Source organism: Mustela lutreola, chromosome 1 (genome assembly GCF_030435805.1).
Source record: "Mustela lutreola isolate mMusLut2 chromosome 1, mMusLut2.pri, whole genome shotgun sequence".
Lineage (NCBI taxonomy): Eukaryota > Metazoa > Chordata > Mammalia > Carnivora > Mustelidae > Mustela > Mustela lutreola.
In genome coordinates, this window is record NC_081290.1 from 48,481,074 (window position 1) to 48,553,162 (window position 72,089).

General features: G+C 42.2%; 1 protein-coding gene across 1 annotated transcript; it reads left to right on the forward strand.

Annotated features, from left to right (window-relative positions):
- The first annotated feature begins 487 nt into the window (after positions 1 to 487).
- SEPSECS (Sep (O-phosphoserine) tRNA:Sec (selenocysteine) tRNA synthase) lies at positions 488 to 36,170 on the forward strand. Its single transcript, XM_059164484.1, has 11 exons — positions 488 to 708; positions 1,511 to 1,665; positions 4,272 to 4,390; positions 4,719 to 4,877; positions 8,393 to 8,546; positions 10,551 to 10,653; positions 17,495 to 17,624; positions 17,739 to 17,830; positions 28,591 to 28,684; positions 30,524 to 30,614; positions 32,017 to 36,170. Exons 1-11 carry the CDS (start codon positions 595 to 597, stop codon positions 32,318 to 32,320), a joined length of 1,515 nt encoding a protein of 504 aa, XP_059020467.1. The 5' UTR covers positions 488 to 594; the 3' UTR covers positions 32,321 to 36,170.
- The last annotated feature ends 35,919 nt before the right edge of the window (positions 36,171 to 72,089 follow it).

Here is a 72,089-nt window from a genome sequence, read left to right on the forward strand (position 1 = left end):
CCTCTCTGCCTACTTGTGATCTCTCTCTGTCAAATAAATAAATAAAATCTTAAAAAAAAAAAAGTAAAATCAGGTGGTGGGTGATTAGTGTTGGTAAAAATTCTCTATTGCAGAGGCACTGCTATTTCATAGCGGGATGTCAGGCAATGGCAAACACGGAGACCTACGAAAGTAAGGAGGAAAGGTTCTGGAATATGAGAAACACGGTGTAAGTAAGACTAAAGCACAGACTGCACAGATCTGACCCTTCAACAGAACTGGAACATAGAGCAAGCTACGGAAGCTTTTCTCCAGAGAAGCCCAGACAGTTCCGTTCCCCCTTACTCTCCTCAGCCTCTCTGCACAACGGCAGGTCTTTCTTCAAGTCCGTCTCAGGAATACTCCGAAACCCGCTTTACACACGGACAGCCCTGCGCATGCTCAAATCCACGGTTTCTGGTGCACAAACTGGGGCAGTTTGCGCATGTGCGAAAGCGAGACAAGCTTTTTGTCCCAAGGCCTTGCCGTACCGTCCGGGCGGCGAGCTGCATCCTGGTTCAGTTAGTGTGCACGGCGTGTGTCGAGTGTTTGCTGATCACGGTCGCCACCAACAAAATGAACCGCGAGAGCTTCGCGGCGGGCGAGCAGCTGGTGTCGCCGGCTTATGTGCGGCAGGGCTGTGAGGCCCGCCGCTCGCACGAGCACCTCATAAGGCTGCTTCTGGAGAAGGTACCGAGCTTTCGGGTCCCTCCCCAGCTGCCGCGCCCCCCAGAGCCTCTGGCTCCGCCCAGCGCCCCTTTAGTCCCGCGTACTGCTCACCCGCGCCTGTTTGTTGGTTGAGACCTGTGCCCGGAGTGTCTCGCAGCTTGCCGTGCGCTGTGCTGACTTGCTGCTCTCCGCAAATGTTCAGCCTCACCATAAACCAGCAACACCCAGAGCGTGTAGTTAAGGGAGCTTGCGGGAGTCCGGATTTGGAGTCCTGTTTTTTCCTAACTTGGGGACGTGAAGTGAGGGGAAGTCCCAGTAGCTTTTTACTCTCTTGTTTGCGGAGAGGGCAAAGTTCGCACCTTCTCTCTTTCACTATCCCAAGGACTCGGGGAATGCTTTGTGTTTGTAAACCAGGACACCGTACCCCAGAACTGCTGCAGAACCTTACGGGTCTCGTTCCTGCCAGTAACCCGAATTTTAATTTCACTCAGGTTTGACAAGACCTACTCTTAGCAGTCTGGTTTGAAGAATCCTCATTGAAGATACAGTTTATTGGTTTTCAGTTACCTTAACTTACTGTAACTTTAAGCCCGAGTAAATGTTATCGTATTCATTTATTATCCCTTCTGGGAATCTGTAGATAATTGAATGCAATGTAACAAATGTTTTGCCTCTTCGAGGCTGCTTCTTTGTGCTGAATTTATGTCTGAAGTTTAGAAAGCAAGAAGCATGGCCAAATATACACTGCAAAGTTTTAAAAATTCATTGAATACAGTTCTAGGGGATGATTTTCTGAAATACAAGCTTTTCTATTTTTTTCCAGGGCAAGTGTCCAGAGGATGGTTGGGATGAAAGTACACTTGAACTTTTTTTACATGAACTTGCAATCATGGATAGCAACAATTTCCTGGGCAATTGTGGTGTGGGAGAAAGGGAAGGGAGAGTGGCATCTGCCTTAGTTGCTCGGCGTCATTACAGGTATATTTTTAAAGTAGAAAACCTTTCTTTCTTTCTTTTTTCTTTTTTCTTTTTTTTTGTTAAAAACAATGGTGTTAATACTAATGTTAAATTATAAAACATCTGTTGGTGACCTCCTTCTTCCCTATTCAAATGGACATACAAACCAGATGCAACAGGGAGATGGAAGCAGTTTGTGTGAGTAGTTGCTTTTCGAGACAGTTGGGAGAAGGTTCTAGTTATCCTGTCACGTTCTGGGTGTTTAAGAGTACTGCCCATGCATTTAACATAATAAATCTGTTTGGTTTTAAGAGTTTAAACTATGTTAAGGTTGTTGATGGTTTGCCATATTTCTTTTCTGGTATTGCACGGTTCTTTAGAGAATGATATGTAGGTGGAACTTTAAAATGTTTATCTGTATCTAAACCGAATCCTAGTTTATAAATAGCTTGCTTTGTTGCAGTAGATGTAGGAATGGTATGCTAAAACTTTAGATTATTAAGTCACTTTCCTTTTGCAATATTTTAGAAAGCTTTTTGTCAATTCTGCTAACCATTTAATTGGTAGTGTTTCCAAATATGATCATTTCTCTGTTCTTCCACTTTTCTGTGAAATATAGGTAAACTTTTAAAAACTCCTGTCTTGAAATTTTCAGTGATGAAATTTTTCTGAGCATAGTAGAATTTTATTTCAATCAAAACCATTGCAGTCAGAACTAATGATAATGATCTGTAACTTGGCTGAAAAATTCGTGGTTAAAATGGGCTGATAACATGATTTATAATACTTGTTAAAAATGCTTTGTTGTTTTTTTGTTTGTTTGTTTGCTTTTATTTCTTTTCAGCCTAACAGTATTCATTGTTTTCTTACCACACCCAGTGCTCCATGCAATCCGTGCCCTCTCTAATTCCCACCACCTGGTTCCCCCAACCTCCCCCCCCCCTTCAAATCTCTCAGATTGTTTTTCAGAGTCCATAGTCTCTCATGGTTCACCTCCCCTTCCAATTTCCCTCAACTCCCTTCTCCTCTCCATCTCCCCTTGTCCTCCATGCTATTTGTTATGCTCCACAAATAAGTGAAACCATATGATAATTGGCTCTCTCTGCTTGACTTATTTCACTCAGCATAATCTCTTCCAGTCCCGTCCATGTTGCTACAAAAGTTGGGTATTCATCCTTCCTGATGGAGGCATAATACTTCATAGTGTATTTGGAGCACATCTTCCTTATCCATTCGTCCATTGAAGGGCATCTTGGTTCTTTCCACAGTTTGGCGACCGTGGCCATTGCTGCTATAAACAGCTTTGTACGTTATGTTTCAGTAGTGATGAAGTATGACACCAGTGTTCTGTGATAATCCCAGTGTGATGGATTTCTGATATTACTATAGGTTGTACAAACAGATTTTTGATTTTGAAAAATACTCAGATGTATCTTTCATGTGTATAATTTCATCTAATTTAAAATGAGTGGATTTGCACACTGATTTTTCAAGGAGTGTATACAGTTGACCCTTGAGTAATATGGGTCTGAACTGTGCAGTTCATGTGGATTTTTTTCAATGAATGCAGGACAGTATTGTAAATGTATTTGCTCTTCCTTATGATCTTCTCAATAACATTTTCTTTAACTTGTTTTATTGTAAGAAAACACTATACAATACATATAACGTACAAAATATGTGCTAATTGACTGTTTATGTTACTGGTAAGGCTTCCAGTCAGTAGTGGGCTATTAATAATTAAGTTTTGGGGGAATCAAAGTTATACATAGATTTTTGACTGTCAGGCACCCCTAATCCCCCCTCCCAAGGTCACCTGTAGTATTTTTTAAATTAAGTCTATATTTGAAATAACAGCTCATCCCCATTGGAACTTAGTCCACTGCTCTGGTTAAGTAAATGAAAGAAAGAAGAGAATCTAATGTCACATACATTCTGGTTTTCTATTGCTGCTAACAAACCACCTGAAAACTTAGTGGCTTAAAACAGTAATTTATTATTGTCTTTCACAGTTCTGTAGTAAGTTAACTAGGCTTCAGCAGTATGATTATTGCTTCCAGTCTCTCATCCAGTTGTAGTCAGAAGTTGGCCTATTAGGTCAACTGGGGCAATTGATCTAGGTTGACTGGATGACTAGATGGCTGGGAGCTCAGAAGGCCTTCACACCTGGCATGGGCCTCTCCCAGCATGGCATCTGGGTTATAGGAGGGAGCTCCTGCAAGAGCAGGCCCTTCTAGAGGCCAGGTGAAGCTTTAGGTCTTCTTTGACCTAGATCAGAAATTCCAGAGCATCACTTCCGCTAGATGCTTCCTGGCCAACCAAGTCACTAAGGCCAATTCTGATTCAAGTGGAGAGGAATTTGATTCCATTTCTTGGTGTTGACAGTAGTGTGTGTGCGTAGGGAGAAAGGAATTGATGGTGGCCATCTTTGGAGACTAGCTACTGCAATTGATTTCAGTTTAACTAGGATATTTTCACATTTTTAATAGTTTATGAAATATATCTGCAATAGTCAAGTGTTGCCTCTAGTGTTTTTTTTTTTTTATTATTGTATCTGTATACTTATACAGTGAATTACTTAGAACACTGAATATTTTTGTCCAGTTGTTGGCCCATTTTTTGCTTAGGTTCATTCATGGAATTGGACGATCGGGTGATATTTCTGCTGTGCAACCAAAAGCTGCAGGTTCTAGCCTTTTGAACAAAATTACCAATTCTTTGGTCCTGGACATCTTAAAGTTGGCTGGTATGTACTATATTAATCATAATATTTTGGCTGACCAGCCACACCCACCTTTGCTTAATATCTTTTGTTAATGCCTCTTTCCAAACAGGTCCTGAAGGGCTCTTGAAAAGACATAAAGACATACATATTTTTAAAAATCCTTTAGGAAAAAATAGAAAATCAGAGCCATAAACCTGGAGGATGAATTTGGCAGTGAGCTTCCTGAGGTCAAGTACAGAGGAAGCACTGTCTATAACTCTTATTTGATTGAAGAATTATATCATTTCTTCAAGAAGGATGCTGGTTTTTTAGTGAAATCACTAATTTCTCCTTTACTTCTTATTTGTAGGTGTCCCTACAGTGACCAACTGCTTTGTAGTTCCCATGGCAACTGGTATGAGTCTAACCTTGTGTTTCTTAACATTACGACATAAAAGACCAAAGGCGAAGTATATTATATGGCCGAGAATAGACCAGAAGTCCTGCTTTAAATCCATGATCACTGCAGGTAAAAGAAGAAAAGTAACATATATAATGTAGAAAATTCACCCTTTTAGAGGCGATTGAATGAAAAAGAAACTAAATGTGTTCTTATTCTTCCTTTTTATTGTAATAAAATATACATAATAAGATTTACTGTTTTAATCATTTTAATTTGATTTTTTTAAAAATATTTTTATTTATTTATTTATTTGACAGACAGATCACAAGTAGGCAGAGAGGCAGACAGAGAGAGGAGGAAGCAGGCTCCCTGCTCCAGGCTCCTTTGACCTGAGCCAAAGGCAGAGGCTTTAGCCCGCTGATCTACCCAGGCGCCCCTAATTTGATTATTTATTTTTAAAAATATTTCACTCATTTGGGAGAGAGAACGAGTGCAAGCATGAGCGGGGGGGAGTAGAGGCAGAGGGAGAGGGAGAAGCAGATTCCCTGCTTAGCAGGGAGCCCAGTGGCATCTCCATCCCGGGACCTTGAGATCATGACCTGAGCCTATGGCAGATGCTTAACCAACTGAGCTACCCAGGTACCCCAATTTTAATCATTTTTAAGGCTAAGATTCTATGACATTAAATATATTCACAGTGTTGTGCAATCATTATGTAACACCATCTCGAGAACTTTTCCATCCTCTTAAATTGGATCTCTACCCATTAAACAATAACTCCTCCTTCCCTGCTACCCCCAGTTCCTAGAAATCACCGTTCTACTTTGTGTTTCCATGAATTTGACTACTCTGGGTCCTTCATATAAGTGGAATATAGTGTATTTGTCCTTTTGAGACTGGGTTTATTTCATATAGCACAATATCTTTAAAAGTTCATCCATGTTGTAGTATGTATCAGAATTTCTTTCCTTTTCTAAGAGTAATACTCCTCTGTATATATTTATATCTTACATTTTGTTCATTCATTCATTCATTAATACCTGGATTGCTTTCACCCTTTGGCTCTTGTGAATAATGCTGAGTAAACATGGGTGCAAAAATACCTGTTTGAGTCCCTGCTTTGAATTCTGTAGGGTCTATACTCCAAAGTGGAGTGGCTGTATCATATATCCCTATTCTTTGAAATGGGAATATGATTATCTGTCTCACAACATTGTTTTGAGCATTGAGCAGGATGACATATGAAATACCCAGCAGTAATCCCTGGAGCATAAAGGTACTAAGGGGCTTCAGGAATGGTGGGTGTAGATACATAAATGGGATACATATAAATTATTACCATAAACCCAAGTGTAAGGATCCAGGCATCATTACATATAGGTGAGGCAAAAACTTTACGTTGGTATTTTAGTATTTAGCTTGCTTAAGTCAAGGTAAATTTGGGAACTTAAGGTTAATTTTGAATAGCTTCAGTCTGTTGTAGGAAGTAAACTATATTAGCCTATAATTAAACTACATAAATAATCCTAAAGAAATCCATTTAAAGGGATTCATAGTAAGGACTTATAGCAGAAATTGATAAAAAGATAGACTGATTTATGTTAAGTAGTATAAAGTTGTCAAGTCTGTTTATTTATATCCTGTTAACCAAAGAACTAATTACCAAAGTTATGGGAAAGGTTGCCATATTGAAAAATGGGAAACTTTCCAAAAGATATTGGGATTTGTATTACAACGTACAGTTTATCCTTTCTTAGGATAGCCTATATTCTTAGGAAGCCAGATAGTTGTGTCCTCCAAAAAAAACCTTGCATTTTAAATGTTTGAAGGCAAAAATAGGGTTGGGTCAAGAGAATTTGAAAAATAATAGAAAATAAGCTGTCATTAGGAAGCACTACTTATTTAAGTTTTTTTTGTTTTGAAAGCTGTGAAGGTATAGATATAAAACCCGGACATCTCTGAGCCAGTATAATTGAATTGATGATTTTAATAGTGGCCATGTTTTTATATTTCTGTAGATAGAATGCAGACAACTTGATATGGATTATTAAGCACAGAAGAAAACTGCTTGCTTATAACTGTGCTTTAATTTGCTGTATGACCTTGGGGAAGCCACTAAATTTTCCTGAACTTTGGCTCCCTTATCTTTGAAATGAGTGAGTTAAGGTAAATGGTTTCTAAGTCTCTTAGAGCCCCTAAGTGTGAAAGTCCAGCCTGCTGTAGATTTGCTATTTAGGAATACTGAAGATGTGACTACATAATAACTTGATGTATAAAATCTCCCAAGTTTCTTTTCTTTTTTTTTTTTTTTTAAGATTTTATTTATTTATTTGACAGAGAGAGATTACAAGTAGGCAGAGAGGCAGGCAGAGAGAGAGAGAGGAGGAAGCAGGCTACCTGCTGAGCAGAGAGCCCGTTGCGGGACTCCATCCCAGGACTCTGAGATCACGACCTGAGCTGAAGGCAGCGGCTTAATCCACTGAGCCACCCAGGCACCCCTCCCAAGTTTATTTTCTATCCAATTTGTAAGACTCTGACCACTTAGATTTTACTTATACCCTAAGTACTTAGTAGCGGCTTAATCCACTGAGCCACCCAGGCGCCCCTCCCAAGTTTATTTTCTATCCAATTTGTAAGACTCTGACCACTTAGATTTTACTTATACCCTAAGTACTTAGTAGCTTTACAAAATATTTGGTTATCTAAGTGCTCTGTGCAGTGTTTGGTGTATATATTGCACATAAAACTCTTGAAGTTTATGGATACCTAAATGTTCACCATACAAGATTACACAGTTATTATTTGGGGCGATCTTTGATCATATGCTAGTTAAGTGTACTAATTCAAATGAAAATTGAGAAATAGTTTTTATATTTAAATTGTAGAAGGCCCTTGTGAAACTGTGGGATGGGTCAGTGGTCGGTAAACTACTAAAGTTCATTACTTTTTCTTTAGGAGTAAGATATTAAGTTGGTGATTGTGATTTGTTTTAGTACCTGAATTATATGGTTATTCTTGTCCATCTCTGAAATAAAGTGAACTTAAAAATGAAATGTTGCCAGGGGTGCCTGGGTGGCTTAATCAGTTAGGTGTCCGCCTTCCGCTCAGGTCGTGGTGCCAGGGTCCTGAGATTGAGCCCCACACTGGGCTGGCTCCCTGCTCTCCCTCTCCTACTCCCCCTGCTCTGTTCCCTCTCTCTTGCTGTCTCTCTCTCTCTCTCAATTAAATAAATAAATAAAATCTTTTTTTAAAAAAAGTGAAATGTTGCCAGAGAATGAGTAGATTTACTTTTCTGGCGTCTGAAGTTGAATTGTGCCAAATGATTCTTTTTGTCATTAATGACTGTGTTATCACTTTCATAGGTATTTATTTGACATTTGTTTTCCTTCCCAGAATTAGTCTTTGTAGTCCTATCTAAGTGTTAAGTAAATTTGTGGTTCTATTTGTGGTCTACTAGTCCTTCACATTATTTTGGCCTGCTTTTGAGTCCTACCAATATCAAGCCATGTCTCTATTATTCAGGGAGGGTTCATTGACCGGATTTAGAGTTCTTATGTGGAATAGCATTGCTTCCTAGAGTTCCAGGATCTTCCCTTATTTTAGTTTACCTAACATTTTTGATTTCTGATTGGCTTGGTTAGGTTTTGAGCCGGTGGTGATAGAGAATGTTTTAGAAGGTGACGAGCTGCGCACAGACCTGAAAGCAGTGGAGTCTAAAGTCCAGGAACTTGGGCCTGATTCCATTCTGTGTGTTCATTCCACTACATCCTGTTTTGCTCCAAGGGTGCCTGATAGGTAAATCATTTGCAAATATTGTCCTTTAGGTTTTCATTGGGTCTTTTTTTAGTTTTTTATCAACAGATTCTTAAATGCCACTATTTAGTTCTGTTATCTAATGTTTCTGACAAGAGTAAACTTTAGGAAAATAGTGATGCACAGTTATTAATATGTTTGAATTTCTGATTTTATTAAATTTAAAATATATTTTGATTTCTTTACATTAAGCTTATTCCTTTATAGTCTTAATTTGAATAGGTATATGTATATATTGTCTTTATCAGTTAATTGGACTGAATATTGTGGGACCAGGTCAGTCAAAGGAAATGTAAAAAAGAGGCATATCATTTCTTCTATCTGACAGACATCTTAAATTGGCCACTAAGTTATAATACAGTTTGATCCACATGGAGAATATTTTTTGTCTCCTTGCCTTTCATTAAATACCTTTATGCACCCCCTAAATACTAGCAGATTTGATCAATTCTGTATATTTAAAATAATTCACAAGTGATATTTTTTTCCTTCTTAAAATAGTACTTTATGTTATAGTATCATACTTTCAAGGAGCTTTATTATTAAGGAATGCTTTTATTAGAACACAAACATACAAAAGTGATTTTTATGAAGAAAATACTTGTTTGTACCCAGAAAAGTTCTGTTTTTAAAAAACAACATTTGATTACTTTGAATAATAGAAAGGTTCCTCTGTCAGTTTGTGAGGTTTATGAAAATGAATGATAAAATGACTTTTTAATTCATAATACCTTAAGGAAATAGTAAACTGAAAACCTCTGACAGAAGAACAGAATAATGTCATTCCTATCTGTACTTTAAGAACATATTAATAAACATCTAAAAAAGAAATCTAAACATCTAAAAAAGAAAATGTATTTTGCAAAATAAATAATAAAACCATATAATATATATTTGAAATACATCCTTATGGGAAAGAACTTTTATTGAGTAAAAATGCTTTGCTTCCAAATTCTTTGTATTGTAGAAAGAACATTTTTTAGAAAAATTAACTTTATTAAATCGTAGGATTTAGTTTTAGCTTCATAGCATGTGAAGACATTTCTATTAGAAATGGCCGCGGGGCGCCTGGGTGGCTCAGTGGGTTAAGCCGCTGCCTTCAGCTCAGGTCATGATCTCAGAGTCCTGGGATCGAGTCCCGCATCGGGCTGTCTGCTCAGCAGAGAGCCTGCTTCCCTCTCTCTCTCTCTGCCTGCCTCTCCATCTACTTGTGATTTCTCTCTGTCAAATAAATAAATAAAATCTTTAAAAAAAAAAAAAAAAAAAAAAAAAAAAAAGAAATGGCCTCAGTCATAAGTAGTATTTGGTTTTGCAAGGGAACATCGTTTATTACACTCTAATTGAAATTTATTACCTTACTTTGCATAGAGTTAGACTCTCAAATTGTTTTAATATAAGGAGTGTCAAATGAAAAAGTAAGAGTGAATTTAAAACGAGCAGCTATTTAAAAGATCCTTTAGTTTGCAAGTTGTTGGAAAATGTTATTTTGGTACTGAAACATTTAATGTTCTGTATTTTTTAATACATTAAAGTCTACTTGAAAATGTATTTTTTACTTTACGAGATGTTAAATGTAAGATTTCTTAAGATTTCAAGACATGCTAATTATTTTGCAGCTATTACCTTTAGTATGATAAGCAACCAAAAGCATTTAAAAATGAACATACCACCTTGTGAAGGGGTCATTTTAATCTGCTTCTTGTTTTTTATATGGGAAATCTTAAAGTGATTTAAAAGCTACCATCCATACAGATTTTTATAAATACCCGTTATTTCATTTATTGGTAATATTAGTTTAAAAGCTTTTTTAGGTTTATCCTAAAGTGCCTGCTGCTGAAAATGCTAAAATACCACTGTAGAAATTTCAGTTTTCCCATTTTTTTTCTGGTGTACATTAAGAATAACTTGAATTAAAGAAGTTTTCACACTGTAATTTATAAAAGCACAGTAGGAATATGTCTTTCTGTTGAATATTTATGTTTGTAGAGTAGAAGAACTGGCTGTGATCTGTGCTAATTATGGCATCCCACATATAGTCAACAATGCATATGGAGTGCAGTCTTCAAAGTGTATGCACCTCATCCAGCAGGTAAGAGAGTTTAAAAAGATAATGTCGGGAAAAAATGATTTTAATATATTACAAGATTATCCTTTGTTTTTCTTACTACTTAATATAGTAAAATCGACTGTGGCATCTTCACCTCCATGGAGCATTAGAAATTGGCATCTAATATCCATATGGTAAAAGTGACTCTTCTTTGCTGGTAATTAGACTGATAGCTTTGGTCAGGACCAACATAGAAATACTTTAGTAGCTTATTTTTTTTTAACTTTCTGAGATTGTTTCATTACCAGTATTGTTGCTTTTCTAATATACTGGTATTGTATTTTTAAAACTATATTGATGATTTATTATGTATTTAAGGAATCACTATACTTTATTATCCTAGGTTGGAAATGGCTTCATTTGTAAACATTTGAGTGTATAACTATGAAGTTGGCAGGTTTAAAAAAAAGTTACGATTTTGTTATTTTAAGCATCAACCAGATCCTAGTCATCTGTTTTAGATTCTTTTTAAAAAAAAATTTTAATTTATTTATTTTGAGGGAAAGAGAGAGAGAAAGAACATGAGCTGGGGGAGGACAGAGAGAGAGGGAGAAGCAGATTCCCCATTGAGCAGGGAGCCCAACTCAACCCTCCCTCCCTGGACCCTGGGATCAGGACCCCCGCCGAACCAGATGCTTAACAGACTGAGCCACCCAGGTGCCCCATAGAGTCTTTTTTTTTTTTTTTTTAAGATTTATTTATTCATTTTAGTGAGAGAGAGCGTGCATGTGCGGGATAGGAGCAGAGCGAGAGGGAGAGAGAATCTCCAGCAGATTCCTTCGACACAGGGCTCCATCCCACAGCGCTGAGATCATGCTCTGAGCCAAAACCTAGAGTCAGATACTTGACTGAATTTACCACCCCGGCACCCCTGTTGTAGATTCTTATTTTGAAAATACTCCTGGGCATCCTGTCCTGCTCAGAATTAGAGGCATAGCCATGGCTTGCGAGGCTTTGTGTACTCAGGCCTCTGCACCTTCTCCAGTTTCATTTACTACTGCCCTCTCTGACCCGCTGCCTCCGGGCACATTTTTTCTGTTCATTGTGCCATGTGTGTGCGCACTGCCCTGCTTTTGCTCTTGTTCCTTCCACTCACTGGGTTCCTCTTCCAGAGAGCTGCATGGCTTTTTACCTCTCTCAGACACCCTATCTAAAATTTCAGGTTCCTTTTTTTTGCCAGCATTTTCTGACTCCCTTTTCCTATTTTATATCATACTCATTTATTCTAAAGTACACATTTTTCCACATTATAATGTCTCTAAAATTGGGTTGTCTTAGAATCAGTGGTGTCTTATAGTGTTAATTGACAATGTTTTTTCTTACCTAGTAGTATGGAAAATTTGGGTGCTTCTTAAAATTGATGGCCTCTTGTTCTTTTTCTCCATAGCACGTATCACCATTTGATATGATGTTTATTTATTTTTTATTGTTTAGTTATTGGTAATAACTAGAATTAAGATTTTGTTAGAAAAAGGACTTTGTTTTGTTCACTGTTATTTCTTCAATACTTAAGACAGAATGTAGTACATAATTGATGTTCAGTGACTGATTCCTAGAAAAATTGGATGAATAAATGAAATATTATATTTACTTAGAGTGGTTAATTACTTGTATTAAGATGTGGATAGCTATTATCCATGTATGGTATGAGTTATATAATCTATGTGCATAATGATGTTAATGACATACTCAATTTTGACACACATGTGGTTTATGTTACCTGAGGAAGACTTATTCACAGATTATCTGTGGCCTTCTCCAGTGCAGTGGTGAATTCTCCTTAGCCCAGTAGGTCCTAGCTAGTAAAAAAAATAATAATAATTTTTGGAGTATACTAGTATCATTTCTCATATAAATTGTAGTTTATATGATAGTATTAGCTGATTTGCTTAACTTCTTTACTGAAAGGTTGTATCAGGGCACAACTGGCTACAGGTAAGAAGCCCAACTCAAATTCAGCTCACCAATGAGGAAATGATAAGTTTATGTAACATAAATCCCCAGGTGGAGTGGCTGGTAGGCATGTTATGCCAGAGGAAGACTATTTATCATTACTTACATATCCTTTTCCATTATTCCTTAACTTTTTAAGGAACTTTTCCATCATAATTCTATTTTTTTAAAGATTTTATTTATTTATTTGACAGAGATCACAAGTAGGCAGAGAGGCAGGCAGAGAGAGAGAGGGGGAAGCAGGCTCCCTGCCGAGCAGAGAGCCCAATGTGGGGCTCGATCCCAGGACCCTGAAATCATGACCCTGAGCTGAAGACAGAGACTTATTAACCCACTGATCCACCTAGGCAGCCCTCCGTCATAATTCCAGACAAGATTATTTCCAATGTGAATGGTAGCCAAGAAAGGTTGTATAGTTTTCTACACTGGAAATCTTTTTTTTTTTTTAGATTTTATTTATTTATTTGAGAGAGAGAGAGAGAGCATGAGAAGAGGGAGGGTCAGAGGGAGAGGCAGACTCCTGGCTGAGCAGGGAGCCCGATGGAGGGCTTAATCCTAGGACTCTGGGATCATGACCTGAATGAAGGCAGACACCGAACCAACTGAGCCACCCAGGCACCCTCTATACTGGAATTCTTGAAAACATTTTGTTTCAGTGATTTGTTTTTATTTCTCTTTTCCCCTTTCCTCTTTAGTTTTTAGCAGCCTCAGTTCTTTTGAAAGCATGCTGTACTTTGTCATCACTTCTAATTTGTGAGGTGATTTTACTGAAACTTTAATCAGAAAATAACACTTTAAGATGGGTGAGTGATATTTAAATAGTTACTGTATTGTTGCAGATACTATATTAACTTCTAAAATTAGCATTTCTTAAAAGGAAAAAAACTGTACTTAAATGTTTTAATGTTCCCAAGTTGGCCCTCACAAAATGAGGTGGTGGCACTGTTGCTTTAAGCCAAGGAAATACTTGGGTCTTATTGAGTGAGACTTGCTGTTGATGACATTCTAAAAAAAAATTATAGTTAGCTTTAATTCATCTCCATAGTTCTTCTTAGTAATATGCCATTAGTAATGCCATTTATTGAATACCCACCATTTGTCAGGCATTCTGCTAGACTTGTAAAGTTTATTAGCTTAATCCTAACAATTTAAGGTGTACTTATTATTTATTTCCTTTCTGCAAATGAAGAAACAAACTCTGAAGGATTAAGTGACTGGCCCCAGGTCCCGTAGCTACAAAATGGCCCATTTAGTTCAGTGTGAATTCAGAGCCTCATATTTTCTCTTAAAAAACAGAGTGCTGAAATTGCAAATACATTCTTGAGAAGATAGTATTATAGTAATCAGTCAGTGGAGAAAGAGCTATAACTAAAGTGTTTCAGCTTTATTCATTTAATTTTATTTTTATTTTTGAAAGATTTTATTTATTTATTAGAGAGGGAGCATGAGAGCAGGGTGAGGGGCAGAGGGAGAAACAGTCTCCCTGCTGAGCAAGGAGCATGATGCTGGCCTCTGTCCCAGTACTCCGAGACCATGACCTGAGCCAAAGGGAGATACTTAACTGATTGAGCCACCCAGGCACCCCAGTTTTTTCTTTTTTTTATTTTAAAGATGATGCTCCAGAATGGTTTAATGAAGAGCATATAAAATATTTTGGTATGATGTGTCATCCCCAGGAAGATGGCTTTGAGGAACCAGTACTTCTGTTTATATAGTAAACTAATTTAGGAGACTGATGGAATATGGATGGTAGGACAGATTAATGGAGAGGGATGTTGTAGAGTCACAGAAATACATAAGATTGATTATTTTAGAGTTGGAATGGATTATAAAGCTCCCAAAGTGTGGGAAGCAGCAGCTTTGCTTACTAAGAATTTGCAAAAAGTAGGTGTTATACTACTTATTCACAGACCTACTTGTCAGGTCATTCAACAGATCCCCCTGATGTGCCAGGCATCAGGTTAGGCACTGGGGATATAGTAGTAAATACCACAGTGTCCTTATACTCCTGAAGCAGAAGGAGACAGTACACAATAAGAATGACAGGTCTTGATAAATGCTCTGGATTGGGGAGGGGGTGTCAGAGTAAATGGAGTGATCCAGGAAGTCCTCTCCAGGAAGTAACATTTGAACAGAGCCCTGAGTAATAGGAAGGGGTGAGCCCTGCAGCTCTCTAGAGTCCAGACAGAAGGTAACAGCAGCAAGTAAGTGAGGCAGGAGTGTGCTCGGAGGATGTGAGGAAGAGCAAGGAGGCCAATATGGCTGGACCTGGGTGAATGAGGACAGCAATGATAGTAAGAGATTTGAGGTGCCCTAAGGATTGGGGATTTTATCCGTGGTCTGGTTGCAGCCACGGGAGGGTTTTGAGCAGAAGAGTGACGTAATTCACATTTTTCAGCCCTCATTCTGGCTGCTATGTGGGGAGTAGACTGTAGGAAGGCAGGAGTGGAAGGCTGTTGCAGAGCCCACATGAAATGTGTTGGTGGCTCAGGCCAGGGTGGTGGCCATTAAGGGTTAAGACATGGTTGGGTTCAGATGTATTTTGAAAGTGGATCTTACAGGGTGTGCCGATGAATCAGACGTGAGGTATGAGGAAATGAGAATTCAGGGACTCCAGGGCTTTGGCTTCGGTACTGGAAGAATGGAAATGCCACAGGAATAATACTTTGTTTTATAAACGTGGGCTCTTCCTCCAGGTTACCTCAGTTTTAGACCCTGCTGTGCCTTTGATTGCCTGTGTGACTTTGAATAAGGTGCTTTAACTGCCTGGATTTGAATCCCAGCTGTGGTGTTAAGTACATTTCTGACCTTGGACAGGCCACTTTAATTTTATTATGCCTTAATTTTCTCATCTGTAAAATAGCTATTATAGTAGCATCTACCTCATATGGTTATTATGAGGGCTAAATGGGTTAAAAATATAGAGTGCTTAGAACAGTGCCTGATGTTTAGTAAGTTCCCAGTAAATTCTGGCAGAAATTTTTATTATATGAATAGCTATCTATTTTATTTGCTACCAGGACTCCTAGAACCTTAAGCAATGTTTGGCAGCTGATAGTGCCCAGATATTTCTTTTGTGAATAAACAAGGAAACAAATGAGCTGATAAATGGTAGCCCTTTCCTTCATAGCACATGCTCATATGTTCCCTGTTTTATTTAAGCCCTTTCAGTCTTCTGGTGTTTTTAAACTTACTATGGTAGTCGCTTCATAATATATGCATGTATTAAATCATCATGTTGTACACCTCAAACATGCACAGAATGTGTCAGTTATATCTCAGTAAAACTGGCAAAATAATGTTTTCATTTAAAAAAATGAAAAACCCATATTTTACTTCCACATTTATTTAATTTTTCTTTTGAAACATATGTAGGTATATATTGGGGCTTATTCACTCTGTTTCTTTGATAAAACCATTTGTTATTTGTCAGGCTGTTTGTTTTCTTGCCACAGAGTGTGCTGCCCTTTATGCTTTCTGTGTTTTAGTGATGGAGGGTTCTAGCAAAGTCTGGCAGCGATAGTTCACTTAAAACTCCTGCTCCTGATTGAGACTCACATTTCTCTCAGGAAGCCTTGGACAGTACTTAAATGTTAATAAAAGACAACGCTAAGAATCCCTCTTTATTTTTGCGTTCTACTACTTTGCGTGCTGTTTGGATATTTATTCCATCGGTCATTATATGCTTCTTTCTGTTTCCTTGTGATATGGTGAGATTTTCTTTGATTTTAATTTATGAGGACATCAGAAGAGTAACAGGGAAAGGTTAAGATTTAAACAATCATGCGGTAGCTTCCAAAGTAGTCTGCTTCCCTTTCCTGCTTTTGTGCTTTTCCCTATTGCCTGGATCTGGTCTCTCAGATTAGGCCAGCTATCTGCTCCTTCTATTCTCCCTCAGATATGGATGTGGAGGGAAAGTGTGAAGATGAAGGTCAAATGTGGTTGTAATATTAATAGGAATGTAGATTGTGAATACAGATTGAAAATCTGTCACTACAGATAAAGAAAAAAACGATCTTAGTTGAAATTTAGATAATATCTCTATTTTTAAGAGGAGAAAATTGAAGCACATTAGATAGAAGGTCACAGACTATGTTGGATGGGGACTAGAACTTAGTTTTTACATTTCTGGTAAGTAAGTATTCAGTTTTTCACTGGGATGTTAGATTTTCACTTGAAGTTCATTTGCAGTAGAATGAGATCATCTAAGATTATAACATTAGGAAACGTGAGTTATACAGAAACATCGCCAAGAGTATACAAAAAAAATTCCATTAGTTGATGTTAAAAATAATTTTTTTTCTTTTTTGTGATCTGAGTGGTGGTGGGAGCAGAGCTTGTTGCTTAAAGTGGTCATGCAGATGGTTGATTGTCCCCGCATCAAAGAGAAGGATGTAAATGTATTAACTGATTGATGGGCAACATGGGTGGCTGCCGTCCATTACATACTGGTGGCCAGTCTTGAACTCACAGAGGGTGTTTAAAATGACTTAATAGTTGCAGGATGGACTGTTATTCTTGGGGGGGAAACTACTCTCCTAGCCAACTTTAAGGTGAAAAGCTGAGTTCCCACCTAAACTAATACTAAAACTCTGCCTTCCTCCCGAGGTTGTTGTGAGGTTTTAATGATTTTTTTTTTTTTTTGTATAAAAACAGATTGTAAATAAAGTGCTCTTTCACATAAAAGGAGCAACATTTAAAAACTTTTTCATGCCTAAAAATGTTTTATTGGCACTGTTACAAAGAAAATAAGATATTTGATCTATTTATGATTTTTCATGAATTATTTAATGGTATTTATTTCTTAATAGCAGTTGCTGTTTTTTTTCCTAGAAGCCAATATTTAACATTACATGTTCTTTCATTCTAGGGGGCTCGGGTTGGCAGAATAGATGCTTTCGTTCAGAGCTTGGACAAAAATTTTATGGTTCCAGTAGGTGGCGCTATAATTGCTGGCTTTAATGATTCCTTCATTCAGGAAATCAGCAAGATGTATCCAGGTAAAGAAATAACTAACAAAAATCCATTTATACCTAGGCTACTAAAAAAAAAAAAATCTTAATTTCTAAAGGTTTTCCCCCCTTCCTGAATATAATTTGTTTATCTTATCTCAGGAAGAGCTTCAGCTTCACCTTCTTTAGATGTCCTTATTACTTTATTATCACTTGGATCAAATGGCTATAAGAAGCTATTAAAAGAAAGAAAGGTAAGCTTTCCTAAAAGCTTTTCTAAAATCTTGACTAGAATTATTCCAAATTATTGGTGTTTTTGCCTTTGGTTCACCACTTTGAGAGTATAGATGGCTAGTGTGGTCCTAAGGGATTTACTTTGATGTGGAATCACTCCAGGTGATTTCATTTAATCATTTTGTCCTGTTTATTCAGATATTGTGAGTGATCTTGGACAGGTGAGTTTGCCTTTTTTTTTTTTTTTTTTTTTTAAAGAAGGTCTTACATCAGAGATTCTTATTAATATAGTTTAGTAAAATTCAGTTCATTTATCGCTTAAAGATAGAGTCTTGAAAAACAAATGGACAAATTTTTTCTTTTTAGTTTTTGCAAGTCTGAAGACTTGTGTAGGTGTGAGATGACAGTCACAAGAGGAAGAACCAGGTCAGAAGTTGGCCAGCTTCTCATTCTAAAGTAATACATTCATCTCTAGTCATTACTGGAATGCTGAACTCATTGGTTATGTTGACTGTGAAAAGAAAAGTGACATTCGTGCTTGAAAACTGGACTTTGTCTCCAACACTAAAAACTGGCTTAATTAATTCAGGACAACTCCAAAATTGTAGACAGAGACAGTGTTGGTAGGGTGGGTCAGACTAAAATGTTTTATTCATCTCCCATCGGGGAGACCTAGAGGCCCCTGGTACAGTTTTTGTATTTGTGTAAATCTCTAACATTTAGTAGCAATTATAATCCCTGAGATTTATAATATATTTATGTATTTTATGTTTTTTCTGATAGATCCTCTCCACAGCCTTCTGAATATGTAACAGAAGTTGAAAGATTTTGTTCCTACTTTCCTCTAGTTATTCCTTTCCCCCCACCAGTTCAGTCCATAGGAAGGTAATTGCTTACTTTGTATTATGAGGACATCTCTTAAGATTTATGAGATACAGGAAAAGAGGCTCAACCTCGGTCTTTGGGAAATGCCCCTGAAAACCTGGGAGATACCACTACTCACCTAGTAGGAGGGCTAATATAAAGAACTCTGACAATAGGAAATGCTGGCAAAGAGCTTAAGCAAGTAGAGAACTCTCAGACATTGCTGGTAAGAACACAAATGGTACAGTAACTTTGGAAAACACTTTCATGGCTTTTATAAAGTTAAACATATGCTCACCATTATAAAGTAGCCTTCCCACTCCTAGCTATTCACTCAAGGGAAATGAAAATTTATGTCTGTACAAAAACCTATACATAAATGTTCATAGTGATTTTATTCATAATTGCCAAACCCTGGAAACAACTCAAATGTCCATCATCTGGTGTATAAACAAACTGTGGTGCGTATATACTCAGCAATAAAAAGGAATAAATTACTGATATAAGCAACAAAATAATGGCTCTCAAATGCATTATACTAAATGAAATAAGCCAGACTCAAAAGGCCTCATGTTGTTTGGTTTCATTTATATGCCATTCTGGAAAAGGCAAAAAATATCAGGACAGAGAAAAAAATCGGCGGTGGACAGTTGTGGGTTGAGGGAAGGGACTCATGGGATGGGAAGATGGGCTGTATCTTGACAATGGGAGTAGTTTCATAACTGTGCATGTTGGCCCAAATTCATAGAAGTGGACCCCTACATACTGGGCCTCTGAAATTTTGCTGTATGTAAATTATGCCTCAATAAACCTAACAAAGATTTTCAAATGATTAGAATAAAAGTCTGGTTTGATATACTCCCAAAGGTAATCATCATGGTCATAGATTATTGTAGCTACAAAGAGAAGACATCAATAAATGTTCCAAGGAACCTTTTCCACATGATAGATGAAGCCTGATTATAAATGAGCAAAACTATCATGGGTTTATATTGTTTATATGAGAGCTTAGTTGTATTAGATGCCAGTGGGCCTTAGTTCTCCTATAACTGATTGTTTCACTATGAAAAAGATGTTTGAACTCACAGGTTTTTTTGTGAGGTGTTCCCATTATCCTCATTTTTATAGGAAGTAAAAGGATAGAGAACTAACATGTATGAGGTAAACTATGAGACATGGGTTCAAAGCTAGGCAGTTGAGCCTTTGATCTATTGTCTTAACCTCTAAACTCTACTGCTCTTTCCTTACATGGATAAGTAGTCTGGCCTGGTAGCTATATAGTTATCTTATATAGCTATAAATCTGCAGACTTAGGTCTACTAATAGCCAGTGGAGGCAAAAACAATGAATAAATTTAGTGATCCTGGCCAAAAAAGCTCAGTTATATTTTAGAAAGGATATACCGTATTTGCCTTGTGCAGAATCACTGTTGTTGGGAATGGCCCATCCTTGACTCCAGGTGATCCTAGCGAAACTATCAATCACAGCACCCCTTCCTGCTCTGTTCAGAGCAGTGGGCATGTGATCTGGCTAACTTGGTTTGCAGGTGGGCATGTAGAGGTAGATTCCATCCAGCAGGTTTGATAGGTCCTTTAGAGAGAGAGGGTTTGCTGCTTTGCAGATATATAAGGAGATAATACTCAGCTGCCATATTTCTGGCCATGCCAAGAAAGCCTTCTTGGGACTCGAGAATACGAGAGGGAAACGAGCTAAAAGTCATTTGGGTCTCTGGATCGAGACATGCTTGCTTGTAGACTTGACTGTGAGATGAACCAACAAATTCCCTTTTCTGTTTTAAACTAGATTTCTGGGGTGCCTGGGTGGCTCAGTCAGTTAAACGTCTGCCTTTGGCTCTGGTCATGATCCCTAGGTCCTTGGATCGAGCCCCACATCGGGCTCCCTGCTTAGCAGAGAGTCTGTTTCTCCCTCTCCCTCCTGCTCCTGCTCTTTCTCTCTCTCTCTCAAATCGATAGAATCTTAAAAAATAAATAAATAAATAAATAAACTAGATTTCTAACACTGATTTTGATTCCCCTTACATCCTTGAGTCATTTGTAATGTTTCTCAACATACGTTTCCTCCTTTCCCCTTCCACTGCCACCACTTGTAGCTCAGACCCTTACTGTAGTACACCTAGATGCATACAGTAATTGACCAGTTCTTCTCCCAATCCCCAATTTTAGTCTACTCTAATTTGCTATGTTATAGCATAGCATAGTGCTAGATTAATATTTTAAAGTTCTTCAAGTTTTTCTGCTTTGGGTTATGATTGCCAGCAAGACAAAGTCCATATTCCTTAGCCTGCCATCATGATCCTTTATAGTCTGCTCTCACATTACTTTGGCAGTGTTGGACCCTGTCATTCTTTTATTCAGGCAGAGAAATGTTTATGCATAGGCCCTAAGGTAAATTCACAAATGAAACTTGCATAGTCTCTACCGTCATGGAAATTATAGTCAGGGGAAATCTAGATATTAAATAAACAATTAAAAATCTGTCCGGCATTATGAAAAGGACAAGCAGAAGGTAGGGGAGTGTGTGGCAGCTAACCCAGATCCAGCAGGGGTGGGGAAGGCCTCCCTGAGGAAGAGACATCTGTTCTACAGAAGTATAGCTCGTTCATTTATTAGACTCCTATGGTGTCATCATTAACTCGAATGGATGGCTAAAATAACTGTCGAACTCTTAAAGGGTACTTTAGACTGAATCTAGAAAGCAAAGTACTATGCCAGTTATTGGAGAGTTTGTTCTAGATAACTTCATAAAACTGGCCTTCCTTTGGGATAAATACAGAGTCAGTCACTCTGGAGTGAGGCTCAAACACCTGCATTTGTATCAGACTTCCCTGATGAATATGATGCACATCCTATTTTGAAACCCATTGTTTGGGGGGCACACAGGTCTCTTGTATCTATCGCAGAAAGTTGGAGAAGAAACATAACAGTGTCCTAGCATTTGAATACATAGGTTGATAATATTTTATGGAGTTTGAGACAGACTGTATAAATATCCCAAATAACAAATATAACTTGTTAGTTATAACAATATAACTAACAAATATGTAATATATAACTCCCAAATAACAATATAACTTGTTAGTTACCTCTTTATTTCTGATCTTTTCCATTATCCTAGATACAGCCTTACATTGTGGCTGCTCTTTACCTTACAATGATCCCTCTGCAGATTTGGCTAAAAATTCATTTTTGGAATCTATAATAGCTCTGATAAGACTCTTACATAAAGTTTTAAGCTAGACATTTAAAGATTATTCTTTATAATATAGATAGAAACTTTAAAACTTTTTATATGCTCTTTTTATTATATCAAGCAAGTATACTATTTAATATTTCTTATTTTCTTGAATTGAAACTGTATATGATAACTGATATTATTATATATTTGCTCTAATAAACTAAAACAGGTCTTGAGTGATTTTGTAGTTAAATTTATTGAACTAACAAATTAAGCTGATTATCTGGGTGCATGCCCCCCAGAATCACCATCAGGTCTCTGAAATGAAACTTTGTCCTTGATTATAGGTAGTCTGGGAGACTAGCGTCCACCTTGGAGTTGGCATTCATCCCTCTACTCTTCGTGTCCTTTGCTTGATATTAGTAGATGCTCATCAGATGGTGGAATGAACTAATGGATGGTATTTGGGAACACCTAGGTTTAGTTCCATATAGTTGTCTCTTATGTTGCACAGAATGAGTATCTTTCTGGATATTAGAAAGTAAATTAACTTTTTGATCCTGACTTACATTATGAGTTAGATGTTGTCATAGAAATATTTCTCTATATAGTTATAGTTGGAAATTTGTGAAAAGAAGTGAGTTGAAAAGGTGATACCTGTTGTGTGTGACCAGTATTATAGTTCTGAAAGTAGGTCTTCCTCACTAGCAGGTACTTCTCTTCCAAGAGAATTTCCTTACCTTGGGATTTTGGACTTGTTGATTTTAGGGGTGCCCTGTCATCTTTTCAGAATCTAAGAATTTCCATGATGCCATGGTTCTTTTGACTTTTGACATTGAGGTTTTGACTTTAAAATTTTCAGATACTTTTAGGGAATTCCAAATACCCATGTGTGTGTAAATTTTGCTTAGCATGAAAAAGAAAATCCACCTGCTTTGGGAAGGACCTGTAAGAATATGTAGCTTGACTGGTAAATAGATCCAGCAGGTAGCCCGGCTTTGCTTCCCATGGGAACTTTGTTAATCATTGTATAAATATTCTGTGGGCCAGATTTTATGTTCTGATGATATATATGAATCGGATGGCTCCATCTCAGATATCAAGGGGTAGCCTCTCTTTGTAACATCCAGAACTTTGTTCTTTTCCTTTTTCTAGATGGAGTAGAGTTGAATTCACAGGGATAGGACAAGAATAGGATTGTAGCTACAGGGTATTAGCACATGTCTGTAAGGGTCCTGCCAGCTAATGTTAGTTACTATTTTTTAGTTATTTTTAAAAAGATTTATTTACTTATTTGAGAGAGAGCAAGCGAGCGAGTGCGAGTATGAGGTTGGGGGGCAGAGGAGAACGAGAAAGAATCTGAGTAGACTCTGAACTGAGCACAGAGCCCTAGGCAGGGCTCAAACTCCCGACCCTGAGATCATGACCTGAGCTGAAACAAAGAGTTGGATGCTCACCTGACTGCGCCACTCCAGACGCCCCACTGATGTTATTTTATCTGGAAACTCTTCTAGGAGGGAAAAGTCGGTGGGTGGGAAGTCAGCATTTTTATGAATGTTTGCTGTGTGCGAGGAGCTCTGTGAGGTTTATTATATTTATTATTTCATGTGCTACTTAAAGCAAGTTTATGAGGTAGGTATTACCCCCATTTTACAGATGAAATTGAGGCGCAGAGACATTAAGTACTTATCCAAAGAGCACAAAAAGTGCCAGAACTGCCCCTGAAACCAGGTCTGCGTGATTCTAAAGCCTCTGCGCTTTGTGTCTTATCACCCTCTTCTAGCTGCTTCCGCTCACTCGTCCAGCATTGAGGGAGGGCTTTCCCGTTCTGGGCTAGGCATTGGTGCCCTAAAAATTATGATCTCGTGACTCTCTTTTCTTAGCTACTGGAGGTATGTAAAACCCCAAAGGCTCTAATATATTAATTGATTTTATTTAAAAATTCTTTGTATAGAATTTACTTAGAGACTACCTGAAGTAATCTTCAAAGAATCGAAGTGCTCCTTTGAGAACTCTGTCATTGTAAGTGACTAACGTTTACTCTTTAACAACTTCATTCAACAGGCAGATCTTTTCCTTGAAAAACGTGGATGTCCTCGATAAACCCTAATTGCATATATGTAGCATAAATATTGTTTTTTTATTGGATTTGTTGCAGAAGTAAGGGCCTCTTTTGTTTAAATGGACTTGCTTTTGAACTGTGAAAATTTAATCGTGATAGTTTATCGGTTCAGCTCTGGAGAAGCTGAGGTAAAGCTATTTTGCTTCAGCCAGAGCTATTTATATACCATCACTGAGAGCTCCTTTTCATATTATTGGTGTTACTGCGTACTAAAAAAAGGAGTGTTAAAAGAAAACTTAGGATTTTTTTTCCTGTGCCCTTATTCACCACAATGATATTTTTAGAGGTTATTTCATCTAGTATATCTCTTCAGAAAGGGCTTTATCTTTTCACAGTAGAGGCAGACAAGAACTCAGCTTGAAGCCATTCCTTCTCAAGTCTTCTTTTTTGAAGGGTGAAAGGATCAGAGAGAGTGGAACTGTGTGTGTGAATTGAACCTCTGCCCTTAGCCTCTTGCCGAGTCACACATCTTCACCAGGGGAGAAATGGCCATAAATTTAACTGAAGAGGCCTTTAAGAAAAGGGGTTAAAATTTAAGACACTATTTCTAGGAGTTTCTCTCAGCAGAAAGAAAGAGCAGTCTTAGAAGTTTCTCCTGACTTCTCTTTGCTTCCAGAGAATGCCATCATTCTGCTTAGCTTTCCTTTGAAAGAGTGCTTTGCTGAACAGGGCAAGCAGATAATCATTCATTGTTGCAAATACCTGCTGAATTGGCCGAGTACAGAAGAGGAATGACAGCAGATGGCTGCTCCAGTGGCTAGCATTTGTTAGCAGAGGCTCTGGAAGACAAGCTAACTTCTAGAAGAACATCAGACATACAGCTGCAAACACTGTTCTGTAACAAAGCTAAGTTTGGAAACATGAGTAGATTTCACCCTGAAAGTGGAGTTGTTGATGTCAACAGAAGCATCTCATTTTGGGCCTGGCTGTGGGGTCTTGACAGAAGAGTGTGTGGAAGCCGCACTTTTGCCTGAGCTACACAGCCGGCCGAGAATGCCCAGGTTCTTTCGGAAGGCCGCAGGTGGAACCGTGTGCTGCATTTAGTACTGGTATCCACACCTACGGACCTCGGTCTGCATGGATCCGTACCCACAGGCTCTTGTCCATCTGCCCTTGCATGGTATTGTGAACATGTTAGACCACTTGTTAGGTTTCCCTTCTGATTTATTACCGACCTTGTAAGACATCCTATAATAATTTGCAAAGTTCTCTTTTCGTCTGCTCTTGTAACATGAAACAGTGTTTCAGAAAACACGATTACATAGGACATTTTCCCTTAAAATTTTGTGAATTATGCACATTGGGGACTATGGGGAGGGATAGGCTAAATGTTGGGCTTCGCAACTGCAAATCAGTTTACGAAAGGCCATGTGAGAGATAATGCTTAATATAATTCAACTTCCCGTCCATTAACATCCTGAACTATGGTGTAAAGTTTTGTATTTTTATTCTAGAAATATAGCTGACATTAGCATTCAGGTATGCAGTTCAGTTTATCTCTAGTGAAGAGTCTTTTAAAATTAAGTTAAATATAGCACAAAAGACATAGAAAATCAATAATATTTCATTTCTTTTAAGTAAGATCTTTCTATATACATTTGCTTTGGGTGCTTATAAATTTCTCCCTTTACAGAAGTATTTTATAATAAATGTCAGTTATAGATTTAACTGTGGCAAAAAAAAAAAAGTAGTGCAGGTTTTGTAGTACCTTTAATATATCAGGAAAAAACTGCTTAGCTAAGTAGTAGTGTAGGAAATAGTGGTACAATCTCCTAAACGATATTTTTAAAATGTAGTGATATTAATGGGAGACATTTAGGACCTTAAACTGTCAAATGTTATAAGATTCAATATCTTGTGCTTTAAGGTATTTAAGCTTCTTTGCTTATTGAATTACCTATCATTACCTTTTACACAGAGTATTTGTAGATGGATGTGAACTTGACTCACAAATATTTTCTTTTTTGTCTAATTACTCCCATACTAGTGATAAGTAAGATTTATTTTACCTTAGCATTATGTTTGTAGTCTTAAGATGTTAGCTGCAGTTAAAACTGAATTCTAGTGGCGTTAGGAAGTGATTGCTAGAACCGGTTAAAACTGATTTAAGTATTAGAAATGGAATATTAGGAAAATCCCAATTTTTTAATAGCATGTGTGTCTCAGTAAGTTTAAAAACAGCCTCTAGGGGTGTTACTAAGGAAACATTTCTTCTTTTTTTTTGGAAATAGCTAACTACAAATTAAGTACATATTAATTACTCATCAGGCTTCTCTTAGCTTATGTGTGACCACAGTGTGATTACTGTGGCAGCCATACTAGAATAGTATTTTAGATTTGTCCTCATCGCTGAAATAAGTATTTTGCTGTTACTGTTCGGGTAGAAAATGTAGGAGTCTATAAAAGGCATTTCCTGTCTATCAGATTTGTTTCTGCTTATGAGAAGTTGAATTTGAAACTAAGAGAGATGCAGATTAAGACTTTGGTGTGTAACATAGTTGATGAAAAATCAGCAGTTTATATCTAAATTATGTTACTGCTTTTTTTTCTTTTTTATATAATACAGAGCATTTAAATTAGTGATCTAATTACTTTATAGTTGTTAAAAATATAAAATGAAACCCAGAAGTTCTACTGGTCATTAACATTGGTATAGTACTAAAAGATTACAAATTACTCCAGTTGCCTGGAAAGCTCTTGATTTATGCATTCCATTTGATTATCTCACTGCTTCACCTTCTGAAGTAAATGTCAGAATAGTACTATAAGAGGGAAGGCCTTTCTATATGTCTAAGAAAAGATGCCCCAAACAGCTTTTTACAGTTTGCAAGTGGTGATAACAGTTTCCTCCTTAAATATTTCTCAGCACTTTTTTTTATTAAAAAAGAAAGGCTTACTACGTCTAATAGTAACATTTCCTTGTAGCTTCATTAGGTATGACAGGTAATGGATGTTAACTTTTTCATTTAAAAAAATCAGTTTATTTTAGTGATCTAAGATTTCCCAGTTCTGACTTGATGAGAGCATTGATATTACAACATAGTCTAAAATTTTAAGAATGACTATTTAAATTTTTTTCAGGTCAGAGTATAAAATATACCATGTTGACAAGGGAAAAAATGTTTGTGGTCTTAAGTAGACTCATTAATAATTGACAAACTTGGTACAACTTTTCCTCTTTTTAATCTTTACTTAACAAAAGATGGATTTCGTAGGATCAGACTATCTAACTTTACCTTAGAAAAAATTGAAGCAGTTTTTGTGGCCTTTGAAGTAGAAATATCTTTTTCTACTGTCTCTGCTTGGGTCCAGCTCTGTTGGTAATTGGATCTTTGGAGTATCTCTAGAGTTTTATGTGTTTTTACTATAACTTGGAGGAGGTGAGTGCAAATGGGCTTCTTCAGGAAAGACTTATCTGGGCAGATTTTTATTTTAACACTTTATAAAGAGCTTACTAGAAGAAAGTATAATTTTCAGTCAGACAGTTGACAATTTAATATTTATTTACAATATTTTATTAAACTTTGTTGAACTACTTACATGTGTACATGAAATTTTATACTTCTAAAATATTTTTATTTTCTACTATTAGATATTATTTATTTTCCAGAGTAAGACCAAGAATACAGTTTTTCATTTTTAGTTGCTATATTCTTTTGATTTGAGGATATTGTTAATTTTGAGTTTGTGCAATTTAAAGGAAATGCATTTTAAAGTACTTTTTCCTAAGTTACTCACATACTAAAAGTCTGGCACATTTTTCTTGGTGTTTGGAAAACAGTGAAGAACACCAAGTCCCCGCTTTCAAGTTTTCCCATTTGAGCAGGTAGTCACAAGGAGTATTCATTTAAGCAAGTCCGTGAGGTATTTTCAGATTGTGATAAGTATAGTGGAGAACCCAGAATATGTAGTGGTTGGAGGGAGATGGGAGTACATGAATAGGGAAGTCATAAAGGGAGGTCCCATTCAAGGAAAGCAGGCATCAAGGTTCTGACCCTAGAAGGAGCTTGACATGTTCAGCAGTTGGAAAGGAGGCTGCTGTGATGCTCTACTAAGTAGGGAAATGACTGTTGCTCAGTTGGCTGTGTTGGCTGGCAAGTTCATTTGGGACCTTCTAGGTAATACTTACAGAGAAGGGAGTCAGTCATTGGGAGGGACATGATCTGATTTATGCTTTTCAAAGACTGCATAGGGCCTGTGCATGTAGAATAATAGATTAGAAGGGCCGGGAAGTTGGCAGAAAAATCATTTAGAATCTTTGCTGCGGTCCAGGGAACGAACGGGTTGATGGCTGCTTGGACTCCAGTGGTCGCCCTGGAGGTTCTGAAAAGAGGATGAATTTGTGATAGATACATAATAGCCCCAAAGCAGGATATATGCTGGTTTTGCCTTCTTTACCTAAATCCTGTGGTTTCTGATCATTGTGGCAGCTTCGATTCTCACTATGTTGTGTCAAAGGAAGAATTGCTCGTAGGGCATGTAGATGAGTTAATTTACAGCACAGACATCACACCAAACAGATTTTGTCTTATTTAATCTGGCAAGTTGCAGTAAGCATTTATTTGATTTTTTAAAAAATGCACCATTTTGTTGTTGCAGGAAATGTTTTCCTATTTGTCCAGCCAACTAGAGAAGCTGTCGGAATGCTACAATGAAAGACTGTTGTATACACCTCACAATCCCATATCTTTAGGTAATATATTTTTCTTAAGGAAAATAAAAAATCATTGCTTCTTAACCCTCCCCAGCAGGGAGCTGGTATTTCTAGAAAGAGTATGAATTCTTTGTGGTTACAATGATTTCTAAATTCATTACAGCATTAATTTGGAAATTGAAAAAGTTTAGCCTTTTGAAATGCTTTAATGTATTTCTGAGATAAAAAGGATACACTGAAAAAAATTCAAATCAATATTAAATATCATAATGCATATACAGAAAATGATACTTTAACTCCTGCTTCTAACCAAAATAATTTAGTCACTAGTAAGAACTCTAAAAATTTTAAAAAGTTTCTACCAGTTAACAAAAAAACTATAATATTAGAAATTAAATCTGTGTTGTTTTTAATGCTGTGATTGTTTTCCTGACTATGTTAGAGAACTCTGTATTCATGATAATTTCCTTTGTATAAGGACTATATATTTTTGTCACGTAGTACAAGGACTATGAAACCGGTTAATATGAATGTTGACTTTTATGCATTTAACTTTCACGTTTCCTCAATATCCTTTTTGTGAATGACAGTTCCCCAACTTCATATTTTATGTGTATCTAAGGAAAGTAAGGACTCAATCATTTGTAACTGAAGCCTATTTCAGGAATAGGCTTCCATGGAAAACCATTTGCCACTGATACATAAAAAAAACCCGCCCTAATTAGTCCTTGGCTGGTTTCTAATTTATGTAAATGTTGTAGAAGATGATAAGGTATGGTCTGAATCCCAGGTCTGCCATTTACTAACCTCTAACCTCCTTTCCCCTAGCTATAAAATAGAGACAACGACCCCTCACATACAAAATTGTTAAAGAATGATTAAGGGGCACCTGGGTGGTTCCATCTGTTAGGTATCGGACTCTTGATTTAGGCTCAGGTCATGATCTCAGGGTCATGATTGAGCCCCATGTTGGGCTCTGAGCTCAGTGCAGAATCGGCTTGTCCCTCTCCCTCTGCTCCTGTCCCTACTGCTCTCCCTCCCTCTTTCTCAAATAAGTTTTTAAAAATCTTTTTTAAAAAATGGTTGAGATTATCAAGTATCTACTATACCCTATCAGGAAATGGTAGCAAGCAGTAGTGGTGAGAATATAGTTTACTCACGTAACGTCAGAAAGATCATTCTCCTTTTCATATGCAGAAGCTGATTTTACTTAGTCTCACATATGTACTGAAAATTGCCCACATTCTCATCTTACATGTTCTTAAAGCACCGTTGAATTTGAATAAACTGCCATATTGATCATGTCAGTGTTCCATTTTCAACTGGCAAGTTCACTCTTTAGAAGGGTGATAGGGAAATTCTATTCTGATTCTTACTGTGTTAATTTGTATTAACATCTTTTTGTCTGATAGGTAAACAGATCCTTACTGTCATTTATTTAATGCATTAAAATGAAATCATGCCACTTGACAATAAATAAAAAGTAATGTCTCCATGCCAGTTACAAAAAAGTATATGATCCTTTTGTCAGAGGTACTTAGAGTAATCAGAAGCATAGAGACAGAAAATAGGATGGTGGTTATGGAGGGTGGGGATGGGCAGGAGGAGAATGAAGAGTTACTGTTGAGTAGGTGCAGTGTTTCAGTCTTACAAGATGAAAAGAATTATGGGCGTGGATGGTGGTGGTATTTGCACAACAGTGTGAATGTGTTTAATGCCACCGAGCTGTATGCCTAAAAATGGTTAAGATGGTAAATTTTATGTTATGTGTATTTTAACACACACACAAAAGTAGAGTCTCCTTCATTAAGTGTTTATTTTTTGAGGGATTCTGTGCTGGTGAACCAAGGTGCATTGGGATCCTTTTTTCTTTTTCAGCTATGACACTTAAGACACTAAGTGAACACCAGGACAGATCTGTCACTCAGCTTGGCTCAATGCTTTTTACCAGACAGGTTTCTGGAGCCAGGTAGGTATGTGTGAAAGAGGCCTGGACTTACTTACATCTCCAAAAACTTAACTGTAAAGTATTTTTCCTAAACGGTTGACCCCAAGTATATGCTGAGTTCCGTGTGAGTGTTCCTCATGGGTGAAGGAACAATGAGGTGGAGAGTGTGTAGGGCTATGGTAGCCCATGTGTAGAAGGCCTGCACTTGAAGCAGTCTCAGAAGGATAGGGACCTTGTCTGTTTTCATGGACATCCAGAAACAAAGTTTCATCATCCCTCCGTACAGATTTTTATCGTTATTTTCCTTTGTTAGATCATCTTCAGGGGTGTCACATTTTGGTGCTAGAGATAAGTCATCTTCATTACTAAATTCAGATGAAAACATTTTGTAAGGAAAAACTCATTTCCTAAACCAAAAGTTAGGCAATTCTTGTCTAAGTACTGCCTTTGAAAAATGTACTTTTTGCTCTTACATGTACGCGTCTTAAAAATGCATTTCATTTTTCATTTTATATTTGATGAGGTCAGAGGAAAAGGACTTGAGAAGAAATATCTTGCTCTAAGTACTCTTCTTTACATGCCTTTATTAAAGAATTTCTCTCTGACTACCAGAGATTAGAGATTTCACATCAAAGGACAACTTTTTAAAAGAAAAAATCTTAGATTAATTCAGCTTTTACCTTGATGAACTATATCCATTCATGGCATAGTTTTGACGCTTCTAAAATGGTTTTCTTGGCCTTGCTTTTAGTGTTGCCACTATTTGTCTTTTTGTTTAGGATGATTTAATTGACTTATTTTTTTTTAAAAGTACCATTAGAAATCTGCTTATATCAAGTATGCCAATGAAGTCAAGCTTACCAAGTACACGTGCCATCGCCAAATATCCCTTTATGCTGACCACCACCCCCTGTAAGCAGTCACAGAATTCTTTCTGGATCCTTGCTTTAAAACCCTCCATTGCACAGCATGGATCAGATAGGTGGAATTTCAGTTTGTTGATTGTTGGAGGTGATACACAGCAATTCGTCAACGTGGTTTGACTTAGAAATTTCAGTATTCCATTTGAAGTATATATATGTGAAGTCAGATTCCATATTTAGTACAAAAACAGAAATAATTTTCTTTTTTTTCTCTTTGAAAAAGGTGCAAAGGTATTTGTGATTCATAGAAGTAATAGCTCTTAATGGAAGATAAGTCAGTGGTCATCTCCAGGCAGCACTCTTCTACGGAGATTAGCCATGTATTGTATAATTTTATCTTAAGGCTGCCACCGTCTGTTTTCATAGGCCCTGATTTATGGCTGCTTTTAATTTCTTTATCAGTAGATCTAAGGCTTAGTAACACTGATATCTGTTGTTTATGGGTAATATTCTGTTAACACCACGAGACATATTAAATTGCTAAATCTTCTCCCTTTTAGGGTTGTGCCTCTTGGGTCTGTGCAAGCCGTGAGTGGCCACACCTTCCAAGGCTTTATGGCACATACAAATAATTACCCTTGTGCTTACCTCAACGCTGCAGCAGCCGTTGGAATGAAGACACAGGATGTGGACTTGTTCGTGAAGAGACTTGACAAGTGTTTAAAGACAGTAAGAAAAGAACAAAATAAAGAGAGTAATGCATCTGCAGTGGAAAATTACAACAAAACTGAAGATGTAGATATTGAAGAAATGGCTTTAAAACTAGATAATGTGCTTCTTGACACGTCCCAGAATTCTTCATGACATGTGAAAGGTTTCTTTTTGATTACTTGAAGGAAGTGATGAGGCTACAGTACAAATAAGCAGTTTAAAGATAGGGCTTGAGGTTTCGGAACTGAGAATGTCTTGGAGGATATGGAGGATATTTGGTCAAGGTACAGACGGGTCTGAGCTAGCCATCTGATGACTTGTTATGTTTTTTTATTCTTAGACTGCCTCAGTTACTATGTTCCTTAGCAGATAAAACTACCATTAGGATTTTTCTAATTATTAGAATATTTGCCAATTAAGCATTATGATTCAGATCATTCTTACTAATGTGACAAGTAAAATTACTTCTAATTCTTTTGGAAATGTGTAAACTGTTTCCTCCTGACCATTCTCTACCATTCACAAATGACTTCTGTTTCTGGTCACAGAGAATTGAGAACGATCCAGTACTGCTATTTACAAGATGTTGGTGTCTGCAAGTCACAGTCTGCCTGTGAAATGGTCATTCCCCAGGGAAGCAGAGTCCAGCATAAGCTTTAGCTTTCACTTAGTGGTTCTCAGCTGGGGATGATTTGCTTATATCTAAGCAACACCTGGGGACATTTTTAGTGCTCACGACCTGTGGCGTGCTCTTGACATCTAGAGCTGGAGGCCAGGGGTCCTGCTGCTCAATATCCCACAGTGTGTGAGCGGCTTTCTGGAACACAGCCCCAAATCTCAGTAATGCTGAGAAGGAGAAATACCACCCTAACCCAACTCAAGCAAAGTTCCCTGCAGCAACTTTCTTTATTCAGTAGTGCTTCAAAGAAGAAAGCAGTAAATTTTACCAAATTATACAGCGTTAAGTTCTTAAGTGATAAGATGGGCTGCCTGTTCTAAACCTGAGATTATATGGCATTTGTGTGTTTTTCCATTTGGGCCAGTGAAAGCTTTCTCCCACTGTTTCTGCTCTAAGCAGGCTTTGCATACTGGTTAGTTCAGGTGTTGTGCACAGCCATTATCAAGAATGGTTAACTTGGGTATTTGGGGATCTGTTTTTGCTAGGAAGGTGAAAATGATGTAGTAGGATGAACAGGTGTATTTGCCACCCCCCTCCCCCAACACGCTCACTTTCTTAGTCTGATATTCCAGACTTGCTGTAACAATTTTTGTTGTTTATGTTTTAAGAAATAGACTAATGCCTCCAAGCCTGAGGAATGAGCGAAGCTTTTGAATACACCAAAAATGCCAAAGCCATAGTCCTCAAGACCTGCTCGCTGGAGCGGTGTTCCTACGAGATGCTCACAGGGATAAAGTATTCTGTGGGCAGATCATTTTGGGCCTTTGTAAACCTGCCTATCAGCACATTAAAGGCTCTGAGAATTCCTTGGAAACCAACTTAAGTGCCCTTATCCAAACATGGAACCCTTTTCTCAACTAAAAACTTACTGACATCCCACTGAACATGCTTTCAAAAACACTGCAGTTGAGAATGCGGCCTTGGTTTCTGGGTTGTGTTTTTCTCTGTCACTTGGTGGTGTAAACTGTCACATATGAGCTCAGACACTCCCATCAGTGCGTAAGTTAAAATACTCTAACCCTAGCTTGATCTCCTTAGACGTCATAAAATTTAATTATCAATATTGTAAAGGTTACTTTTAAGTTGTTTATTGTATTTGGGGTTCTAATATTTTAGATTTTTTTTTTTTTTTTTAATAGCTGTAACAACACACTCTAGAGTAATACCTGGGTGAAAAGGTGGTGTGAGGTTTTTTATGTGGATTTGGGACTGAGTTGTAGAACCGATAAAGCGAAAGGGTCCCAGCCGTGCCTCTGGAGTCTGCAAGAGGGAATGGAGCCGTGTTGCAGATGCTAAGTGCTGCTGGCACAGCTTCCTGGATGAGGGAGCCAGGGCGGGTTTCTAGAACAAGTGATCTATACCGTGTGAGCGTCATTTAGCTTGAGAAGGCCGGAGCCGAGAGACCAGCAAATGTTTTCTCATCTGCAGTGTATCAGCAGTTCTTGGGCTTCAGCTGCTGAATAGATAATAATTCTAATTGAAGATAAATTACATGAACCCACATGTGAATGATAGATGTGTTGTAACATTTCATTCCTGGTGCATAAAATCAGCTGCAGTTTTTATTATTAGTTCTTTCTTTTCAGAGGTTTTGGAGTAACAGCTCTGGTCCTGCTGACTTAAATTTGACCTTGAGGTCCTGGAATTCACAAGAGTTTTTGAAGGGGTGCTGTAGGTTCTGCTGATTTGGGCTTGCCTTTGCTCCCACCCCAGTGTTGTTTTTGCTCACTCTGGCCCATTTCCACGTGTAAGTGTAAAAAAGTATGTATGTACAATTAAATCCACTTCAAGTTGCTAGTACTGATCGGTAAACCTCATAGTTGGCCTTCATTACCCTTGAACTGTGGTGGAGAGGCAATGACTGATCCATTTTCCAGGCATGACTAAGATGACCTGTCCTTACGACCCAGCTGCCCTTCATAAGGCTCTCCGGTAGAGTTTTGGAATTTGGTTTTTAAAGTCATTGGACTTTCCCAGAAAGGAAAATCGAATAACACAAAATATTCTTTAGGTCACTACACAATGTGTTACTTCTATAGAGAGCAGGGAAAGGTATTTTAAAATCCAGCTCTCAATTTGGCTCTTCTGTCCTCTGTTGATGAATTCTCACTCTATCAGGGAATGATACGTGATACCAGCCTCAGGAGTTCAGTGTTCAACCATAAATCTTTCTAGTTAGCTTTTTGCATTAGTTGAGTGAAGTTATAGAATGTGAATTATTGAATACAGTTCTGTTCAGCCAATAGGCCCTTGATATACACAATGGTAAATTTAAATATAAATTAAGTTTTTTCTGATTTTCTCCCCAGCACATAACTTTCCTGTGGTTCTATTTCTGTAAGCACCCCGTCATGACTGTCATCGAGCCTAAGCTATAGGCTGTGTTTTCATTTGTGGACAATATGTCTATGAGAGGCTTTAGTAAAAGTAAAATGAACTAAAGACTTTTTTTTTTTTTTAACCAGTGATATTACTTTAATCTTGAATTAGTAGCTCATCATGAGAGTAAAATTCTGTGTTCTTTCAAAGAGGAGAATAGCTAACAGCAAATAATTGAAGCAAACTGGTGAGTCTCATTCATGTAACGCTCAGAGAAAGGTTTTTGCATACATACACATCGGGTGCACACAAGACTTGGGGTTTCTCCTCTCATTTCCTAAGATGTCCTAATTTCTCCCAAGCCCTTAAGTGATTTTGTTGTATTTTGCATTCATGGGGTTGACTTTATTTGGGAACAAAAATCTAATCTGGTTTGTATACACAGAAGCCTGGTCATCTCAGAAGTTAAGTACCTTCTAAATAAAAACTATGAATATTCTGTTAGCGGTTAAAAAACAGTTCCCATCAGCAGCTTTTCCTTGTCTGTCCCATTGTGCTTCTCTGTCTCTTCTGGCCGCGCCTAGTGTACAGGTACGAGACGTCCCCACCACGTCCCTTTGTGCCTTTCGTCTTGTTTTCCTGTCCCTTCAGCCATATGGTGTGTGCACAGATCAGCTGATGAGTGCAGGGCTAATGAATATATCTTTATAATCTCCTAAATACTATTTAGGTCAATCTAAGGCCTTAGGCAGAATCTGGAAGTGTTTATACTGTCCTGTTTTTAGTAAGCAGTGTCAACTTGAACTTCTAGAGAAATGTGAAGAAAAGCTACATTCCACTGTGTAATTGTGAGGGGACACTACCTACTAGAATTGAAGCTGATGTCAGCCTGCTACCCTGTACGCTTTACCATAAGAGAAAGATGTTTCAAAAAATATTTTCGATGTAGACTGTTTAAAAATGAATTATATAATTTACAACATGAAATAAATTTTTAATAAATCATTGACAGTGCATTTCCTTAGTTTACCCAATCATGGCTTCAGATAAAATCTGAAAAGTACAGATAATGAACACCAGATTACTTACTCATTTTTTGATTCAGTCATCAGTACCAGTCAGCAAGAAAAGTCCTATTTATAATGGGAATCACGAGTCTCACAGGGTTGGGGGCTAGTTTGTTGTTTAAAGAGATGACATTACAGCAACCTTTTTCAAAAGATCTGTTGACTACAGAAAGTTAGATGCGTTTCATCTTTTCTAAAAGAAACGCTTTATCTTTTATTTGAAAATAAAATGTGTTACTTCCCTCTTCAGATTTCATTTTTAAATTGTGCTGTTTGAATTTTGCAGGTAGTTCTCATTTGCTTTGGAGCTGGATCTCTGCATGGGTACTTATTAACCATATGAGCTCACATATTTAACCTCTGAGTATTGGTCCCATCATATGTGAAATGGGTACAATCTTACAGGATTGAGGATTAAATAAGATGATAATATATGTAAAGATTTAACTCAGTGCCTGATATAGCACTTTCTGTTAATAACTGCTATGATGCTCTACATAAAGTTAATTTGTACTAGAGTTAAATTAAAATACATTCATTTTCTAGTTAATTTAGTAGAACTCTTTTTGAGGGGGGTCATCAATGGATTTTGTCCCTTCTCCAGGGGAAGTTAAAAAGTGTGGTTGATTTTAGATGACCACCTTTTTTTTTTTTTTTTTAACTTTCAGAGTTTCTATGAATTTCTTTTTGTTTTCTGTTTAAACTTGAGAATTATTTTCAAGAAACATATTTAAAATGCATTCACTATTTTATGGACTTGAATTCGGATCACTCAGGAGAACTCAGGAGAGTTGGACAGAAATAGTTCATGCCATAGTGACTTCCAAATTGGCTGTATTACGGACTCAAGTTTTTGGGATAGCCAGCAGACCCGCAAGCATAGCTAAGTTCATTATATTTAGCCCTATTCTTAGATGACTTTCCACATTCAGCAGAATGACTAACGCTCCCAAATTTACATCTCTAGTAGACCTCTTCCCTCAACTCCACACTCAATGAAACTGCCTGTTCATCTTTTAGATGTGCTAGACATTTATCTCCCTCATGCTAGAAGGGTGATTCCTTGATCTTTTCCCCCAGAAAACGTGTTCCACCCACAGCCTTCCCCTTCTCAGTTGAATAGACTTCCGTTCTTTCAATTATTTAATCCAAAAACCTTGGAGAAATCCTCTGCTCCTCTCTTTTCTCACAGTCTATGTCTTACCCATCAAGAAATCATATTGTGTCTACCTTTTAAAAGTATCCAGAATCAAACCCCTCCTTACCTCTTCCTCTGCTCCCAGCCACCTATGAACTGTCTGTTCCTGGTCTGGACTATTGCAGTACCCCACACCTCGTTGTGTACCCCCCCCCCCCCGCAAAGAACCTCCCTGCCTTCTATCCAGGCCCCTTTGCAGTCTATTGGGAATACAATATCCAGGGTGAACCTTTAAGACATGGATCCTATCGGTTGTCTGCTCGGACTCTGATGGTGGCTCCGTAGGCTACTGAGCAGATGCCAAAGTTCTGGCTGGCCCCAGAGGTTCTGCAGCATGTGGCCTGTCTGCCCCCACCTCCGGGATTTTTCTGACTCTTCTTCCCACGCTTTACCTTTGCCTCCTCCACTTTAGCCCACCTGGCTGCCTTGCTGTGCCTCAGGGCCTTGATCCCGGATACCTCCAACCCCCGCCCCTCCACCGCATGGGAACCCTGCCACCCAGATGCTGGCTACACGCCTCCCCTGCTTCTTGTTTTTAATCAGAATTTTCCTTTTTGATGATGTCTACCCAGACCATCTCTTTTGTTTATTTATTTTTATTTATTTTTTAAAAAGATCTTACTTATTTGAGAGAGCATGTGCATGAGCAGTGGGGGAGGGGCAGAGGAAGAGGGAGAAGCAGACTCCCCACTCGATGGGGAGCCCAACTTTGAGGCTCCAACCCAGGACCCTGAGATCATAACCTGAGCTGCCAGCAGATGCCCCCAGACTATTTATTTTTAAGACCATGGTTACTCCCCTCCCTCCCTTAATAGTGTCTCTAAAAATGGTCTTAAAATTGAGAATGAAGCCTCAGTTTTACTGTGTGTAAGAATCTCCTGGGGTTCTCTTTAAAATGCAGATTTGGAATCAGTAGATCTGGGGCGAAGTCAGCATTGCTAGCAAGCCCTGCGGGGATACTGATCTCACAAACCACACAAGAGCAGAGAGCCAGCGTACCATGTAGTTGACATATTTATTGTGTCCTGTTGTTTGTCTCTGTCCATTCGGTTGGAACAGAACCTCCACTAGAGCGGGATCTTTGTTTCGTCCACTCATGTATCCCAAGCACCCAAAGAGTACCTGGCCCGTGACAGTCTCAAATATTTGTGGTAGGAATGATTCGCTAGGCACTATTAAATACTTCTAGAACTATATATGAAACCCTGTCATGTCTGATTGAAACTCTTCTGTGGTTTTCCGCTACTTCTAGAACAGAGTCCCCAAACTCCTGGTCGTTGTGGCCGACACAGAGACCTTGCTCGGACCCCACTTCAAGAAAAGTCTAACTACCTAGCTGCAGGGAGGGAACTTAGCTGACGGCCTCCCTGCCTTGAGCTCCTTCAAGTTTAGCACAAACCTCGTTTTTGAGCCAAAGTCACACCTTTGGCCCATTTCCGAGCAAGGCAGTGACATGACGGCCTGGCTCTTTCCACCTGATGGAGGAGTCCTCAAAGGAGTTGTCTTTGCTTCAGATCCCGCCACAGGGCAGGCTGAATTTGGTGGGTTCTGCATTGCAATCTGCTGGTTCCCCCTGCTGCAGCCTGCCCCCCCTTCTTTGACAGGCCTCACTTCCCATAAACCCCTTGTGTTCTTAAGTACAAAATGCAGGTTCTTTCTCCGCCTCTGCTTCCCTGAGACTCCAACCTAGGACACCTGTGGCCTCAAGGTGCGCTCTAGTCCCCTGCCTGCCTTTCCCGGGACCACATCTCCCACCCCTCTCCCTGGCTCTAAACAGACCAGACAAACCCAGAGGGCATCCGCCTATTACTATTTAAATAATATGAATGCATAATACAGTTCCTCATTGGACTAATTAATCTTTCACTTGTTGGCCATCCCAGATTCTTATGTTGTTTTTGTCTGGCATCATTTGTTAGATGTTTTGTAACTTAAAATACTAATTAATGTTTTTGACTATGTGGCAAGACTTTGTAATTGAGCACAGCTTTTTTTTTTTTTTTAAAGATTTTATTTATTGGACAGACAGAGATCACAAGTAGGCAGAGAAGCAGGCAGAGAGAGGGAAGTAGGCTCCCCGCCGAGCAGAGAGCCTGATGCGGGGCTCGATCCCAGGACCCTGGGATCATGACCCGAGCCGAAGGCAGAGGCTTTAACCCACTGAGCCACCCAGGCACCCCACTGAGCACAGCTTTGATGAGTGGTCAGTATTCTGGGAGAGAAGTAAATCCCCTCCACGGACCAACCTTCGGTTGGAGTTTCGTTCAAGGCCCTGTCGTGGCTGTGAAGTAATTAAAATGCAGGCTCCCCCTGGGCCAAGGGGACTTGCACAAGTCACTTTTGACACATCTGTGAAATTGGGGACAAAAAATCCAAAAGGGTTAATAAAGGTCCTATGAACTCATGTGTGTCAAGTACTGAGCAAAGACTCTGATTCAGAGCAAGTGGTCTGACGGTAGCTATTTTTATTTACCTGGTGAGAGAAACGGAGAGTATCTTTTATTAAGTAGCACCAAAAACCATCATTTCACAATACAGCTGTGTGATATTTATTAGATCCTATTTGGTCAGATGAAAACAAGAGCACGGAGATGAACTGCGCTGTGAGGTCTTGTTCACATGGCCTATTCCCTCCTGGCCCGCTCCCTCCCTGCCCTGCTCTTTGCTTCTGCCCCACCCGCCAAGGTTGGATTCATTGTTCTGTCTTAAGTCTGTTTTCTCCAGTTAATAGATCCCTAATGTTGGGGCACTTGGGCAGCTCAATCCGTTAGGTGTCTGACTCTGGATTTCGACTCAGGTCTTGATTTCAGGGTCATGAGATAGAGCCCCACATTGGGCTCTGCCCTCAGCATGGAGTCTGCTTGAGATTTTCTCTCCCTCTGCGTCTGTTCCTCACCCTGCCCAGCCACTCTCTCTCTCTCAGAATAAATAAAATAAAATCTTAAAAAGAGTAAAATAAAATGCAGATACATCAAGAAATAGAACGCTGCCATTTATCCTTATCAGTTAGCAACATTTTACCGTAGATGAGTTTATCACATTTCCCTAGGAGTGGGTTGTTTAATTATTTAATTTGTAAAAGGTTTTAGGTACTTGAGAGAGAGAGTTCCAGCCAGGCGGCAGGGATGGGAGAGGCAGAGGGAGAGGGAGAAGCAGACTCCCCGCTGAGCTGAGGGCCTGACATGGGGCTCAGTCCCAGGACCCTGAGATTATGACCTGAGATGAAGGCAGATGCTTAACGGAGCCACCCAGGTGCCTCAGGAGCAGGTTATTTAAAACAAAAACAAAAAGACCTTTTCTGGCAGAAAATTTCAGACATATATAAAAGCAGAGAGAACCATATAATGAAGTCTCATATCCATTACTCAGCTTTGACACTTACCAACTCACGTCTAATTTTGTGTCCCCAGCACCACCTTATTTTAATTAACTCCCAGGCATCATTTCACAGATAGCTCATTTAAATATGTATCTCCTAAGTAAAAGATTTTTTTTTTAAAGTTACAATACCATTATCACACTTTAAAAAAAATAATAACAATATCTTGATAGCATCAAATATGCTGTCAGTGTCCCATTTTTCTAATTACCTTTCTTTTTATGTTTGAATCAGGATCCAAATAAGATTTCCTGGGGGTAGATTTTAGTGGAAAAGGGCAAAGAGGCGAGAAGTAGCTCGAGGAACCAATGAAAATGTGACCAGTGCAGAGAGAGGAGATGCAAAACACTTGAGCTGGTGTTTTTCTAACAACTTTTCACAGATGGGTGATACTGGATTCATGAAGGAGATTTGTGCTCTGCATGGGCTCCCAAAGATGTCCCAGGATGCTGGGGAAGTTATGATTGGACCTGCTCCCAGTTTTGCTGGTTTACCTAAAAAATGGACTTCGGTCCATATGTGTGTACAAGTTCAACGCCAGCTTCCTCAGCATAAGGCTGTGAATTAGAACCCCAACTACTTTGGCCCACAGGGTAGTGGAGGTAATCGTTCTGGATATATAGAGGAACCCTTGTTCTAAATAAATGTATCAAAGGAGTGAGCCATTATATTGGTTCCAGCTGGCCAGGTTTAATGAGCCTTGGAAACTAGAGTGCCATCCAAAACCAGTGTTCAGAGGGAAAGGAGGCAGACAAGCCCCCTGGGATGGATTAGAGGAATGAAGGTGATGCTCTGGTGGCGAGAGTTAGCCTTGGGTTTCACGTGTCTTGTACATCATATCAGAAAGACAAAGAAACTCTTAGGAAGTACTTGGAGCTTTTGACTAGGCAAGAAACAGTGCTGTTCTGCACTTCTCCCTCCAAAAATCGGGTCATAGGCAATAATGGGGTCCTTTACACCACAAATGCAGACAGGAGTTAGAGCTAGGAAGCTGTTAGGGGCAGGGGAAAAAAAAAATTCCAAAACAGAGCAAAGCAAAACAAAGCCAAAAATAACAAAAAACAACAATAACAACAACAAAAACAAAACAAAAAACACAAACCCTTCTCATTGGAGAGGTTAACCTGGAAAGGTGAGATCCACAGGTCCTAGGGAGCACACTGGTCCAATGGGACACCCCTGCCCCAGCCCCTTCAGCTTTCCCCAATAAGAACACAGGTTTCTAGAATGCGACCCAAAATTGAGCAGCTAATTCAAGGCCAGAATAGAGGCCAAAGCCATGGGTGGACCCGTGACAGGGCAGGGGCTGGTCTGAAGGAGATGGAGAAACCCTTTGCAAGATAAAAAAGTTGATCCAAAGAACATTCACAAAACTTTGGGGTAAACTTTTCCCTATAAAACACATCAAGTTCTCTTTGTTCCTTCAATTTCCATGGCTGCTCTCACTGTATCCAATGTATGCCCTATTTGCCATTGCCGGGTGACTCAAACGTTCAGGGGTGGCTGTGGGTGAGGTGGGAGGGTCAGTGGGAGGGCGGGAAACGGGAGCCTTTTGCACAGCGACCCCAGGGACTTTTCTTGAAAGCCAGTAAAAATACTCTCCAGTTTTAATCTACTAATTACAAGCAAATGGACCTTTTGACATTAGGAAATTCAGAGGATTTTTTTTTTTTTTTTGGTTTGCATTTATGATCGTTGTCTATTTTCCATTTATTCCCATCTATTTGCAATAAGAGTATTTTGGGACCAACCTGGTTTATGCTATTCCCCCTGAAAAAAAGAAAAACAGCACAACTCCCAACCAAGCAAGCTGCGTATATGGCCATCCCCACGGAGCCCGGCACTTCCTAGGCATGAAATTGACTGACGCACACAAAGGCAGCAGGTGCGGGGGCCACATGCCACTTGCCGCCTTTTTTTTAGTGTGTGTTTATAATCAGTAAATGGCTGTGGATGTTTAAACGGTCCCCTAATACTGATGGAGAGCGGATGCCATTAAAACTTGAACTTGTATTGCCACGCAGATGGTGGAAATAAACATCCAATTCTGCACACAGTTTTGTTTGTCTCTCACTTTTAAAAAGATCGGCTGAGTGTCAGGCATGCACAGTGCCAGTGGGGGGATGTAGGAGGGGGGCGCATAGACCGGAGAGCAGGGCTGCTGTTGGGCTCCAGCCTGGCCTTTGTGTGGAGGGCCTCCAAGACAGCAGGGCTTCTGTATGGGGGAGGGGGCTCAACCCAGCCCGGAGTTACCAGGCACCAACTCCAAATAGCCCTTCACACTCAAGATGTGGCTCATGCCTGCGCCTTCTGTATTGCAAAACTATTCGAGCCTAACCATAGCTTCTGAGACTCCTGCTGCCTTTTCTTCTCCCATCTTTCACTTGCTTAGTACACCTTGAGAAATGGAGTCCATTCAGCGCACAGTGGTGATGGCACCAGATTTGATTTCGCCCGCCCAGCCTCCCCTGCCCATACTCTGGATTGCCTCCTTTCTGGGGGGCGTCATTGATCTACTTTGTACCTTTTCCTCCTTCTCCTCTGCATGTGGAAGGGCCTTAGTAAATATCTTTTGAACAAATGATCAACTGACGTTCTCACTCTAGAGCAATAACCAATAGGGTTGACTGTTAGCCTGTTCTAGAAATATTCATTTTTAACACGTTTGGAAAAAAGATAGGAGTACATTTCTGTGAAATCTGGCAAACCAGTGAGCAGAAGGCACAGCGCCCCTTTGGGGGCAGGGATGTCTTCTTAGCACCTTAAGATCTGCTGGGGAGGAAGCCCAATCCTTGGGGAGAATGCCAGACCTGGGATTCTGCCACTTCAGGGCAGATGCACCAGTCTCAGATATGAATGCTGAAGGGTCAGTTTCACAGGGCAATGCCTAACAAACCACTGTGTGAGCCCTGGGCACCAGGTTTATGACAAAAGCCCGTTTCTAGCAGGTTTGTTCTATTTTCTTATGAATCATGCAAGAGCAAAGTATATTTCCCTCCACCCCCACCTCTCCACCCCACTGTCTTACTTCCCTTATACCAATCACCTTTCTCTGAATCCAATAAGGCAGTAATCCCTCCCATTGCTAGAGAGTGCTTTCCGGATTACAAAATGCTTCTGTATACATTATCGATTTTTCATCTTCTCACAGTCTTCGGAGCCAGCCAGGGCATGGCGATGATCTTACTTATTTTTTTTATTTATTTATTTATTTATTTATTTATTTATTTATTTATTTTAGAAAAAGTGTGTGAAGAAGGAGAGGGGCAGAGGGAGAGGGAGAGAGAGAATTTTAAGCAGGGTCCACGCCCAGCTCAGAGCCCAACCAGGATTCGATCTCAGCACTCTGATTCATGACCTGAGCAGAAATTAAGAGTCGGACGCTTAACTGACTGAACCACCCCAGCGCCCCTGTGATGATCCTTATTTTTCTGTGAAGTCCAAGAGAAGTTTGATGACCTAGGTGTCTTGTGTGGCCTCATTCTGAGGGCTAGGGTCTTAGAAACCCTAGCACTCAGGGCTGTGACCCCAGCCTCAGAGCGTCCTTGGACACTTTGGAGCAAGGGTTTCCAACAGGATCGTGTGATAGGGACAGGCAAACTTTTCCTCTCAAGCAGAGGGTAGTAAATATTTTAGGCTTTGCAGGCCATACAGCCTCTGCCGTAATTACTCGAAAGCGGCCCCAGACAGTATGTAAATGATGCGCCTGGCGGTGATCCAGTAACACTTTATTTATGGACACTGAAATCTGAATTTCACATAATTTTCATGCATTGTGAAATATTCGTCTTCTTGGGATTTTTTTTTTCAATCATTTAAAAGTGTAAAAACTATTCTTAGCTCATGAGCTGTACAAAAATAAGGAGGCCATTTGGAGCTTGCTCTGGGCCGCGGTGGGCCGACGCCTGTTTACAGCTGGTTTGGCTGGTCATGAAGTGTGTCATTTGGGCAGATCCAGAGGAGCCCCCGTGTCCTCAGCCACAAGATGGGACAGGTGATGATTTCTCCCTGCAGGGACTGGACGATGAAATGTCACGACCGCGAAGCTTTCAGCAGAACGTTCGTTATTCAGCAGAACGTTCGTTAGAAGTCGGCCCTTGGGGGATGGGAGGTGCCAGAGCTCCCTGATGCTACTTTCTGGAGAATCGTTTGTCCTCCCCAAATCTACTTGCCTCTTTCAAACAACCTCAGCCTTTTCTGCACCTGGTGCTAATGAAAAATCATGTACTGAAGAGAAATCCAGACATGCCCATAGGGCAGAAATACTTTTTTTTTTTTTAAACCAAAGTTATGCCCTTAAAAATAATCTCATCAGTGACAATAAAGGCCCAAACTAAATGAATACAGGCTGCCTGTTGGGTCTCCTAACCCGAAACCAGGATAAGGGATTTCTGTGTTCTGGCCTCAATTTCCTCATCTGAAAAATGGGGAAGATAATAATAGACTCTACCTCCTAGGCTCCAGAGAAAGGTCAAATGGGATAATAGGGGACAAGGCATACGCTGGTGCTTTGCGTAGGGTCAGCCCTCTTCCAGAGCAGATGAACTCCCCGTTCTGTGCCTCATTAGTGTTCCCCTCCTGGCTCAGGTTCCAGTGAGACTGGCATTGGTGTCAATGCTGGTGGTGGTGCAGGGGCGAGCGGATTGTCTATTAGCCACACAGGCACCTCTGATTCCTGAGGACGCAGAGGGTGAGAACTTTGGGAAGAGCATTCTGATCCTATCACCCAGAGAATTCAGACCCCAGCCAGGAGTCATCATCTATGGGGCTTGGCATCACCAGACAAGACTGGGACAGAGGCCGGCAGAAGGTGCTTGTGAGTGCAGAAAGATGCCGAGGAGCTGAATCCAGGAAACAGCCCTGAGTCTGTCTGCTCAGCATGTGGGCAGCTGGCCCCAATCAGCCCAAATCTGCCTCCCCACTCCCTCCTTTCAGGAGCAGATGCTTGTGGTGTAGACCCTCTCCCTGGAATCCTCTAGAGACCCACCTGCTCTGATGATTCTACACTCCTGAGCCTGGGAGAACACAGGTCCAGAGGTGAGAGCAGGGCTCTTGGAGCCCAAGAGACGTGCGGAGTATCCCCTCTTAGACCTGAAGCTCCAGTTGGTCAGCTCTAATGTTTGCATGTGCCCAGGGGACCCCCGGCAGTCCTGCTGACCATGCTGCAAGGTGACATTTTTTCCTCCCGGGGTGGTGAATGGTGAGAACCATGGGTTGCCAAGCAGATGGCATCCTGGGGTGAAGCATGAGTGAGGAAGTTCAGCTTGTGGCATGCCTACTCCCCCAGGCAGCCCCGTTGCTGGTCAGTCACCTCCTCTGTGCCCAGGGATAGCTCTGGCAGTGATTTGGGGGGACGTGCTTATGGGAAGGAGGGGGTATGCCACAACGTGAACAGTGGTTGCTTCTGCCTTGTCCATCCATCTCTCCTGAGCCTGCCTCCTACCCTCTGACTCTGACACAGACCATAGTCATAGCCTGTGCAAATGACAGGTCAACTAGGCTTTGAGTGGATGGGATTTCCCAGGGCATGGTTGGGAAGGGCTACAGCATTTATCCTTCTAAGATTTACTGAGCTTTGGCTAGAGACTGCTCTTTTCTTTTCAATATTCCCACCTCTCCCTTAGAATCCCAACTTTAACTGGGAATCATGGCACCCTTCCAGTGAAACTTCCCAGCCTGCTTTGGAGTTTAGTGTAGCCACATAGAAAGGTCAGATCAATGAGAAATAAGCAGAGTTGTTGTGTGTGACTGCTGGAAAGTTTCCTTGAAAGGGAAGCAATACACATTTTTCTGCTTCCTTATTCTTAACCAAGAATTCAGATGTGATGGCTGGAACTCAAGCCACCACCCTGAGCCCCAAACTGGACACACTAAGCCTGGTAGAGTAACTAGGAAGGAGTTTGAGCCTCTGAAGATGATAGTTTCACAAAACTTTCCCTGTGCTATTTGAGGCATTTTTCATAAGAGGCAGATAAACTGCTACCTTTTAAAATTCCTATTGTCATGAAATCACTTGTTACATATAGCCAAACCGGATCTAAACTGATACAGGAGCGAAGGGCACAGCGTAGACAAGAGGGACAGGTATGGTAAGTCTTACCAGAAACTAACCTAACATGGACTGGAAGCTAAGGAGGCCTTTGTGCTATTCTGGGTGTTCATCCCAGCACTCAGTGTTGGCTGAGTCCCCTCCCTGATGCTCCTGCACCTGTGAACTGCCAACCATTGCACCAGCTCACTTGGTAGGAACGGAGGGGCTGTGCCCTGCCGAACTGTGCCCAGGATTGCGGGGTGTGTGCACTGGGGCAGGGCCAGCTGCAGAGGTCTACCAGCCCCAGGGAGGTGAGGTCACACACAGATGAGCTGGTGGGAGCATCAGTGACTGCTTGCAAACACTGACCCAGGAACCAGCCCTAAACCCAGGACAACCTTCTTTGGTGAGTCCATGGAGGACCGCCAAAGCTGTGGAATTGCCCGAGGTTTGGGGAGTATGGACTGGTACAGGAGAAGCTTGGGGCCTTGCTCCAAATGTCTTCCAAGCCCGCCACCCCCATCACCCCACTTCCCACATACCGCCTAGGCAACTGTGGGCCATTGTGTTCCAAGAATATCACTGGGTGGTTCACGGAACAGCAAATGTAGGAATAGTTGTTATAAACTAAGGGCCTAGGCTTTTCCTATATTATCATATGCCATCTGGTCTCATCTTCACAGCAACCCTGCAAGAGAAATCATGATTCCCGTTCTACAGAGGGGATACTGAAATTCAGAAAGATTGAGTCACGTGCCGAAGGTCACAAAGCAAGTGGGAAGGACAAGCCTGCAGGCCAAATCTACCTGGCCTTGAATCTTATTTTCCTCCCTCTGCCCTATTCTAACCCTCCACCCCTTGATGAGGTGGAGGAAGTTGAGCTTGGACCAGCTTTGTGGTCCTTGAGTGACAGCAGATCTATGTGAGCAGCTGCCTCAGTCATGCACGAATAAGCTCAGCCAGGTTCAAGGGCAAATCCTCAGGAGGGGAGCATTTTCAATGCTTAGCAGGTCCCGGGAGTTGCCCCGAGGGCTCCCCAGGGCTCCCCGTGGATATTGCCCAGACCATCTGCAGCTTGGGACAGCTGGGCTCCGCATAGCTGGGAAGATGTCTGTGGAACATTTTCCCAGGGAAATGAAGTTTATTAGGGAGGGAAAGATGGAGTCTGGAACTAAAGGGAAGATTCGAGTTTCATTGAGAAGACGTCTGTCTCTGCCTCTCACCTTTTGATTGAGCAAAAGCACTGTCTTTTTGTATAGTGAACAAAAGGTTTTATCTTCAACAGGTTCTTCCAGGAACCCCACCCCAAACACACCTTGACTGTGACCTTAGAACGCAGAGACAAGGGAAAGGCTCTTTGCTGGAGCACTCTCCCTTCTTAGAAATGAGAAGTATGAGAAGAGATGTGGGTCTCAGTTTGGCTTTTGCTCAGCAACAGAGCCACACTCCATTAACATCATCCCAGCACCAAAACCTCTGAAAATCTAGTTTAAAAAAGAAAAGTCTGGGTGCGTGGGTGGCTCAGTGGGTTAAAGCCTCTGCCTTCAGCTCAGGTCATAATCCCAGGGTCCTGGGATCGAGTCCCGAATCGGGATCTCTGCTCAACAGGGAGCCTGCTTCCCCCCTCTCTCTTTGCCTGCCTCTCTGCCTCCTTGTGATCTCTCTCTCTCTCTCTGTCAAATAAATAGATAGAATCTAAAAAAAAAAAAAAGAAAGAAAGAAAAGAAAAAAAGAAAAATCTGACTTGGGGCACCTGGGTGACTCCATCAGTCAAGCGTCTGCCTTTGGCTCAGGTCATGATCTCAGGGTCCTGGGAGCAAGGCCCACATGGGGCTTCCTGCTCAGCGGGGAGTCTGGTTCTCCCTCTCCCTTTGATCCTCACCCTGCTTGTGCTTTCCCTCTCTCTCTCAAATTAAAAATAAATGAAATCTTAAAAAAAATCTGACTTGACTTGAATGTAGGGCTCTTTTTAGTTTTCATTTAATCCACTTTGCATGTGTATGTATCCATTTTTGCTCTGAAGACATCCATATGTTTGCATACAGGGTGCTACCCCACATGAACTATGCCCCTTAATATCTTCTTTAACATTTTTTTCTTTAGCTAAGAGAGCAGAATCCATGATTTATTGTACACCCATCACAGGTAGCCACAGGTGAAAAGAAAATTAGTCCCACAAGTCACAGGTCCTGGGCAAAGGCCCCAAACGGACAGCTTTGGTATTAGCAAGGTGGGTTTCTCACAGGTGGTCACTGTGACCAGATGGTGATGGATACTCTAAGCCCATTGAATCAAGGTCTAGAAGTAGTCCCCAGCCTCAGGCTTTCCTTATTTCTGCTCCTGTGGCTTCCACGGCCACCCAGGCCAGCAGCTTTCTTGGACTTCTGTATCCTCTTTCTCCTTTTCTACTTCAGGCTGGTGTGCTTCAGGTTCCTCACCTGCTTGACAAGGTTAATAGCTGTACCTTCTTCACTTAGTTCTTGAAAGAATCACTTATTAGTCTGTATGTAAAGCCTGTGGGACAATGTCTAACAGGTTGAATGTTCTTCAGGAGATGAAGCTGTTATTATACAGAACCTGTGAGCCTGTGGGGAAGCCCAGAAGAGACCATGACCATGCTTAGTTTGTTTCTAGCTTCTTCAGAGAGCTTACCTTTAAACGATTGTCCAGAGAATGAGACAACTGACTCCAAAGACCAGGAAGAGAGAGAAAGCATATAGGGCCACTCCCAAGGCTCAGCTAAATTGTACCCCCAGGACCCTGAAAAACTTGCTGACGTAGCCATAGAGCTGTTGTCAGTATCCGCCTAGGAATCAAGAGATAGGGGTGGTGAGAGATAGCCAGGAATGGAAAGGGTTCTCCTGATTATTATTTTTTTTTTTAAGAGAAAAGGGTAAATTGTAGAAACTCCAGACTGATGTGATTACGATCCCTTGTAAAAATATTAGACACTTTGGTCATCCCTGGATTAGAAGAAATAGAGTATCTGGTACTCTCATGGGTTCACTATAAGTAAGTCATGCCAAACCCACTCCAAGTCTTTTGGGGATGGGGCTAATATGGATCTGGGAAATGCTGAAGACTTGGAAGACCCTGATCTTGAGAGAGATTTATCATCAGAGCCCTTAACAACAGCCTTTTGGACAAGAAGGAGAAATGTGATCTGACTATAGCACAGGTAGGCTGATTCATCTTTAATTGTAGCCAAAGAATGTTGAATAATGACCAGTTTGAGAGGAAGGCTTAAGTCCTGGTTCCAAACATCTCTCTTTTGCATTTTAGAAATAGATACAATGCTTTCCAGCACCACTCCTATTATTCTGTTTGTTTTTTCTCTCTGAACATTGTTTTAAAGTTAATTTGTAGAACCATGTTAAAATTGTAACAACATAGGATAATTGTGCATTTGCATTTTTTTCTTAAACTTTCCCCCAACGCTGAAATGTTTCATTAAAATTCAGTTTGGTAATAATTTCACATTTCATGTGATACTGAAGTCCCTGTGGCAACTTGCTGATGAAGACAAAAGCCAGTTGGTCAATAAGCATTCTTTCTTGCTCTTGTTCCTTGGGGGACAAAAACTGCTTAATACCAACCACATGCCAGGCACTGTGTATGGCACAAGAGCCTTACAGGATCATAAAATCAGAGGGAACTTGGAGTTTCTACAGTAATGCAAAAGGTCTTTTCCTGATAACACAGGAGTTGTGGAAGCATTTTAATGAAATCCCATGCTATATAGCCATTCTCAAAAGGTTTGCAACCGTCCTTACCCTTTGTGCTAGGGTTTTACTTTTGAAATAAAAGCTGGTCTCATGAGAGAGGCCATAAAAACAAAATTGCAGCCCAGGCTTTTTTTTTTTTTTTTTTTTTAAGCAAGAAGAATGTTCAGAAAAGAAATCCTAAATGATTACATTTGCCCAACTCCAGAAAAAAGGCAAACAACCCCAACCTCTCTCCCATCCGCCCCCCGACCCCCATCTCTACCACCCAGAAGTTAAACATATCCCAGTCACCCCCAGACATGGAGTCAGGCTCATGCCCTGCCTTAGTCCCTTCCCTGGCCCTCGGGGTTGTATGTGCATGGTGGGACCAGCTGTGTACACTGTTCCCGGAACATCACAGGGCCATTTGCGCTCCTAAGTGGAGTGGAACTGAACGTGGATCACAGCTGTGACAAGCCAGGAGCCAACATCCCTGAGTCTCCCACTGCAGCTGCTTTTCCTTACCTAGTGGACTGTATAACCTATTTTCTAAAAACCACCGGCTGCTTTTAAAAAGAGAAGGAGCAGTCTCCTGCTTTAGCCTAGCCCCCTGCCCCCAACCCCTGACTTGCACCCCCTAGATGACAGGGCTGTTCTCTGAATCAGGGGTGACTGGAATCATGTAATCCAAAGGGCGGTGTTTAGTCAAAGTTAGAGTCGCCCTGGGCTGCTGGGAGTTTGGGAGGTGGGGGTCACATGCTTCTGTGCAAGCGGCCAGCACTAGGAACGCCTCCCACACGATCTCCTGCGGTGGCTGCCCATTAGGGGTGTCAGGGGCCCCCCTCTAGGTCAAGTGACCCACCTGTCTTAGCGGGAGTCCTGGATTTCCATACTTCCTCAGATTCTTTCCAGGTGTTTCTGAACCACTGAAGAAGCAGGAGCTTGGGGTTCCACACCAGGGAGACCTGGGTTTGAACTTGATTTTCCTGCTACTTTTCGATGAAGGTACTCGGGGATATTCCTTAGATTCTGGAGGCAGTTTTTTCTGCGATAAAATGGTAGTGGGGGTGGGTAATAGCAATTACCTTTCAAGGGTGGGACAACTCGTTCGTGTTTGACTCACACTAAGTGTTCAGTAAACAGTTGTTGCTCATATTCCTGTCAAGGTTTTAATCATTGCCAGATGCTTGTAGACCTCGAGCTCACACTCTGTCCCTCAGAAGCCTCCTCCATGTTCTGAGGGCTCTGTGTGGAGGTACCAGGACCCGTCTTCTCTCCCTTCTTTGCGCTGCGCTCCTGTGTGTGCCTTGGCTCACTGCCACCACCTCTCACGTTCATGGGGAGACTAAGAGTGAAACCCTCACCCCATAAGGCATGATTGGCCCGGTGGCATCACGTGTTCATTCTTAACCAATCACTCTAGCAGCGCGAGTGTGGGCTCTGACGGGTTCAAGATTGGAGAAAAGTATCTCCCAGAGGAGGCGCAGGTGGCATTTTGCGGGTGCGGGGGCAGGCAGTGGATGTGTGTGTTGCACAGCCTACCTTACTCATGGTTAACTATAACTCTGCGAAGGAAGAAGTCAGATCACAGGCAATAGGAAGGCACAAAAGGACAAGAAAGAACATCGAGGGTGCTCTCTTGATTGCAAAATTGCTTGTTAGTTCTTTACATACCTGTAATCTGTTCCTGGCTTGCTCCATGAACAGATTCGAATCTTTCTTTTCTCACGCCCTTCCATCTACCTCGTGCCATCTATGCTCCTCCCTCTATGTGCACCCATTTAAAGACTACCCATCCTTCAAGAGCCCATTCTGCTCCAGAAAGCCTCCTGTGAACCCCTTGCTCCTGTACCTCTTACTCATGGCCAAATGAAGCACGGTTCAGACTTCTAGCACTATCTGTGTCTCTTTCATAGCATGTATCACTTCCTGTCTTGTACTACCATTCCAGTACATACTGTGGAGGGCTGAGTTTACTCAGCTGAGTGCCTTCATTAGTATGGTACTTAATTTTATGTGATGACAACTTGGTTGGGCCATAATGCCTGGATATTTGGTCAAACATTATTTTGGATGTTTCTGTGAGGTGTTTTGGATGAGACTAACATTTAAATCAGTTGACAGTGAGTAAAAGGGATTGCCCTCCATAATGTGGGTGAGCCTCGCCCAATCAGTTGAAGGCCCCCATCCAATCAGTTGACTAGAACAAGACTCACTTCCACTGAGCAAGAAGGAGTTCTGCCAGCAGACGGTCTTCAGACTTGAATTATGATTAGCTCTTCCTGGTTGTCTGCCCTGTAGGTTTTGGACTTGTCATCCTCCATAGCTGTAAGTAGATTCCTTATAAATAAACCTTTCCCTTTATATTTAAATATCATAACAGCTCTGTTTCTCTGGCATACCCTGGAAAATACAATCACCTAGCAGAGTGCCTGGGAAAAAGTTAGAGCTCAGACAAAAGTGTTTTTCTTTTTTTTTTTTTTTTTAAGATTTTATTTATTTATCAGAGAGAGAGAAGGGGAGAGAGCAAGCACAGGCAGACAGAATGGCAGGCAGAGGCAGAGGGAGAAGCAGGCTCCCTGCCGAGCAAGGAGCCCGATGTGGGACTCGATCCCAGGACGCTGGGATCATGACCTGAGCCAAAGGCAGCTGCTTAACCAACTGAGCCACTCAGGCGTCCCCAAAAGTGTTTTTCAATAAGTGAATGAATGAATGAGTAAATGGATCCTGCCTGGCCACTGAGTGCTATGCATCTAAGGGAAAACCTGGCTTTGCAATGGAAGCTAATGGGATTATATACAGGCACATGCTTTATGAAAGGTCAAGCTCTACATAAGTATTTGTTGTTATATTTGTTTCTTCCTTTGCCACAACTGCCAACACCATTATGGCTCCGGGTAATACATGCCATTACACATTTGTCCAAACCCACTAAATGTATAACACCAAGAGTAAACTATGGACTCTGGGGGATTATGATGTGGTGACGTAGGTTCATCCTTAATAAAAACAAACAAACAAACAAACAAAAACAACCACCTTGTGATAAGTGTTGTTGGTAATGGAGGAGGCTATGCACGTGGAGTGGTAAGGGGGATATATGGAAAGTCTCTACACCTTCCTTTCAATTTTATTGTAAACTTAAAACAGCTCCAAAAAATTTAAATCTTAAAAACAAAAAACCCGGAACACAAAGACTTTGCTGAATGAGAACAGTTTCTGAAGCCGATGAAAAGCCCCGGATGAAAATTTGCCCCAATTTATGGCAATCCCAAACCGCTTGGCTCGGCAAAGGGCGCTGGCAGCACCTCTGAAGAACAGCTGGGAGATCAATTTGGGTTTGGGCTTATTAGCCTTGCATCGGGCTTGGAAGGGTGTCTTTGGAGAAACGGGGTCTCGGGCAGGGGACCGAAGCCACTGTGAATAATCCTGACAGCACATGCGTGGCCGGGGAAGATTTAACAGCCTCAGCTGTGCCTCGTCACTCAGCCAGTTCCATGGAGCCTCTGCAGATAAGAAACAACAACCCGGGGCCAGCCAGCCAACCCCAGCCCGATGGGACCTGGATTGATTTCAACCATTGTCTGAGTCTCAGCCTCTCCGAGCTTCCCAGGTGGAAGAGGCCCAGGAAAATCACGGGGTGCAACTGTTGTTGGAGGAGGGAAGACCTGTGAGGCTCTCTGGGGTGAGAGGGGGTCACCTTAGGACACAGGAGAAGGGCAGCAGCCACGCAAATGCACACCTACTACTGGCTCCCCGAGTCCGTACCCTCCGGGAGCTCACATTTTCCTGGGGGCGGAGTGGGAGGGTTTTGCCTTCCCAGGGACTGAGTTCTTTGGACGAGCCTTGATACTATTTTGCTTTTTCCCTTATGGGTTCATTCATTCATTCACTCATTCCTCCTGTTTACAAAGATGGTATTTGCATTTGGTGTACCTGCTCGTGTAAAAAAATTAAATACAGAAAGGTCTGAAAGAAACATACACAACACCTTATGAGCCAGAAACAAATCCTCTGAACATTCTGACATCTGATAGCGAAGTTTTCGACACCTTTCTCTATGTATACACTCATGTAGACATTTATGTGTCACTTGACATAATGAGACATTTTCTGTTTCCCAATTTGCATTTTTTCTTATTCAACAGTATCACAGAGAGCTTCCTCCAACAGTGACGACAGACACACAGCAACGTTTTAAATGGCTGCTTAGTATGCTGTTCTGTCAAAATGTGGCAGGGGTCAGCCTTGGAATGACTTTGAGGGTGCTGCCGGCCTTCTGCTCTGATAACCCCTCTCCGCCCCACCCCCGACACTCGTACATGGACAGGATCCACGCTCTCCCATCGTCCTGCCTGCTCGATCACACTCTGCCCAGTACCCAGCTCCAGGTCCGGTGTATAGAAAGAAGGTCCCCAGTAGATGTTTGCGGAACAACTCAAGTGAACAACTTTGTGTCCTTGTTCTGTTATCCTTAGAAAAAGTTCCTAGAACTAGAATTTTAGCATCAAAGGGAATAGATATTTTTATTTCAGTCACATATCACCAGATTGCTTTCCAGAATGGTCCTACCAATTTATAGCCCTACACACACTGTCAGAGCTTCTCCTCACCTTGGCCAACGCTGGGTGTTTTCCTTTTTTCAACCTAGGCCAATCCAACAGGTTTGAGGCTTTAGACTTTACCTTCAGTGCTATTTTTCAATTTTGGTTAGAATTATTTGTCTACTGTCTTCTCATTAGCAGCTAGCTTAGGGCCTGAAGCAAGGTTAATACTTAATATATATGAAATGCAGTAGATCGAAAATATTTATAAAGTCTGTTGCCATGCTAGGCGTCATTTCTGCTGCTGCTCAAATGGAGAACCAGGTGTGACCTGGAGTGGGGGGCACCTGCCTTTGGACAGAAACAAGCCAACACCATGGAAGAGAGGACACAGGAAAGTGAGGGTCATCCCAAGCAGTAAATTACAGAGGTTGGGAGTGGACACAGTGTCTAAGGGATGGAAAAGAGGGTACACAGAACATACCCCATGTTGGTACCCACGCCATCAAGGAAAGATTCAATGCAGAGGGAAGGGACTGTGGGTAGCAAGCACATTTCTTTCTTTTCTTTTCTTCTCCTTTCCCTTCTTTTCTTTTTAAAAAGATTTTATTTATTTATTTGACACAAAGAGAGAGAGAGTACAAGGAGGGTAGCAGCAGGGAGAGGGAGAAGTAGGTTCCTACTGAGTAGGGAGCTGACATGAGGCTCGATCCCAGGACCCTGGGATCATGACCTGACCCAAAGGCTGATGCTTAACTAGCTGAGCCACCCAGGTGCCCCAGCAAGCGTGTTTCTTAAACTACCGCTGAGAGGCACCTACAAGAGAATCCTACATCGTACTTGCTTGCCGTGCTTTGTCCTGGGTTCATTCAAAGCAACTTAGTCAGCACCCCTGGAGACTGGACAGGTCCTGACACAACCAGAAGGAAATTCCTTTACCCACCAGAATGGAGGAGCCACCGCTCAGGGCGACACCCACCTCCTAGGTGTTAGAGTGAAACGCTCAGTCAGAGAAGGAGGATTTAGAGTTTAGACAAAAGCAAATAACCAGTTTGTCTGGTGCGCTCACTTCACTCACACACCCTCACATCAGCCCATTGTTCTGGTGTCAAGACTGCAAAGAAAATCTCTCTTTGCTGATTCTTGTGTCACCTTGCTGCAGGCAAACATTCCTTCGTCTGAGGGATTTAGAGAACCAGCCAAGCGTGGATGCTGATGTTGGCTAGGTGGACGCTGATGGACCTTTCCCATAAGCACACTCCCTATGACATTCCTGGGAGTCTTTGTGTAGCCAAATTGTCAACAAAATGGGAAATTCTCTTGGGCTTTCTGAGGATACTTAGGGCAGGGGGAGGGGAGCTCCATATACCACTTAAATGGCCCCAGAGAAGGGCACACTCCTACCTCTGGCTCCTCAAAGCCAAGTTTCCCTTCCCAGGTGGGGACAGTTCCCCTCAGGGGAGTTGGCAAGGGTAGAGCGTGGGGGACAGTAGCAGCTGCTGGAACCTTCCCAGGTAGCTGCCCATAGAACTGAGGAATGAGCCACCCAAATGAGCATACTGTGGAAAATTCAATTTCTGCTTGTTGCCTCCTGCCGCTTTCAACCGGCCAGCCGCAGAGGTGAAGCCGGGAAGAGCTATGGAAATGTCAGAAAGCAAGTGACGCAGCTAAATCATCACACCAGCATCCATACGTCCCGATCGTGCTTTACCGATAGTCTTGGCTCAGGGACCCCATTCCTGATGGAGGACAGGGCTGGGGGGGGTGCAGGGGAAGCTGTGATTTCAGAGAGGCTGCCAGATGGCCGTGAGAGGCCCAGTGCACACATGTCACGCCGACTGACAGCATCGGGAATTATGCAGATGGAGATGGAACCCTTTAGCTCCGGTGGATGGCATTTCTGCAATCCACGGAATACCTATGTGGAAGGTAATGCACCTTGAAAACGGACCGTAAACTCTTACTAAAGGTCTGATGCACCGAGACGGGGCACCTTTTCCAGCAGCGATGAGGCTGGTACAGTCAGCATATCCGGATAATGTTTGTTGGAAACATCTTTGCCTGGAACCAAATAAAGCAGTTGCTCTTTCAAGTTCGCTGACTTAAGGCCAGATGAGTGAGGGATAGAAAAAGGGAAAACAGCTCCTGTTGTGGACCCCCTACTCTGCCTCCTCCCACCTAGAAAATGCGCTTCCTCTCCTTTAAATAACCATGGAATCTACCCCTGCCTTCAAGAAGCCTTCCTGAATTTGCGGCACTCCAAAAGCCCACACCTTTCTCTTAGAATACACTGTTGGAGCGCAGTCTGTTGAGCATCTGACTCTGGGTTTTGGCTCAGGTCATGATCTCAGGGTCCTGAGATCGGGCCCCGAGTCAGACTCCGTGCATAGTGGGGGATCTGCTTGAGATTCTCCCTCCTCCAGCCCGCCCATGCCCTCTGCTGCTGCTCCTTCCCCCGCTCATGCTCTCTCTCTATAAAATAAATAAAATCTTTAAAAAGAATGTATTTTTAAAACCAGGGCCCCTCCAATAGTAGCTTCCCAGGCCTCCCCCCTACTGACTGTGTGGCCTTGGACAACCTTCAGGGCTGCTGGGAGGATGGAATGAGTTAATAAAATGCTAAGAATGTAGAGGAAGACCCATTATAACTTGTATATATAACATACATAGTGTATTATATATATGTATACAACATCCATCTAATATAGGTAAATATAACACATATACATGTTATATACAATGTAATACACATATGAACAATTTAATAATAATTAGTAGTAGTTCAACAAGTATTCACCCATTGTGTGCCAAGCACGGTGATGGACCCAGGAAATGGGGGTAAGAGGCAGGGGGAACAAATATAATGCAATATAAAATGTCTCTTGTTCTCCTCAGCAAGGAACAAACACCTGGAATGGGAGTAGGGTGCATATGCAACTTGATCTAACACAAAGCTAAAAAAAAAAAAAAAAAATCCTTTCTAAGCAGAGAGGGGGCGGGGATGAGGCTCAGGGAGAGGCCAGAGGGAGAAAGAAGAAACTCTCAATTCATTCCAGTTGCTCAGAGGATGGGAGGGCTTTCTGGAAAATGCGAGTGTGTGGGGGAAACTAAAGGATAGGTAGGAAAGGCCAGGAAGAGCCAAAGTGAGGGTCGGGGGAGAATGGGCTGGACGTTAGGTGCTCACCCATCCAGAGTACATGCGCTGAGCACCCACTGTGTGCCGGGCACAGTTTGAGGCCCTGGGAATAGAGCAGGGAAGGAGGGGGTGGAAATGCCTTTCTCAACCTCTGGCCCCAAGAGGTCATGGAGAAAAAGGGCACCACGTGGAGACTGGAAAGGTCACGTGCCTGGGTCTTTGCTTTTCTGTACCCTGCTGGCCGCTGGTGGAGTGAATAACTTTTGAAATATCCGGATAGAAAAAAAAAAAAAGAAATATCCGGATAGGCATGGGTGCGCTAGAGAGCCTGGGTCCTGGAGCTTTTCCACTGGGTGCTCATGGCTTAGGGGAAGGGACCCCCAGGGAACCCCAACTCTCAGTCTGACCATACGTTTCAGCTATGGGTGATGGTGGAGAGGCAGGGGTGGGGAGTGGGCAGTCAAATGTCCCTGAGGTGGCATGCCCAGGCTTCCTGGGCTGGGGTCTTCAGCCTGCTCGAGTAAGGGGAAAGCATTCTTCTAAAGTCATTTATTTCCCTATTTAACACAGGAAGGCCACAACTGGGCAGCTGCAGGAAGAATAGGAAGACAGGGCCCTGGTGGGACTCTGAAATTTTTTTTAAGGCCTGAACCTCTCTTCTGGGGGAACTGAGAGCATATGTGGAAAAGCAGAGCTTGGAAGGGGAGCTCTGTCTCTTTAAGTGGCCAGAAAGAGGGTCCTTGGCCAAGAGTGTGGGAGCCAAGGCAGAGAGAGAGACCAGGGGGCTGCAGCACAGGACCCCAGGCTTGTGTAGCTGCCTACACACTCAGTAGCGGGAGGACCAAAGCTCCTTTCTCTGTCTTCCCTTCTTGTGTTTTGATGGGGGGTGCCCAGAGGTTGTGAGCGGGGGAGCTGGGCAGAAGTTGTGGCAAGCTTGGGGTAAGGAGACTTGGAGGGGAGCCAAGTGGAGTGACTGCAGATCAGCCAGGGTGGAAGGGAGGCAGGCTGGGCCCAGGGCTGGATGGAGACTGTTTTCTCTGCAACATTTCTCATTACTCCCCCTACTGAGAAGAGAGCCTTGACTTTTTTCAGGGAGTAAGTGGAGCTCTGGATAGGGAATGATGATTGACCTTAGCCTGTTGTGGTAATCGCATCCTCCTTTGCTAGATATTACATTAACCAGTGTCTCATGCAGCTAGGGATGGTGTACTGTCCTACTTTGGGTTTATGAAGTGTGGGGCAAAGTCTGTTGAGGAAATCTTAAGACAGAGAGAGAGAGACAGTGAGCAAAGAAGAGGGAGCAAGAGAAGGAAGAAGTTCTTTCTCATTACCTCTCAAAGTCATCTTTGCTTTCCACCTTTAATGTAGCCATGATGTCTGGAGCTGCAGCAACCATCTTGCTATCATGAGGCAACAGGCATGAAGATGAAGAGACAACTCCCATAGGTGACAGAGTAGGAAGATAGGAACCTGGGTCCATTGCAGCATTGTTGAGAAATGAAGCCAGCCTTCAGACTATCAATCTCCAGACCCTTTCTTGAGGTCTGAGAGCTGTTGCTGATGTGGATGGGAACAGGAAGAAAACAGAAAGGAGTAAGCCTCTTCTCCCTACCTCCTGCCTTCCAATTTACTTCGACCAATAGAATGCGGCATAGTGATAGTAGGTATGTTCTAGAGCCTCGGCCTCAGGGGGCCTTAGGCCTCCCAACTCACCCTCTTGGAAACTTGCTCTGAGACAGCCATGGCACAAAGAACCTGTGAGGAAACACCACATGGATGGAGGTGCCCTGCTGCCCCAGGCCACCCACCCATGGAATGTGCCTGCCCGTGTGAGCCAGGGTGGTGCCGACCGAAGAACCAACCAACCCACCAAAGTGGGAGAACCCAGTGTTGGGGTTTATTACACAACAATCCCCACTCGAAACAATATGCAATGAGAGAACAGTCTACATGGGCAGAGTACTCTGCCCCAGGACTTGACAGTGCTGGGGCAGGGGGGAGGGGCCCCTCGGGAGGGGTCGGGCTGGGCGGTGACATGGAAGTTGGGAGTCTCCCTTCTGACCTCTTGCCAATGAATCTCAATGAGAGCACAGCTGGGAGTTGGTTTCTTTGGGCTGGAAACTCACATTTACTATGTTCTCTCCTTTGGCAATGTGGCTCCAAGCATGTGCCAGGCCCCCTTCCTGCAGGGCTCTTTGCCGGTTCCTCACCTAGCTCATTTCACGCATCCTCATTCTCCGCTCCTATTACTCTGTACTCAGAGCAGGCCTTGATGATCCTAAATCAGGTCCCCCTCTTTGCTCTCTCAGGACACTGAGTTTTCCTACATGGCTTTCATCTCCATGTGTAATTAGGTATTTTTCTTGGTGTTTCAGAGGTCCAGACTCATCAAAACCTAAAGGGCTTAATCACTGCCACTCTACAAGATGTGATTAGTAGGAGCAGAACTTTCTGGTTCCTCACTGTTCCTATTGGTTTCTCCAGACCATCGGTTCTCCAAGCGTGGGCCTGGAACAGGATCAGTGTCACTGGCATTAGGGGGGAACTTATTAGGAATGTGAATTCTCAGACTCCACCCCACTCTAAGGGAATCAGAGACTGGGAGTAGAGCTCAGCGCTCCAGGGGGTTGGGTGGGGAAGGCGGTTTAGCAAGCCGTCCTGATGATTTTGAGGACGTTCCTAAAGTTGGAGGACCAGTGGTCTAGACAGCAAGCAGATGGGTGCGGGGAGGAGGAAGAGAGCAATGACCAGATGACACCTGGAAAAGAGACAACCCCTTGCCGGCTCCCTTCTGCGTTCTGTTTGCCAAATCAGGGTATGGTGCGGGAGGGAATGGATGTTTGGAGGACATGGTTGACACAAGATTCTTAGTCCAGTGAGAGAGAGAGAGAGGGGTCCCCGGCCCCCATCTAACAGATGAGAAATGGAACTTCAGTGGGATCGGTTAACGTCCCCAGACGCAGGCAGTGAGGATGCGCTGGAGCCTGGCCCTGAACCCAAGTCCATGTGTCCCAAGAGTCTGCACCACTAGATGGCTAGCTCCACTGCCAGCCTCACTATTATTTACAAACACATTTCACACTTTTCTTAAAGCAGCAGCAGAGTGAGCCTGTCTGGCTGAACATACCTGGCAGGTGGCGTGGGCTCTGTGGTGGCTAGTGCATCAGGGGCCAGGTGGGCCGCTGGTGGGTTCCAGGGCTGGAGGGGGGGTGCGGTGGCTCCCACCAGAAGCTCCTGTGTCTCCTTCTATCTCTGGAGTCCTTTGCTCCAAGTGCTCAGGTTGAGGCTGGGGGATAAACAGCAGCCGGCAATGCATCTCCCCGAGTTTATTTACTAAAACAACATTTTTTATTACCAGGACAAGTTCGCAGCGAAAATATGACAGCCTACATTTTATGTGGCCATTGATCTTTAATCCGAGCCTGCCTCGAGGTTTCCTATAAAATCAGGGCTTCCTGGCCCCAAATGTGATTCCAGCACCGGAATGAATGACGGCCCGGGCTGCTCTTTTCTCATCTGAAAAGGCTGAAATTGCTTTGTGTAAATGGGTGGAAAATGCTGATATTTGGATTCTATAAATAGCTCGCCTCCGGAGCCAGCCGCGCAGGGGTTTCATCCGCGTGGTCTCCTTGGAGTGTTTGGGGTCTTATCACTTTTATCCAGGGTGCGGCATACAAATGAACCCTGCCGCTGCTCACCCCGCCCATTTGCAACATTGGGGCGCTTCATTGGGGCGCGTCTGAGGGTTACAGGCGGGGGGGGGGGGATGTAGCTGAAGGAGGCAGGGCATTGCCCAGGAGGGCAGGGGGTGGGGTGCTGCAGATGGGCACGAACCCTCCCTTTAGGGGAGAGGGAGCCGTGCAGCTCCTTCTCCCCACTTCCATTTGCAGCCTGTGCCTGCCTGCGTGGGAGAAGCTTCTATCTATAGCGCGCTATTTTTAGCTCCATCATCTGAAGAACCTGACAGCCAGTTAATGACTGGGACCCATCGTGGCGTGTCTGCCGCGCTGTGGAGTGCGCACGCCAGGAGCAGATGTGCTGAGCCTCAAGGTTGTTGCATTTGAAAATGCCCTTCCTTCCCTGGGAGGCGGGCTGTTGGAGGAGCCTCACAGCGCCCCCCCCACCCCCACCCCCGACTTTGAGAACCCTCATGTGGCAGGGAGGGGGGCATCTTGTTCATTTCTGGTGCAGTAAATGACATCTTTCTACCCCAGAACCCTGTTCCCAACACTGTTAACACAGTCTGGACATAGGGAGGGGGCGGGGAAGACTGGGAGTGGTACTTCACCTTGAGGAGATCAGTAACCCTGGAAGAAGACTGATGCACAGTCACACTGGTTAAGAAGCTGTAATTTTCCCCAAGAAAGGAAAACTGTGTTGCAGAGATCCCATGTCCTTCAGAGGCTGTACTCAGCATTTGCCCCAACCCTTGGTTCTCTAGATCAGGTGCCTGGAGCTCAGACAGGCTGGGGACCTGCCCCATACCACACAGCCTGCCTCTCCTGCCCCTACACCCTCTACAGCCACCAGACCCAGGACCAAGCTACAAGTCAAAGGGCCTGCTTATACTCTGTGGATGAAAACCAGAATGGGTTCAGTGTTGATGCATTCATTCATTCTCTCACTCATCCTGCAGGCAGGGGCCAGGGCGGGCCATCCAGCGGAGCGCCAGGAGGTCAGACTCAGAGCAAGGGGTCCCATGGAAATGCCAGCATTAGAGCCCTGGTTGCGAAGACTCGGTGCAGTCCCAGGTGGAATTGAGGTAGGTAGCTTCTGGGTTTGATTCGTTAGCACAATGATGTCAAGAGGGGTGCCTGCAACTCTCCTGGTCTTCCCTCATAGTTGTAAGATGGCTGCCACCGCTCCAGGCATCTAGTAACATATTTGAGGCAGGAAGAAGTGGATGAAAGGAAGATACCAGCAGGATTCTGGTTATGTTTCTTTGCCAGAACAGTGTTATACAGGCATTCTGAGCTGTCTGGCTGTTGGAGAAATCAGTGCTTAGATTTCTAACATCTATGGTAGAGGAAGGAGACAGATAAAAGGTTGGGGAATGGTGTTGAATAAGTCACCAGCAGGGTCTGCTGTAAGAGGAGTAGAGGCTACAGGCTATTATGGGGCCCAGTGGTTCTCAGCACCAGGCTGTACATTAGAATCACCTGAAGATCTTTTAAAATAGTGATGCTGGGGCCTACACTAGAATCTCAGAGAATATATCCTGGTATTGTTAGCTTTACAAGCTCCCCAGTGGATTCAAACTCATGTTTCCAGTTTTTCAGAGCTGTTCTGTCTAATACAGTAGCCCCTAGCCCCATGTGGCTATTGACATTGAATTGAAATTAAAGTTAAATACAATTTAAAATTTAGTTTCTCAATTACAGTGGCCACATATGAAATAATCAGCAGCCACATGGGCTAGTGTCTCTGGAATTGGGAAGCACAGATCTAGAATATTTCCGCCATTGTGGACAGTTCTGTGAGTGGATGGCACTGTTTCAGAGGAACCTGCAGGAAAAGCTCAGGTAGTGGGAGATAAGGTTTGAATTCCAGATCTCCCACTACCAGAGCAGGTGACCACACATGTTACTTACCTTCTCTTCCTCCGTCTGTAAAATGGGAATACCATCTCCTGCGGTTGCCGTGAGACCTCCAAGCTGATTCATAAAACAGTGCCCTAGCAATGCTATCTGCTATCTGTGCCTGCAGCCCACGTTATCTAAGACAGCTGGCAGGTGCTCAAAGCCCCCAAGGAGCCCTCACTGGACACGTCTGATTATTTCATATGTGGCCACTGTAATTGAGAAACTAAATTTTAAATTGTATTTAACTTTAATTTCAATTCAATGTCAATAGCCACATGGGGCTAGGGGCTACTGTATTAGACAGAACAGCTCTGAAAAACTGGAAACATGAGTTTGAATCCACTGGGGAGCTTGTAAAGCTAACAATACCAGGATATATTCTCTGAGATTCTAGTGTAGGCCCCAGCATCACTATTTTAAAAGATCTTCAGGTGATTCTAATGTACAGCCTGGTGCTGAGAACCACTGGGCCCCATAATAGCCTGTAGCCTCTACTCCTCTTACAGCAGACCCTGCTGGTGACTTATTCAACACCATTCCCCAACCTTTTATCTGTCTCCTTCCTCTACCATAGATGTTAGAAATCTAAGCACTGATTTCTCCAACAGCCAGACAGCTCAGAATGCCTGTATAACACTGTTCTGGCAAAGAAACATAACCAGAATCCTGCTGGTATCTTCCTTTCATCCACTTCTTCCTGCCTCAAATATGTTACTAGATGCCTGGAGCGGTGGCAGCCATCTTACAACTATGAGGGAAGACCAGGAGAGTTGCAGGCACCCCTCTTGACATCATTGTGCTAACGAATCAAACCCAGAAGCTACCTACCTCTGGACTTCCTGTTTTGGGAAACAATCCAACCTATTTGCTTAAACCACTCCAGTTATGTTTTCTGTCCCTTATAGCATAAAGCATTCCTTATATAGCCGTCTTTAATCTTCCTTAGCCTTAAAATCATTCTAAAGACTAAACATGTTGATGTATGTGAGAGCACTTTGCAAACTGTAAAACACTCAGCAAATGGGCAATGTTTGCTATTGGTTTGGAGACGCTGGCAGTCTTTGCTTCAGGCAAGAAATCCAAACCCAAGGGTTGAAATCATGGGACACAGAGAGCTCTCTTCCACCACAAAACATCTGCTTTTAGACTAGGCTGCTGACTGACCCCAAATGGCCTGACCACTGCTTTCTGGAAAAGCCATCAGCCAATACACTTCAGGCCAGAACATTCTCCACTCAGCATTTTGGTTGTGATTGCCGAAAATGAATTAGTGGCTTGCACACTTCCCCTCAAACCTCCACTTCTCCTATCCCTAAGAAAGAAGAGTCAGACCCTTCAGGGGAGGCAGGGCTGGCCCGAGGAATGAATGTCCAGCACTTGGCACAGCCCCCAGCTCAAAGCCACCTTTCAGAAGAGTGGCTCTCAATTCAAGTATCTTAGTCTGACCTTTGTTCTCCATCCTCAGCCGCTCTGTCCACATTTGGCCACTCCATCCCTCCCTCTCCTCAACCTCACCCCAGTTGACTTTCCCAGTAAATTATACCAGCTTCTTCCATGTGAATGGTGCATTCTGGTTTGCAAAGGAAGCTCGTGGGTATTATCTCCTTTGATTCTCCCCACGGTCTGGTTATTTTTTGCTTCAATATCTAGATGAGAAAACTGAGACTCAGAAAATAAACTAACTTAACTGTTGTCTTCTAATTTCTCTCGGCTCTTGCTGAAGTGTGAGAAGTGGTTCTGGACAGGGCTTTGGAGCCTGACAGATTTGGCTTTGAAATCAGCCTGTTCTTCATTGTGTGACTTTGGGCATTTTATCCTTCACCTCTTGACCATCAGGAGAATATTATCAGATAGCGTGTCTGGAGTTCCCAGGACAGTGTCTGGAACCCAGCAGAAGCTCAGGAAGTGATCTCTCTCCGACTATCCCTTCTACCATGTTTAGATTTTAACAAGCTTTTAAAGGACTAAGAGTTCTTTAATAGTGATAGCTGACAGCCAAGTGCCAGGCACAGTTCCAAGCATTTGTTAGTTCTCCTGGTCCATTCTACTCTCATTCATGTCCAGAGATGAGGGAACAGAGGAGTTTGTGGTTTGTGGACTCACGGGCCATGGCTCTCCAGAGGCACATTCCTAACCAGCACACATCCTGCCTCTCCGAGTTCCTTGTGCGGAATTCCAGGAGCTGGCAAGACAAGGTAGATGGAGGTGCCTTCTGGATCCCACATGCCTCTGTCCTTTTCCCATCAAGCAGAAATTTCCTTGAAAAATAGCATCCTAACCTCACCATGGTGCCCTGGCAGCCACTTGGGGGCTGTATCAGTTTGCTGTTGCTGCTATAACAGTTCATCCCCCTAACGAAGTGGCTTAAAACAACGTTGACTTACTATGTTATAGTTCTGATGGCCGTAAGTCCTCAGTCAGTCTAACTGGGCTAAAATCAAGGTGCTGGCAGAGCTGCATTTCTTCTGGAGACTGCAGGGAAGAATCCACTTCTCTGTCATTTCCAGCTTCGGGAGGGTTCTACACTCCATAGCCTGTGGCCCCTTCATGTTCACAACCAGCAGCCTCTTCCTACCTATGACTCTAGTCTTTTCTTTATAAGGACCTGTGTCATAGGTAATCCAGTTTAATCTTCCCATCTCAGGATCCTTAATTTATTCACAGCTCCAAAGTCCCTTTGATTGTGCAAGCAAACACATTAACACATCCTGGGGATTAGGCATGGGTATCTTTGGGAACCCATTATTCTGTTTACCTTAGGGATGCGGCAGGGCTTAAACCCCTGCTCTACTATTTGCAACCCTCTGTACCTCAGTTTCCTTTCTTCTAAAATGGGATAATGATGAGGCTGGTGGAAATACCTAAGAAGCCTAAGGGTTAAAGGGGATGCTATATGTTAAAGGGCTTTTTGAAGTTCTACAAACAGGTAGCTTCTTGTTATCAATAAAATAGTACTTAGGGAGAAAAATGGGTACAGGCCAGTCCAGAGCCAGTTAGAAATATTTGCCCTTCTCAGCTCAGAAAGCCAACTCTGAGTATAAGGTTACTTTTGCTTCTCTGACCAGACTTGAAATGTGGGATAACCATTTCTCAGCCATGTGGCTCAACAAGCCTCTTTTTTTTTGACCATGATTAAAGTCATGCATGAACACCAACTTCCAATTCTGTGAAAGATTTGACTCTATCTAGGAATATCTGCTCAACTTGCTTTTTGTGCCCTCCCTCCCCCTTGTGTTCCAGGGCAGAGTGAGGAACTGCTTGAGAAGCAAGAGAACTGGAAATCCACACCCCTGCCCTTCCAAGGGAGGCATTCCCTAGGGGACCTCCAAGAATTCATCTGAGAAATCTAGGAGGGTGTGTAAGAAGTGTGACACAACCAAAAAACACTCTTCTGCATGCTTTTTGTAAAACGGCCCACTTAATCCTCAGAATAACCCCATAAGGTAAGTATGGTCATATTTCCATTTTGCAGATCATACAACTAAGGCACAGAGAAGTTAAACTGCTTGCCTAAGGTCATGCAGCTGGTAAGTAGCAAGGCAGATGTCTGGGATCTGTTACTACTTCCCTGGCCTCTTCTCTCTTTCTGCTCCCCACTCAGGATGTTTACATGTTAACAAGACCTTTAAGCCATTGCAATTGAATAATAATGATAGAGAAGAAGGGGGTGATAATAGCAATAAAAATGATGCATGAGGCCCAAAGAGAAGACTTTGGGGAAAAAAGAGGAAGACCCACATGTGGAAGGAAGTTGAGAAAGGGAGACGGAACTGGACTTGGGGGTGGGTGTAGTATAGTGGGAGGGGAGGTAAGCCCTGGGGCAGAGGCTTCTTTAGGCAGTAGCCATGAGGCCAGACATGTACGGGGACAACAAAGACTTCTCTTTGACCGGGCATGGAGAATTTGTGGCCCAGATTGGAATTTGAAGCCAACCCTACTCATTCATTTGACAAACATTCACTGAACACCTTCTGTAGGCTACGCCAGGTGACGTCCTTGGTGCTGGGGAATTAGCAGTGAAAGGACAGACAAACAGACCCTTGCCCTGCTGGAGCTGCTACTGTATTAGAAGAGATGAGTAAGAACCAACTAGTGAGAAAATATCAGGAAGTTAGGTGATACACTGAAAATAAAACCAAGCGATGGGTGTTGGAAGAGGCAATCCAATACGGGCGCTGAGTGTCCCTGCTCATCATTGCTGGGTATGCCAAGAAGGGAAGACCCTCATTACTCTCTACTAGGCCTCCCTCATGATTGTGTTTGTGATAAGCAGTCTTGTTTCCCGTCACACATAGAGCAGGTTGGCTTACTGGCCACTATAAAAGCTATAAATTCCCTAGCATGATGCTCTTCTGCTGGGATGTAAGTCTGCTGTATGAGTGGCCTCCAGCCAGGTCCCCTGTGTCATCCCGACAGGACTTGGGAGATATGAAGACCAGTGTCAACATCATGCTCTACTGCTTGCAAGGCTGAGAGTAATAAATCCCTTTGTCTCTGATCCAGGAGGCTCATGTCTTCTGCTAACGTCCATGAAACTGTGTCAGGCTTACTTAAGAGTCTGCAAGGAGGATCATGTCTCAGATCCCGACAGAATAGTGGTGATAGAGTATAAAGTGTAGAGTTGGAGAGGGTAGCTTGAGGTGATTTTGATCTCAAAGGATAGGGAAACTGATCTTGAAGTTCTATGTTGAAGATTTGGGGGTTAAAAACACCCACTAATATTATTAATTAGGTGATTTAGAAAACTCCAGCTGGTGACTCTAAGGCAGGTAGGAGGATTTGTTGGGTTTTTCAATATGAGAAGAGAGTGGAGGCAATGGTAATGTATTATGTTGTCTATAAATTAATCTAAAATATTTTAAAGGAGGGTCACCTGGGTGGCTCAGTGGGTTAAGTGCTTGGCTCTTGATTTTGGCTCAGGTCATGATCTCAGGGTCAAGAGATCAAGCTCTGCCTTGGGTTTGTGCTCAGGGCAGAGTCTGCTTGGGATTCTCTCCCTCTTCCTCTGCCCTCTCCCCACCACACTCTCTCTCAAAATAAATAAATAAAATATTTTGACAGATAGTATAATATGTAAATGTATGTGAATTAGTTTTGACTCACGGTCTATAGACAGTTAGCATTTAGAACATTCTAATCAGAGTGCTCCAGGGGTGGTTGGTTAGCGTTTCAAATCAGTCTAACCTCTTGAGGTGGCGACCACAAGCTTTCAGCTATCTTCATCTCGGGTCAATGTCAGAGGTTTTGTTGATTAACATAATGGATGCTAGAAAGTATTTCTCACCAGTGAAATATGTAGTATTCAAGATGTGTGGATGGGCTTGACTATTGTACAGGGACTCCTACTCTTGCACGAGCAGAGTTTTAAGTATCCAGGGAATCCAAGCATGTAAGGGTTCTCAAACCTGACTGCACATGGTGATGGCGGGGTGGGGTGCTTTAGAAATTCTGATACCCAAATTCTGCCTGCAGAGATTGACTTCACTGGTGTGCTTCTCCTTTAGCTCAGTTCCTTGTGAGCTGTGTGCCTTTGAGCATGTTACTAACCTCTGCGAGCTCAGTTTCCTCATCCAATACATGGGTATAATAAAATGTCTACCTCATCGGGTAGTAGTGAGGATCTAAATGAGTTAATTTATGTTGAGCATTTAGACCAGGATAGGGAGTAGTTCTCAATTAAGTGTTATTATATTATTCTCATTCACTCTATTTTTATTGTGATTTTTTGGAAAAGTTCCTAAGGCATGATTATAGTGTCCAGCTGCTAGTTGGCTGAAACATGCAGCTAGAATATTTGCCTTGAGTGAACCTTTCAGATGAGATGCTATGGAACTCCTAAAAAGACCACAGGAGCCAGAACTCAATCTTGTTTCCAGAATACACTGGAGGAAGTACTTCAGTGCCAGCTTGCTGAGAAATGTCTGTGTAGGTGGCGGGAGTCGGTCTGAGACTTGCTTTTAGTGAAACCTGCTGGGAAATTCGTGAGAATTTGGGCCCATACCGACCTCTGGTTCAGGGATTCTTATTCCTCTTTAGGGTTATGGGAGCCCCTACCAGTTGTGAAGCCTATAGATAGATACCATTGCAAGATCATGGTTCTAAATGCGTAAAACAAAATGTTAGTATACAGATGGAATCAATTACATTGAAGTACAGTTACCACAATATTAATGAACACATTTAGTATACTATATGCACTCCTTTCTTAATACCTTATGCAGCAATGCTTAGCAATGGGCAATGATAGGCATGAAAGATACTGGAGGATATTTGATAGCAATCGTCACATGATATGAAAAAAAATTATGATTTCTATAAGTGACAGAGTCACAAGAATTCTTTTTTTTGTTGTTTTCTAAGATTTTATTTATTTATTTGACAGACAGAGATCACGAGTAGGCCGAGAGGCAGGCAGAGAGAGAGGGGGAAGCAGGCTCCCCACTGAGCAGGGAGCCTGATGCAGGGCTCAATCCCAGGACCCTGAGATCATACCTGAGCCAAAGGCAGAGGCTTTAACCCACTGAGCCACCCAGGCTCCCCGAATTCTTTACTATTGTAGTTTGTTGCCTCATTCATAATTAAAGGCAATGCTAGATTTCACTTAAAGGTTAATGAAAATAAAGATGTTATTTTTTTTTTCCTTATCCAAATTCATGGACCTTCTTGAATTCCATGAACTTTAGGTTAAAAACCCTCATTGGGAGGCTCATAATAGCTGCACAACTAATAATTGGACGTGACAGAATGAGCTTGGTTAGACCAGACTGCTATGTCACACGCAATGGAAAGAAAAGAGGCCACAGGGGGATTTTGTTTTTCAGTTACTACTGCGGCCTAACAAAAGACTCCAAAACTTGTGGCTTAGAACAATGATTTGTTAATTTCCTCATGATTGTGCAGGTCAAGTCATTGGCCAGAGCTCAGGTGGGCAGTTTTCTCCGGGTCTCAGTTGGGTTTTTTTCACGAGTCTCCTCCATTAATTTGGGAACTTGGCTAGACCTGGACCTTCCAAGTTGGCCTCCAATTGTATGTATTTCTGCTCAGGCTGCCATAACAAAACACCACAGACTGAGTAGGCGTAGACAATAGAAATTTATTTCCTCTCAGCTCTGAAGTCATGGAAAGTGCAAGAAGTTTCTGGCAGTGTTTGGTTTCTTGTGAGGGCTCTCTCCCTGGTGTGTGGACAGATACCTTCTTGCTGGGTGCTCACTTGACTTCTTCTTGGTGTACAGGGGTAGAGAGAGAGCCCTCGTCTTCTCTCTTCTTCTTATAAGGATGCCAATACTATCGCATTAGGGCTCTACTTTATGATCTCAGTTGATCTTAATTCCTTCCAGAAAGGGCCTGTCTCCAAATAGATTCACTTTGGGGACTAGGCCTTCAACATGAATTTGGGGTGGGATGCAGTTCAGTCCCCAGCATCTTCCAAGGCCTCTCTTCATGCATAACCTCTGATCATGCAGTTGACTAGCCTACATCTCGGACCATCATGGCATCTGGGCTCCAGAAAGACAAAGTAGCCCCTGCCAACTCCCTTCAGGCCCGGGATGGCAGTTCAAAGTGAATTCTACAACCTTCTGTCAATCAAAACAAGTCACAGGCCAGTCCAGACCCCAAGGGAGGGAATACAGGCTCCACTTCTTACTGTGAGGAGGGAACGAAAGCACAAGGAGAAGAGGAATGACTGGGGCCATATCTGGGCTCTCTTCCCCAGGGAGACCTACCAGGCCTGGGAACTACTCACACCCAGGGAGGAGTCAAAGCTGCCACTGAGATTTCCTGGTCCAGGTCTTGCTTTTTTCGCTCAAACATCAGACTTTTCCCCCCAGAGTTACCAGGGTCTCCAGCTAAAACACCAAAAGCTATCCTCGAGGCTTGAGAAGTGTTAATCTAAATGAAAAAAATGTGCCAATTTTATGAATACTCATTAACGGACTTAATTATGCAGTGTGTCCTATACTGTCAATAACATAGGGGGCTGTTGCTTTCAAAATGAAAATTAAGTGCACGCTTTTCCCTTCATTATCTCAGCATGTCTGACTACTTATGCGATCGAAGCAGAGAGGAAACTTCCCGCCTTTGGGAGGCTTTGCTGAGTTCTACCCCCATATCTAGGCGAAATCGGGCTGCCCTCCCTGAGCCCTGTAACCCTACACTTGCCTGTTTGTTTACAACAGCTTTACTAAGCTATAATGTTGATGCTACATATTCCTTGCTCATTCTAGCAACACTGGATTGGAATAACCTTTTCCTGCCACTCTTAGCAGATCGCTGGCTCTCCCC

What these genes read in the sequence shown, in the direction of transcription:
- SEPSECS (XM_059164484.1), top strand. Translation starts at nt 595, where the DNA reads ATGAACCGCGAGAGCTTCGCGGCGGGCGAGCAGCTGGTGTCGCCGGCT. An exon ending in GGACATCTTAAAGTTGGCTG is followed by an intron (nt 4,391 to 4,718) that starts GTATGTACTATA and finishes TCTTATTTGTAG; the next exon opens with GTGTCCCTACAGTGACCAAC. An exon ending in AGCTATTAAAAGAAAGAAAG is followed by an intron (nt 17,831 to 28,590) that starts GTAAGCTTTCCT and finishes TTGTTGTTGCAG; the next exon opens with GAAATGTTTTCCTATTTGTC.